This window comes from Muscardinus avellanarius, assembly GCF_963383645.1.
Source record: "Muscardinus avellanarius genome assembly, chromosome: 5".
In the NCBI taxonomy this organism is placed as follows: domain Eukaryota; kingdom Metazoa; phylum Chordata; class Mammalia; order Rodentia; family Gliridae; genus Muscardinus; species Muscardinus avellanarius.
The window spans coordinates 76957112-77028647 of NC_137790.1; the positions used below are offsets into that span (position 1 = coordinate 76957112).

Sequence of the window (71536 nt, forward strand, 5' to 3'; positions counted from 1 at the left end):
TGGCTGCCTGGCTCACTATGATTTCATTTCCTCTCTCTTTGGGGCCTCAGTGGCCAAGTTTCAGCTTCAGAATTGCTTCTGGTTTGAGCTAATTGGTCCAGCAATAGTCACCTGACCCACACCAGGCCAATCAGGTGATCTCTTCCAGGATTGTGTGTGTGTGTGTGTGTGTGTGTGTGTGTGTGTGTGTGTTGCTGAGGATTGAACCCAGAGGCATCCGAACTCTGAGCTATATCTCTGGCCCTATATTTTATTCTTTATTTTGAAATAGGGTCTCAGTAAGTTTCAGAAGTCTTCACTAAGTAGCTGAGGCTAGCTTCGAACCTGCGATCCTCCTGTCTCAGCCTCCCAAGTACTGGAATTACAAGCGTGTGCCACCACGCCCGGCTTCCCAGGGATTTTTAAAATAGGCTCCGTTTTAGCAATAGTGGCTATCTTTCCTACACCTGTCATGTGCACAGCATGGTGCTGAGTGTTTTAAACATTATATCCTGTCATGACAAGTGTTCTCTGCTGCTTATTCTTCAGATAAGGCCCGGGAGCCCCCAAAGGTGGGCTCTCCAGAGGTTTGGGGTGGGGTGGGGAGCGGCTGCAGGAGGAAAGCTGGAGCAATGTTGGGGCAGCGGCACCTGAGCCATGTCATGCGGAAACAAGGTCTGTCAACTTTTACCACCCAGGTCCCTGGGGTCACCGGGCTCATGATGACCGGCTGACCCAATGGAAATGGCCTTGTGCACTGTTGGGCTTGACCCCGCTGCACGAGATGACTACAGTGAGGTAGGAGCGCAGCCTGGAGGGCAGAGGGAAGGGCAGGAGCCATGGGAGAGGGCCCGAGGAACTTCCACCTCCCCGGGGAGGGCGGGTGCTCACCCAGAGCGTCCATTTAGCCTCAGTACAGGCCAGTGAGCACCACTGTGTGGACTCAGAGAGCCTTCCTCTTCCCCCCTTCCCCACGGTGAGTTGGCAGTGAGCTTGCCAGAGAAAAGGCGTGGGTGGCTTATTTTGATGACGCAGGGCAGGGGGCAGCAGAGACGTTTGCATCCTCCTCTGTGCCCAGGCCCCAGAGGCGCGGACACCCAAGAGGCAGAGGGGGTGGAGGCAGCTGGGCTGTGCCAAAGATGGTGGAGGCACTGCGGGGGCCAGAGAACCAGTCCAGATGGGAGAAGGAAGCTGGGGGCCCTGCTGGCTTGAGGCCCAGACTGGTCCCTGACTCCAGCTCTCAGACAGCGGGCTGAGTGGAATCTGCCGTGTTGGGTGAGGCAGGGCAGCGGTCTTTGAGCACCTAAGAAATCAAAACGAATCATCACCAGAGGGCTCCTATCAGGGTTATGTGGCTTTATTTCAGAAACACACCAGCATCTCTCAGCAGCAGTAACACGGTGGTGGCTCCTTACGATCACCTGATGATCAGAGGTCACCTACACAGCACTTGGGCAAGTCACACCTTTGAGGTCACACAGCACAGGCACGACTCTGGGCAGGTAGCCACACAGAAATATACTTTTCACTGCACAAATTGGCCTTAAAAAAATACCAAACAATCATCAGGTCAGGGAAGAACCACCGGCTCTCTCCAATGAAGCAGCCCTGAGCTCCTGGCCCTCGCAGAGGACGAGGGTTGCCAGGGCACAGCGAGCAGGACTCCTCAGAATGGTGTGGCCGTGGCCAGGATGCCGCCCGACCCTCCCTCACTGCGGAGGGATGGAAGGGATCCGGCTGACGCCCACGGGTGGGGGCGAGCCACTGACAACCTGGTCTGTCTTCAGCGTCCCTGAGGCCCCCGCAGACCAGGATGCAAATAGCTCCTGGCCCACGCCGCTCCGCTCCCGGTCTGCTGACGAGGGCTGCTTGCTCCCGTTTCTTCTCTTTCTCTTTCTTTTTCTTTTTTTAAGAGAGCAAAAATTGAAGTAAGATGGGAGTTCCGGGAAAACTTTCTGGCTCCTCAGAGAATCGTGGCAAGATGGAGAGCGTTGTCTCCAGGCTCTTGCGGTTGACTCTCACAGGGGTCAGGAAATAGGAACCCCTTCTCTGTAGTGGCCCCTGGGCCCCACAGGTACATGAGATGGGGCTCCCCCAAGCCCAGGCCTGTGGCTCCTCCCATACAGACAATGGCATCTCCTTGCATCTGGTTCCTCAGAGGCCTGCACGGGCCTGGGCCACCCCCTGCTCCTTCAATCTGGAGGCCAGTGCAGCTGATGGGTGTCCAGGACTGACAGGAGGGGGCACAGGGAGAGAAGATAATCTGAGACTGGGCCCCGAGGAGGAATCTCAGCACTGGACTCAGCTGACAGGTGTCACCCCGAAGTGCAGGTGTAGCTACATTCATGTACAGATATTGAGGCAGGATTAAAGTCCCCAAACCTGCCCCAAGCCCCTCACCTACTGAAACCCCTTTCCAAGAAGCATGTGCTTCCCAGAACAGTCCAGTTCTGGCCTCCTTCCCCTCCTCTGCTTGGCAGAACCAGGTGTCCAGTGAGCTGGGCCACGCCACGCCGCAGAAGAGGAGACAAAGGGCTGGGTGCCCGGCAGCAGGGTCTTCTCTGAGGCCTGGCTGTGGCCACCTCTGGAGGTACCTCAGTGGACACAGCTCAGGAGGAAGGTGGGAACACCTCTGCAGGAGGGAGGACAGTGGGGGAGGTGGGCAGAGGGGCAGCGTCTTCTGCAGCGGCCCTCGGGGTGGGCGATCACACCTCCCTAGGCCGTGTGGGAAGCGGGCTCCATGTTTCCCTGGTAACGGGCCTCTTCTCCACGCCTGGGGCTGCTCCAGGTGGGAGGCTGCAGGCTTGCAGGAGGTGCTGCGCCAGTGGGGCAGCGTGACTGGGCGGCGGGCCAACCGCCTCAGGTAGCCAGGGCCAGGTGGCAGGGGGGCTGGCGGCTCCCGGAGGGGCCTGCGCTCCGCTCAGGTGGGGGACTTTGCCTTGGCGTTCATCTGGATTCCAGAACCTTCTCTTTGGGTCAGGGTGGCAGACCTGGGGAGCTCTGTGTGCAGGTCCTCACATTTCCTCTGCCATCATGTGCTTCTCTGAGTCATGTGAGCCAATTTACTGAGGGAGCAGCCTTGCTGATGGTGTGCCCAGAGAGGCCTTCAGAGGGCAGGCAGAAGGAGGCTCGTGGCCAGGGGCGGCAGCAGCAGCAGCAGCAGCAGCAGCAGCAGGGGGACCGGGGCGGTGACAGCTGGGGAAGAACAAGCAGTCAGCACCTGGACGCGCCCAGGCCGGTGGCATCATGCCCAGGAGTCCCGGTGGCCAGATTGCCTGGTGCTTGGCTCGCCCCAGCCTCCCTCCTTCTACCTTATTACAATTCTCTGTTCCCTTGGTTTCTTTGCGTATTTATTCGTTTCCAAATTATGCTACATGAATATTTATGTCGTCACCTCAAATCCTCTTTGGACGATCATTTTTAGCATTTATGTTCATTATGCAGGTCTATTCGGGTGACGAGGCCAGTGTTCTGCCAGCATTGCCCGCAGCCTCCCTGATCAGACCCTCCCTGAACACTCCCCCTGGATTGCTTGTGAAATAGGGGCCTCTGCTCTGGGCCCTGAGGCCGACAGCGCCCTTCAGTCTCCCAGGTTTTCAGTGAAGGGGCTGAAGGAGGCTGGGGAGTGGCAGGACCTTACCTGTTCCCGAGCACTGCTGAGACAGCATCCCCTCCAGAGCTGCCACGTAGTCGGGCCCCAGCCAGTCCAGGTACGTGGTTTTCTCCCTGACAGGCACTGCCCGGATTGTAGAATCTTTGAAAAGCAGGTCTTGGCCATGGTATTTGGAGGAGTCAAACATTATAAACCCATTCTCATTGTGGTCATCTCCGAACAGGTCCTGGAAGCACCATTAACAGCCCGTGTTTCACCAAGGTTGGCAGATGGTCGAGCAAGTAACTTCAGGGCACTAAGGCTGATCTGAAGTTATCAGCTCGACCGCTGATGGGCCTCTGTCATCCAAGAGGCCTGGGGAAAGATGTGTCTGGCGGCACCACCAATAAGATAGTCATTCAGAAACATTACGCCAAACCAGTTCTTGGATGCTGAACTGAAGCATGAGGTTTACAGGAAGAAAGACCCAGAAATGAGCGATGGGTCAGATCACTGAGTGTTCTGCTGGGCCTGCTTGGAGTTTCTCAACTTTTTCTATAAAGCTTTCCTGATCTATTTTTTGTTGTGTGTGTGTATGGCAGTAGGGATGGAACCCAGGGGCATTCTACCTCTGAGCTACACCCCCAGCCCTATTTTTTATTCTTTATTTTGAAACAGGGTCTCACTGAGTTGCAAAGGGCCTCACTAAGTAGCGGAGGCTGTCCGCGAACCGTGACCCTCCGGTCTCAGCCTCCCGGATGCTGGGATTACAAGCGTGCGCCACCACACCTGGCTTGGCACTTGCTTTTAATCGCAGGATTTGGGAGGCTGAGACAGGAGAACGCAGGTTTGCAGCCAGTCTCCGCTACTTAATGAGGTCCTCTCAATTTAGTGAGACCCTGTTTCAAAATAAAGAATAAGAAATAGGGCTGGGGGTATAGCTTGGAGGTAGAATGCCTCTGAGTTCAGTCCTCAGTATCATACAAACATACAAAAAAAAAGAAGAAAAAGAAAAAGAAAGAAAGAAAAGAGAGAAAGAAAAAAAAGAGAGAAAGAAAAGAAAAAGAAAAAAGAAAAAGAATTTGAGATGGAAATGTCAGTAGACAGTTGACTGTGCCTGTCAGGATGGAAATTAGGGCTGACAATGTCTATTTCGGAGCCATCTGTATATAGATGGTCTCTAACGACATGAAAGTAGATGAGATTAATGAGGGTGTGGGTGGAGACAGAAGAGGGCTGAGGACTGGATCCTGGAGTGCATGTCCATGCCAGGGAGATGAGGAGGAAGCCCCAGTGGAGACTGGGAAGGAGAGGCCAGAGGGTGGAGGAGAGCCAGACAGGTGTGGGCACCTGGGAGCCAATGCAGAAGTGCTTCCAGGGTAGGAATCTGAGCTCCAGGAGGGAGCTGTGGCCAGATGAGGAAAGTTGAGGTACAATAAGGACTGAGAATCAGCCGCTGGGTTTAGCAACATGGGCCACTGTGACCTTGACAAGGACGGTTTCAGGGCCCTGAGCGGCGTACTTTTTTTTAGGTCTTGGGATGGAACTCAGGGACATTTGACCTCTGACCTACACCCCCTGCCCTATTTTTATTCTTTATTTTGAAACAGGGTCTCACTAAGTTGTGGAGGGCCTCACTAAATATCTGAGGCTGTCGGCGAACCGCGAACCTCCAGTTTCAGCCTCCCGATTGCTGGGATTACAAGCGTGTGCCACCACGCCCGGCGCAGTCTACGTTTTCAAGCAATAACAGGAGGGGAATTGATGATTCCAGAAGAGAGACAACCCTTTGGGAGAGTTTTGCTCTAAAAGGGAGTGGGGAGCCAGCCATGGTAGCGCTCACCTATAATCCTAGGACTTGGGAGCCTGAGACAGGAGGATTTCAGGTTCAAGGCCAGCCTCCGCAATTTAGCGAGCAACTTAGTGAGACTCTGTTTCAAAATAAAAAAAGTAGGGATGGGGTGTAGCTTGGAGATGGAATGCCTCTGGATTCAACCTCTATTATCCCCCCGAAAGGGAGTGGGACTATGGTTACGAAAGGATGGTGAGGCCAGAAGGTTATTCAATATTTACAGATGGTAAACTGGGCGTGGTGGCGCACACTGGTAATCCCCGAGCTTGGGAGGCTAAGACAGGAGGATCGCACAGTTTCGAAGCCAGCCTCAGCAACTTAGTGAAAAAACCCTGTTTCCAAATAAAATATAAAATATGTCTGGGAGGATAGCCTGGAGGTAGAAAGCCTCTGGGTTCCACACCCTGTACCACCAAAAAGAAAAAAAAAATTACAGATGGTATTAGTAATAGCATATTTATATGTTAGCGAGAACAGCCCAGTTGAGAAGGAAAAATTAATAATGCAGGAAACAGAGGGGACAGTTGTTAGAGAAATGTCCTTGGGTGAGTGAAAATCACAGAACTTTGCCCCAGGTTCCCTCAGTTTCTTCCAAGGTCAGGTCCTGGCAGAAAAGGGGGCTTGGCTCAACACTGCCACCCGCCCCTCCTCAAGGCAGGCCTGCCCGGCTCACCTGGGCCTTATCCAGCAGTCCATACACGGTGAAGATGTTGGTGTCTGGCCGCACCATGACGGCGTGGGACGGCACCCGAGCCAGGTTGCAGGCTTCAAACTGGTGCGCCTCGGCCCGCGCCCCGTTGGGGCACAGCAGCTCATAGTCCTGCCTCTTCAGCTCAGCAGCCCAGGGCTCGGGATTGCGGCCTGAGGGAGAAGCGTGCGGAGAGGCCACTCTCTTCCAGTCCCTGACGCCCTTTGTGAGCGGAGGAGGTGGTGGCTGACCCGCTCCAGCCCCCATCCTCCCGGCGCTCTGCCCTATTACCTGGGCTACAGAAGTCCGTGGGGCAACTGTGATTAGCGGGAAGTAGGGAGAACCTTCTGTGTGCTAGGCCCTTTACAGATAGTGCTTGGCCCTTGTGATGATAGTGCAGGGTGGGTGCTATCACCCCCATTTTACAGGTGAGGAAATAATCGAGGCTCTTAATCCCTCCCAGGCAAGGAACTCCTTCTGTGCATTACACCCTTGGGTGCCGGGTCCGGGGTGAGATCCTGAAGGGGCGAGTGACCTCTGCTCTTCAAGGCTGATGTTCTCAAGCTAGGGGATGTATACCACCACCTGTGGATGTAGGAGGCTGGCAAAGAGGCCCTGCTGGCCGAGAGTCTCATTTGGTAGGTCTTGGGTGGGGCCCAGGAATCTGCATTTTAAGCCCACAATTCGGCCATGCTGAAGCAGGTGGCTGGCCTCAGGGCTTTCTGAGAAGCGCTGCCCTGGGAGTCATACTATTTTTGTGCCATCATGGGGTCTCTTGGTCTTCACCCTAAGTGTTTCCAGAAGGAACACCGGGTGGGTTCCAGGTAGAGCTAAGATGAAGGGCAAAGAGCGTCCAATTTCTATGTCCCTTCTGAGTCTCTGGGAAGAGATGCGTTAGGACAGAGTGGAGATGGCCACAGTGTATGGGTTTATGCCAGTGTCTGTGGCAGAGGCGGAAAGTATGTGCTGGGGGAAATGGCCTCCTGTCTTCAAAGTGGATACAGATTCTCTGACTTGCATATGAAGTGGTGCAAGCCAGAAACCCTGTGCCATGATAGGACCTCAGGAGTAGGTTTAAGGGTCCTGGGGCAGAGTGTTTCAAGCTTTATTCCCAGGTGAGTCCAGTATAAAAACTGTGTGATTGATAGGTCCGGGGTGGGCCCTGTCTTGGCATGGCTTGGGTTGTGGAGGGGTTTCCTTGTGTGGGCCAATGACCTTCTCAGGACCAAAGACTAGGTGCCAGCGTAAACTGAGGACCATAGAGAGGCCCTGCCACCCACCACACACCCTGCATGCCTGCATAAAGGCCTCCAGAGCTGGTCTCCAAACTGAGCCGAGTCCCCACATTTCAGTGGAGTATGGGCTGGACTTCCAGTCTAGTTAGATCACCACGTGTCATGAACACCTGGACATGAGCTGGAGGTCTGTTCTTGCCTCATGGCTCTTGGGGGGGGGGTCCCTGGGCTCCTGAGGCAGAACCTTGTCGGCTCAAAATCTCCCAGCTGCTGCTTGGACTCCAAACCCAGCAACACCTGGTTCCTGGATAGTGTTGGGGACAGGGAGCAGCCCTCCCTCCCCCCTCACATCTGTCCCTGCTCCGGCCCAAGCCCCCTTCATGTACCATTGGTGTTGTCAAAGATAGTTGTGTGCGTGACAAAGGCGACATCCCCTGCATTCTCCACCAGGCACCTGCCATAAAGAGCACGGGGCCGGCGTCAGATGGGGTCCTGGCTCTGCGTCTGCCCCGGCCACTGCTGCAGATACCTTGAATCACCGCTGCTGATACCTGAAGGCACCGCTGTAGCCGTAGTAGCGCTCCTGGCTGTTGCCCACACACTTGTTGCGGCCCTGCTCATCCCCCACGCAGAGCGCGCACAGTGCAGAAGGGTAGTTCTTGGGGTTGTTCACAGGCACACAGCTGGCGTTGAAGAACTCACTCACCGCTAGGGCAGGGGGGCAGGGCTGTGGTGAGGCCAGGGAGGGAATGTGGAGCACCCCCCCACGGATGTGCCCCCAACCTTTGCTTGAACTCGTTCAGGGGCAGGGAATGCAACCTTACAAGCCATTCAGTTCCTATCACAGCTGTCTGGAAGAGGGAGCTGACGACCACAGTGCCCTCTGAGTAATTCGATGGGTGGTTAGATGTGTTTAAGCCGGACACGGTGGCCTAGGCCTGTAATCCCAATACTTGGGAGGCTGAGACAGGAGAATCACAGATTTGATGACAGCCTCAGCAAGTAGTTAGATTCTTATCAACCTAGCAAGACCTTGTTTCAAATTAAAATAAGGCTGGGGGGTGTGGCTCCGAGGTAGAATGTTTTGGGGTTCAATCCCTAGTAACAAAAAAGAAAAGAAAAAGATGTGCTTATTTTTCCTGTTACCAGGGAGGACAGAGATCTGTGGCTAGTCTGCACCGGGATCTTGCTGGCTTCTAGCTGCCTGCCTTCCACCATGAATACTGCATGATTTAACACCAGGAAAGAGCTTTGCACATGGCATACGGCGGGTGCGTGGCAAACGTTTCTTCTTCTGTCCCTGTCTTAGCACTTGTATAGATTCTTGGGCACTTACCCAGATGCCTGGCCACTTTCCAACAGAGTCCCACAGATGCCCATGGGCTGCTGGGGCTGGGGACAGCCCCATGGCCAGAGGTTGGCACAGCCTGGGTCCACACACACACCCCTCCCGGGCCCACACATGCCAGTTGCACTCACAGTGAGCGATGGGCAGGGCCCCCGGCACCCCCTGCGCAGCAACTGGAGAGACCTCTTGGGTGCTGGGGATGTGGCCAGGCCCAGCTCCCAGCCCTCCAGAGTCAGCACAGCATCAGGATGAAGAGGAGGCTCTCGAGGGTGACCCCCAGATCTGGCAGCCTTCCCATCCAACCCCAAAGAGCTCCTGGCCTGCGTCCCTCGGAGGGCCGTACCTGTAAGGACGTCGCAGTGCTGGGGCCGGATGAAGCCCCTCTGGACAAGGGCGCCCACGGGCAAGTCCCAGCCGGCCGGGCTGCCGAAGCCCGGGTGGCAGGAGCGCCTCCCCCGCAACTCCTCCAGGGTGAAGGCGTTGGAGCTGTCCCGCTTCACCACCGCCACCGCGAAGTACGAGCTGCTCCTGTCCTCCGCTGCAGGAGAGGGCCATCACGCAAGGGGTCCTTATCGAAGCAGGGACCACTCCCCGGGGGCCCCAGCAGGCCCAGACCCCAGGGGGTGAGAAGTGACCCGGGCTCTGCCCCAGCCCGCCTGTCCTCCCCACCCAGCCTGTCAGCCTTGCCTTGCTTCCAGGTGCCATTTTTCTCACCTCCTAGGAGGAGAGCTGGGGCTGCATTTTCTCTAAGCCCAGAGATTCCTCACAGCTAGCAGAAGGGACCAGAGGCCCCAAGGTCACCACTAAAAGGGACAGAAGCCAAAGCCAAGCCCTGGCCCTGAGAGGTGTGGGAGGAGCCCACTAGTGGGCGACTGAGGGCCCCTTCCAGAGACCTCCGGGGCCAGGGAGGGGAGAGGCCCGGGATGCCCAATAGTTCAGTCAGCAAACTACATGGTGACCTGTGCTTGTATGGCCTGGGTTGCAAGCTAAGAATGATTTTATTTTATTTTTTTATTTTTTTGTGATACTAGAACCCAGAGGCATTCTACATCTGTGTGTGTGTGTGTGTGTGTGTGTGTGTGTGTGTGTGTGTGTGTTGCTGGTGATGGGACCCAGGGGCATTCTTCCTCTGAGCTACACCCCTGGCCCGATTTTTTATTCTTTATTTTGAAATCGGGTGCACTAAATTGCGGAGGGCCTCACTAAGTAGCTGAGGCTGTCTGAGAACCGCGATCCTCCAGTCTCAGCCTCCCAAATGCTGGGATTACAAGAGTGCGCCGCCACGCCCGGCTTTTATTCTTATTTTGAAACAGGGTCTCAGTAGTTCGATGAGAGTCTCACTATTTGCTGAATCTGTCCTCAAACCTGTGATCCTCCTTTCTCAGCCTACCAAGTACTGGGATCACAGGTATGCACTACCACCTCTGGCTCTAAATTTTTTTTTTTTTACTCATTAGTGAAATATATAAAAAGATATGCAAATGAGACCATCTGTGGACTACAAAGCCTGAAGTATTAATTTTGACCTCTTACACAGATGGGGAAACTGAGGCCATGCAAGAGAAGCAACCAACCTGGGGAAAGGCTCTGAGGGTCACCTGGAACTTCTGGAAATCCCGAGGGGTAAACTTTATAATACTGTCAACACCGCGCTCTACTCACCAGCATAGAGCTCCCCGGCTGCTGGGACCAGGCCGTACATCTTCCCTGCAGTGTAAATGTCCTCGCCCCTCAGGGTCACAGCGTCGATGTGCCCGGCCTGCAGGGAATGGAGCGAGCAGCTGGGCTGGTGGGCCCAGGATGGTTCTGGATGTCGGGATCCAACAGAGGTGGGAGGATCTGTCGCTGTGGGGTTTGCAGCCGAGGGAACCTGGGCTGGGAGCCCCTAACCTGCCTGTCTGCCCCTTCCTCTGCTTGTGCAGGTGCCTGGCCAAGAGGATGCTCCCAGGCTGCTCCTGAGGACTGAAGGCGCCCCACAGGGGCCTCCCCTGCACGGGCTCCGCTTCATTCATCCAACGCGGTTGCTGAGGTCTCCCGTGCCCCCTGTTCTCAGCAGAGCACAGCACCACCCCTGCTTTCCTGCTTGGTGTGGGGGTCTCCATGGATTGCAAGCACCCGCGAGTGTGTGAGTGCAATGCTCAAATTGTGTGAGTGCAATGCACACTCGTGCAATGTTCATGCAAATTGAAGAACAACCCACTGAGAGATGGCAGGGACAGGGCTGGGGGAGGCTCCTCCTGAGGAGGCAGGGGAGGGGGCCAGCCCTTGGCCTTTAGACCCTCCAGGTCACCTGCACTCACCCTACATGCCCAATCTGAAGCCCCATGACCTGGGGTGACCCCCCAGGACGCTGCAAACTAGTAATCAAGTCATAGTAGCAGCACCACCAAACCCAAGGAAAGGGGGTGAGGCCAGGGGTCTCCCTTCCCCAAACCCCTTCCCACCCTCTACTGTGTGAGCAGGACAGAGGGCCTGGACCCCTCTGGCTGAAGGTCCCTTCCCTGGGTCACTGTGGGGGAACATGAGCCACCCTGGACACTGTTCCCAGAGCCTCAGACGCCACCAGAATGAGAGTCACGGAACCTCTGGCCAGGCTCAGGAATCCCAGGTTGGCTCTTCCACAGGCCGGGCCCCTGGGGCCTCTGCAGGCTGAGTGGAGGCCCGCCTAGAGGCACTGAGCTGCTTGAAGCAGCCTCCAGGCCACAGAACAGCCTGCCAGGCATCAGGAAGTGATGACCGCTCTGCCCCAGCCTCTCTTTCCTCCATCCAGGCAGGGGCGCTGCTCCATTGACATCTCCCTAAACCCAGCTCAGCTCTGCAGATGGACTTCTGCCAGCCCTGGGCAAAGGGGCCGCGGCCCTCAGTGACCTCAGCCGAGTTACTCCTCAGAGTCTCTCAGCCTGGAGCTGCAATGGGCTATAATCACCCCACTCGCACCACAGTCTTGAGCAGCGATGGTGACAAGTTGGGCTCAGGACATGAGGATGGGCAGGAGCCAGGTCTGCCTGTCCCTCCCTCCCTTTTCTCTCACTAGGGATTAAGCCCAGAGGGGGTGGGGACTTTACCACCCAGCTACACCTCTAGTCCTTTTTATTAAGAGACAGGAATTTGCTAAACTGCCTGTGATCTTCCTGCCTCAGCCTCCCAATATTGAGATTACAGGTTTGTACCATCACACTCAGTTCAAGAAATTTATTTCTGACTCAATTGTTGTAAAAACCATTTAGCAAACAAGGCAAGCCCACTCCTACTGTGCTCAAGAAAAAATGGAGATTAAGAAAGGGGAACGGAAGGCCGGGCATGGTGGCGCACGCTTGTAATCCCCGCCCTTGGGAGGCAGAGAGAGGAGGATCGCGCAGGTTCAAAGCCAGCCTCGCTGGCTTAAGAGACCCTGTTTTCAAATAAAATATAAAATAGGTCTGGGAGTGTAGCCCAGAGGTAGAAGGGTTCCATCCCCAGTACCACAAAACAAAAAAACAAAAAAACAAAAGAGAGAAAGGGCAGATCGCAGACATCCTCAGCTACTACTTAGTGAGGCCCTTTGCAACTCAGTGAGACCCTGTTTCAAAATAAAGAATAAAGCCAGGCGTTGAAAATAAAGAATAAAGCCAGGCGTGGTGGCACATGCTTGTAATCCCAGCATTTGGGAGGCTGAGACTGGATGATCGTGGTTTGCGGACAACCTCAGCTACTTAGTGAGGCCCTCTGCAACCCAGTGAGACCCGGTTTCAAAATAAAGAATTTAAAAAAAAAATAGGGCAGGGGCTGTAGCTCGGAGGTAGAATGCCCCTGGGTTCTATCCCTAGACCCGCAAAATAAATAAATAAATAAATAAATAATAAAAAATAGGGGTGGGGGTGTAGCTCGGAGGTAGAATGCCCCTGGGGTTCCATCTGAAAAAAAAAAAAAAGACAAAAGAAAAAGAAAGAGGAAGGGGCTTGCCCAAGACCCCGGGTCTACTCCTGGCTCACCGTGGCACTTGCTCCCTACTCGCTCCCTGGGCTTGCGGCAAAAGAAGTGCCCCCCCAGGTGGCACAGTGGGGGAGGGGGCCCTCGGGGCACTGCCATCACTGCCCACCTGGCCCACTTCCACGCACCTGGATCTGCTCCATGCAGTGCTGGGGGGACTCGGCGGACACACACTGGATCTCTGGTTTGAGCCCCTGCCGGCTGAAGGCCACCGCCATGTCGCCACACTTCTGGATCTCGGGGGTGGACAGCACACACCAGCGTAGGTAGTGGGGCAGCCCTGCGCGGGAAGGGACACACTGGAGCTGGCGCTCAGCCGCTAGAGCCAAGTCAGACCCAAGGGAACCCCTGGTCTTTCTCTTGTTGGTCGTGTGGCCAGGGTACATTAACCAACCCTCTGATTAAACTTTTTCATACTGAAAGGGACTCACTGTACCTTGTTCGTAGGGTTGTGTGTGAGGGGCCTGAGGCCGACCACGGCTGCTGTGTATTGGAGCGTCTGGCATACCCCTTCCCTTGGTGGTGGGTTTATGGGGAAGGGGGTTGGCGGCAGGAAGCCCCCTTGTGTACTCTTCAATAGTCCAGGCTGCCACCGTTGCCCTCTGGCCTGGATCCCACCCCCTGGAGCAGGCAGGGTCTCCAGAGTACGGAGGTCCACTTAACTATGAAGATGCTTCCTCCCCAGCCCCCAGCGGCAGAGAAGTACAAGTGACAAGTTCCCTTGGAGGCCACAGGCACGTGCCAGGTCTCCTGGGAGAATGTCCTCCCGGTTGCCTCCTCAGAGAGCCCTGCCATGCCGCCGCAGCCTGGGACAGGCCGACTCACGGTTGGGATCACAGAGCAGGCCCTTCATGGCGTGCAGGTACTCGTGGCCCAGCCACGCCTCGTAGTTCTGCGTGGCGATGGGCACCAGCTCCGAGGTGGAGTCCTTGAACAGCAGGTTCTTCTGGCCATAGGCCTCCGAGCTGAACATCTGGAAGCTGCTGCTCTCGTGGCTGAACAGACGCTGCGTGTGAGGGCGGGCGAGGACAGGAGAGGGTGCCGCCGGGTCACCACCTTTCCCCCTGGTGCAGCCATCGCCTCCATCTTCCTGTGATCTCAGGCTGCACCCGCTTAGAGACCCAGGCCAGGTGCTACCTCTTCGGCACCTCCCCTCACCCATTCATGCTCCTCCTGTTCTTTTTTTTTTTTTTTTTTCAGTACCGGGTATGGAACCCAGGGGCATTCTACCTCCGAGCTACACCCCCAGCCCTGTTTTTTATTCTTTGCTTTGAACAGGGTATCACAAAGTTGTGGAGGGACCTCATTAAGTAGCTGAGCCTGACCACAAACCTGTGATCCTCATGTCTCAGCCTCCCAAGTACTGGGATTACAAGTGTGGGCCGCCACGCTCGGCCTCTCCTGTTCTGGGTCTCCACTTAGTCACACCCTGCCCCTTGGACACAGGACTGGTGGCCCACGTCATGATAGTGGTGGGGACAAGCGAAGGCCGGCAGCAGCCATGTGGCCAGGCACGTCAGCTTCGTGGGGGCGTCCCAGGGCTCAAGAGCTCACAGTGACACCGCGGTGGGTTCAGATGTGGCACCGAGAATGGTGGACTTTGGAACGCACTGGGTTTGCAGTGTGTTTGCTCTTGTGCTCTGGCTCCCGTCTTCAGAGGTACAAGCAGGAAGGGCTCTGCTCTGGCCAGCTTCCCTCCCCCTGCCCTGGCTTGCACAGGGCTCCCACAGAGGCCCCTGCTCTGGCCAGCTTCTCTCCCCCTGCCCCGGCTTGCACAGGGCTCCCACAGCCACGCTGAGCAGGCCCAGCTCCACCCCACAGCTTTGAGGGGCGGCTGCCTCATCTCACCTGGCCTTCGTTGAGCAGCCGGAAGATGAGGCCCCCATCTGTGTCAGCCCGGACCACCACTGCGTGCGCAGGCACCCGGGCCAGGTGGCATCGCCTCCACTCGGTGACGGGGGCCCGGCCCCCATCCCGGCACAGCAGCTCGAAGTCCTGCGACAGCAGCATCTGGCCCCAGGAGGGCAGGGTTTTCCCTGGGAAGAGGGATGGTGAGCTGGCTCATGTCCAGAGGGAGGCCCGGGGGTGGCTGAGGATGGGAGAAGCAGCCCGGGGCCCTGGGTGTGGCAGAGCTGAGGACACAGCACCACTGGAATGCTCAGGGTGACGGGTCTGTTTACTTATATTATCTACCCTTTACCAACATCTATTAATAAAATGGATTTGAGGTATCTGACAATATTACAACACAGGACTATTTAGAAGATAAGAAAAGCTTGGAGTCAAGCTGGTAGCACAAGTTTGTAATCCCAGTGCTTGGGAGGCTGAGACCGGAGGATCACAGGTTCTAGCGTAGCCTCACCACGTCATCAAGACTCTGTTTTGAAATAAAAGATAAAAAGCCTGGTGTGGTGGTGCACGCTTATTAATCCCAGCATTTGGGAGGCTGAGACAGGAGGATCGGAATACGAGGACAGCCTCAGCTACTTAGTGAGGCCCTTTGCAACTCAGGGAGACCCGGTTTCAAAATAAAGAATAAAAAATGGGGCTGGGGGTGTCGCTCAGAGGTAGAATGGCCCTGGGTTCCATTCCCAGTACTGCAATAAATACATAAATAAATAAATAAATAAATAATAAAATAGGGTTGGAGGTAGGATGCTCCTGGGTTCATTCTCCAGTAACACACACACACACACACACACACACACACACACACACACACACATACACACACACACACACACACACGAAAAAAAGAAAGCTCAGGAGGAGAAAGACAAAAATATTAGGGGGCACAGGCAGGGGGCAGGGGACAAGATGGAGACACACTGACAGAGTCCACCCAAAATTGTAGCCCAGTGAGCAAATGGCAATTTCCTAAAGCTTTGCCCACAACCCTAACAACGCTTGGTATATTTTAAGTCCTTTTTTCCATTTTAATTTCAATTTCTGTTTTCTTTCTTTTTTTTTTTTTTATGGTCCCGGGGATTGAACCCAGGGGCATTCTACCTCTGAGCTACACCCCCAGGTCTCACTAAGGTGTCGAGGCTGGCCTCGAACCTGTGATTGCACCATCCTCCTGTCTCAGCCTCACAAGTACTAGGATTATGGGTGTGCACCATACCCAGCTCTGAAAGGTAATTTTTAGCAGCTGCAAGATAGTTTAATAATTACTGGTATAATTCTCTCTCCCAGTCTCCAATGTTTTTCTCTCTCTTTGAACCTTAGGGGCATTTTACCTGTGAGCTATACCTCCAGTCCTATTTTATTTCAAAATAGGGTCCTGATAGTTTTGGGTTTTTTTTTTTTTTCTGAATTGGGATTGAATCCAGGGACATTTTATCTCCGAGCACACTCTCGGTCCTATTTTTTTTTTATTCTTTATTTTGAAACAGGGTCTTACTAAATTGCAGAGGGCCTCACTAAGTAGATGAGACTGGCAGCAAACCTGTGATCCTCCGATCCCAGCCTCCCAAGTACTGGGATTACAAGCGTGCACCATCATGCCCGGCTCCTGATAGGTGATTGAGAATATCGCTAAATTGTTGAGGCTGGCCTCAACCTGTGATCCTTCTGTCTCAGCCTCTCAAGTACTGGGATTACAGGTGTGTGCCACCACACTGGGCTCGTTAATTCTACTCTTGTTCTTATTGGGGGTTTTGCATAAAGATATGCCTTTAAAAAACTACTTCCTTAGATTACAAGTAAAACTTTAAAAAAGCTGATTTGAACCCAACACATTTCTATCCTTTTCCTACCTTCCACATCCTCCTGTTTGATTCCTCCTGAGGCCTGTGACCATGGCAACCTGTTTTCATAGATTGCCCTGCCCTGCAGATAATTCCACATGCGTTATTCTTTTTTTATGTCTTTTGCTTACCATTCTCAAATCTGGTTCATGTTCTTCTTTATAAACTCCAGCTACATGATACACTTACTGATCTTCCTCTTGTTATTCTGTGTGTGTGTGTGTGTGTGTGTGTGTGTGTGTGTGTGTGTGTGCGCGCGCGCATGCGCACATGCATGCATGTGGTACTGGGGATTCAACCCAGGGCATTTTATTTTTGAGCTACACTTTTAACCCTTTCTTAATTTTTATTTTGAAATAGAGTCTAGTTGCTGAGAGTCTATTGTTGCTGAGGCTGTCCCTGAACCTATGATCCTCCTTTCTCAGCCTCCCAAGTACTGGGAGTACAGGTGTGTGCACCATACCCAGCTTGGACTTACTTATCTAAACAACAAGAAGAGCCAGGCATGGTGGGCCATGCTTGTAATCACAGCATTCAGGAGGCTGAGACAGGAGGATCGCAGTTCGAGGACAGCCTCAGCTACTTAGGCCCTTTGCAGCGTCTCCCAGTGAGACCCTGTTTCAAAATAAAGAAAAAAAATAGGACTGGGGGTGTAGCTCAGAGGTAGAATGCCCCTGGGTTCCATCCCCAGTACTGCAAATAATAAATAAATAAATAAATAAATAAATAAATAAGACAGTAATTTAAAGAAAATAATAACAATAACGAGATATTTGAATAGGCCAAAGTCTGACTGATGGTTGCTGGTGAGTAAGAAGAGGAGTCTGCAGAAAGGTACATGAGGGAATTTTGGAATGAAAGGTCTGTCTTGGTCAATCTCTTGATTGTAGTGGTAGTCATAGAACTCTCAAAACTGCACTTCAAAAAACGTAAATTTTGCCGCAATAATTTATATCTTAATTTTTTGAGTGTGTGGTGCTGAGGGTTGAACTTAGGGGTGTTCTACCTCTGAACTACACCTCCAGCTCTATTTTATGTTTCATTTTGAAATGGAGTCTTGCTAAGCTGCTGAGAGCCTCACTAAATTGCTGAGGCTGGCTTTGAACTTGAGATCCTCCTGTCTCAGCCACCCAACTCCTAGGATTATAGGTGTGTGCCACCACATCTAGCTTATACCTTCATTTTAAAAAAAAGTGACTTTTAGACACATCCAAATGACAGAACATTTTATAAAATAACTGACCTGATTCTTCAAAAAAATGCCGATGCTATAAAACACAAAGTAGCTGGCGTGGTGACGCACGCCTGTGATCCCCGCGCTTGGGAGCCTGAGAGCGGAGGAGCGCAGGCTGGCCGCTGGCCTCAGCTGCTTACGAGGCCCTCTACAACTTAGCGAGACCCTGTTTCAAAATAAAGAATAAAAAATAGGCCAGAGGATGGGGCTTGGAGGTAGAAGTCCCCTGGGCTCAATCTCTAGTACTAAAAATAAATAAATAAATAAATAACAACTAACTAAATAAATAATAAAAAACAAAGACTGAAAAACTGTTCTGGGATCAAGGAAGCGAAGTGGCACATATCTACATCACATGTGTGATCAGAGACCAAGTTCTGGGGATTGAAGGCAGGGCATTCTACTTCTGAGCTACACCTCTAGCCCTTTCGTATTTTTTATTTTGAAATAGAGTCTCTCTATATTGCTAAGCCATAATCCAAGAAAAATTGGTACAAGGGACAGAATTGGGACAACTAGTAAATCTGGAACACTGACTGCAGATTAGGTAACATTACTGTATTAATGCCACATTTCCTGAGTTCAGTTTCTGTTCTAGGTTCACATATTATTTTTAGAAGATGTGTACTAGAATATTCAAGGACTTGACACAAGCAAATATGTCCCCTCACCCACATATGTATAGACAGAATGCTAGATCAAATGTGACTAAACGCTAAAACTTGAAATCTGTGTAAAGAATAGAGAATTCTTTGAATTATTCTTGCAGTGTTTCTAAAGTTCAATTATTTCAAAGTTTAAGTGATAAGTGTATAATGGACCAAGACATACATAACACTATTTTGTGTGTGTGTGTGTGTGTGTGTGTGTGTGTGTGTGTGTGTGTGTATGTGTATGTGTGGTACTGGGGACTGAGCTCAGGGGCTGCATCCTCTGGGTACATTCTCTGAGCTACATCTCCACTTTATTTATTTATTTATTTATTTATTTATTTATTAGTACTGGGATGGAACCCAGGGGCATTATACCTCTACCCCCAGGCCTATTCTTTAGTCTTTTTATTTTTGTTTTTTTTTCAAATAGCAAGAAGATTTTACTTTACTTTATTTTGTATCATGTATTTTTTATTTTTCTTATTTTTAATATATATTTTTATTAGTGCATTGTATTTATACATCATAATAGGGTAAAAAACTTGTGTAGACATAAACGCACACATCACCCAGGAAGCCCCCACCCAGTCTCCACCTATATATAATATAATATTATGTAAATATATATTTATATAATATAATATTATATTATATATTATATAAATATATTTATATAATAAATATATATTATTTAAATATAAATAAATATTTATTTATTTATTTTGCAGTACTGGAGATGGAACCCAGGGGCATTATACCTCCACCCCCAGCCCTATTCTTTAGTCTTTTTATTTTTGAAACAAGGTCTCACTGAATTGTGAGCCTGAAAGCAGCACTGCACCGGAGTGCACCCGGCAGGCCCAGTCCAAGGCCCCCACTCACCATCAGTATTCTCCAGCACCGTGCTGTGCTTCACAAAGGCCACGTCCCCTGCCCCTTCAGCCAGGCACCTGTGAAGGAAAAACCACAAGTCTGTCTGGGGCTGAGAGCCCACCCCAAGCCCCTTGGCCCACCCATCTTCCAGGCTGGAGGTCTAGCCTGGGCTGCTGGGCTAGCCTGGGCACACAGTTCTCGGTCCTGCTCCCTGACTTGCTGGCTGTGGGCTTTGCTGACTTGTGGGCTCTTCCTAGCCCTGCCATCAGTCAAGTGGGGATGAGCAAGCGGCTCCCCAGGGGCTGCTGAGGGTGAGATCCTTTGCAATCACACAGACCTGCGCAGCCTCCCTTGGGCCAGGAAGGAGCAGGTCTTCACAGGCAGCTGCTTTCATCGCAGCCTGGACATCAGGGTGCTTTGAAGATGATTCTGCTCCGAGGCAGAGGATCAGACTAGAAGGTCTTTTTATGCTACACCAAAAAATCCTGAGTAGAAGAGGCCGTGGTATTATGTGATTCTCCATGTCACTGCAGTGTGGGAGGCAGGTCTGGGGTAAAGGGGCTACTTGGAGCTGGGCGTGGTGGCGCACGCTTGTAATCCCAGCATTTGGGAGGCTGAGACCTGGAGGATCGCGGTTCGCGGACAGCCTCAGCTACTTAGGGCCTCTGCAACTCAGTGAGACCCGGTTTCAAAATAAAGAATAAAAAAAGGGCAGCCGGGCGTGGTGGCACATGCTTGTAATCCCAGCATTCGGGAGGCTGAGACCTGGAGGATCGCGGTTCGCAGACAGCCTCAGCTACTTAGTGAGGCCCTCTGCAGCTCAGTGAGACCCGGTTTCTAAATAAAGAATAAAAAATAGGGCAGGGGGTGTAGCTTGGAGGTCAAATGCCCCTGGGTTCCATCCCCAGACCCGCAAAAAAATAAAAATAGGGCAGGGGTGTAGCTCGGAGGTAGAATGCCCCTGGGTTCCATCCCCAGACCCACCCCCCAAAAAGGGGGCTACTTGGTTCTGTATGCTTGGAAGATAAGCAGGGGTGGGATTGACATTGGGCAAGGCCGCCAAAGAGCTGAGGGAGTCGAGAAGGATGGACAGATGGCCGAGGCCACAGGGAGGTGCCTGACTCTCTCTTCTCTCTGTGCCGCAAGCCGCCCTTGCGCGGAGCGCACCCGGAGCAGACATGCTGCGTGCTCCCTGCTTGGGTGAGGATGCTCAGGACCAGGTGGCCGGGGACCGGGAGGTTTTTATTCCATGTTCCCTCCCTTGGACACAGGTGGAATTGGATTGTGAGCTGTTAGACTCTCTTTTGGGTCTACGGAGGGCTGTCCAAAGTGCCAACGGGAACCAGCTGGAGACAGGACCAGCCTTGGTTGGAAACACCAGAATGGGGACCTGGGAGTGGCCAAACGACTGCTTTTTCCATTTTCTTCTCTCTGAGCCCTCCCGTCTCTGAGTACACCAAACATGTTGATTTTATGAGCAAATCCAGCCTGGCACTCTGGTGATGTTTATAAACTAGTTGGGGCACTGAACCATACAAAGGGCGCTTTGATGAGATGCAAGCCACGCTGCCACCCTGCAGCCTGTCTGGGCAAAGCGCTTTCCTGCCACCTCCCCCAGCCCTCCCCGACGCCCTTACCGGAAGGCCCCGCTGTAGTCATAGTATCTCTCCAGGGGGCTCTTGTCACACACCCCCTCCCCAGAGCTGTCACCCCGGCAGAGGCGACAGAGGGACTCAGAGTAACTGGTGTCTCCTGCTCCTGGGACGCAGCTGCCCCCAAAGTAGTCACTGACAGCTGCGAGAAGAAGGCAGAGAGGGTATTCAGCAGTACTTTCTTTGGACCCAGGCTGGAGTCAGGAGGGGCCTGGGCTCTGCAGGGGTCTCATCTGGATACTTTTTGTTATTTTTGTGCTAGGGATCAAACCCAGGGGCATCCTACTTCTGAGATCCACCCCAGCCCTATTTTATTCTTTATTTTGAAACAGGGTCTCACTAAGTTGCAGAGGGCTTCACAAGTTGCTGAGGCTGGCTGTAAACCTGCGATCCTCCTGTCTCAGCCTCCCAAGTACTGGGATTGCAAGTGTGGGACACCATGCCTGGCCTCATCTGGACACTTCTGAGAATCCATTCACCTGAAGGCTTCTGTCCCAGAACTGGAGAACTCAATCAGATCAGTGATTCCCAAACTGGGTCCACTGAAGTGGCAACGTGCGTCTGGGCGGGGATGGCTGCTCAGGGGACACACTGTCTACTCACAAGTGAGTAACACACAGGTCAACTGAGTATCACCCGAATGCTGTTCTCTCTGCGGCGATGTGAGTTGATGAAGGGTAATTATTACTTAACGAGTGCCACTTCTCAAAGCATGGTGTGGAATGGGAGAGGGAACAAGCAGGCACCTCGCGGGCGTAGAGGTGGATCCCCTGACCTGCGTGGATTGGGGGCCCCTGGCATTGAGGTTCTGGGTGCACTTTCTTCCCAAATATTTGTCCTGTGTTGAGGGATGACACCCACTGCCTACGTTGCACGAGTCATGCTCAGCACCCAGCCAGGACGAGCCCTAGAGGAGCAGATAAACTACACACACCTGCCGCCATCTGAGAGGCCAGCCCCCAGGCTGGGGTGTGCTGGTTTACCCCACTGCCTGGGCTCATCCGCCCCTTGGCTTTCTGGGTTTAAATCAGCAATATGTTTGGGTCCTGAAAAATAGTGTTTCTGATCCTTCACATTTCTAGATGCAGCGATGGGCGACAGGTCTCCATTGGGGGCTCACTGCCTCCCCACCACGGGTTGGGCATCGTGCCTGCCATGTCACATTAAGCCCCGCGGCAAGTGACAAGAGTCATGTCTTGTAGGGGCCAACTAGCCAGAAGCTCACATGGTGGCCACAGGGCAGAGGATACAAGATAGAAAAGGCCCTGGAGGAGGCGGGACTTTCCTGCAACATAGTAGGGCACAAGATGGATGACAAGTCCTTGGGGCTCCCAGGTGAAGGGAGAAGATGAGCAGAGGAAGGAGGAGGAGCTGGGAGCCCGGGGCGGCCAAGACACTCACCTTTGAGCACGTCACAGCCCATCACTGAGAGACGGCCGCTCTCCACCAGGTAGCCCACCGGCACATTCCAGCCCACAGTCCGGTTGATGCCCGTGTGGCAGGACTTCACGCCCTTCAGGGTGTTAATGGTCACGTTGAAGTTCCTCCTGACCACAGCCACGGCGTAGTAGGAGGTCCCAACCTCTAGGGGCGAGAATGGGGGAGTGAGGGCAGCCAGGAGACCATGGAGACCGCGGGGTGTGTGTGTGTGTGTGTGTGTAGAGCAAGCAAGAGGCATGAGCCACGTCTTCCAGCCTCAGGAGGTGGATTCTACCCTAAGATATGAATTCCTTCCCAATTCCCCCTTCTCCTTCCCAAGCCAGCTGGCGCTTAGCTGGTCTGCACCTGAGCATGTCAGCGAGCCCCGCAGCTGGACAGAAATCAGAAGTAGCCTGCACAGCTGGGCGTGGTGGCGCACGCCTGTAATCCCCATGCTTGGGAGGCTGAGACAGGAGGATTGCATAGGTTCAAAGCCAGCCTCAGGTACTTAGTGAGGCTCTCAGCAACTTAGTGAGACCCTGTTTCCAAATAAAGTATAAAATAGGTCTGGGAGTATAGCCCGGAGGTAGAAAGCCTCTGGGTTCCACCCCCAGTACCACCAAAAAACAAAACAAAACAAAAAAGAAGTAGCCTGCACATCTTTTGCTGTGCATCGGCCTGGGCCCTTGAAGACCCTGGAGGTGTGAGGAAGGGAATCGAGGTTATGGGGAGCAGAGAGAGCAGTGCAAGATCTTCCCCAGATTAAGGAAAACCAGTGCCTCACTGCTGAGAGAACTGGCGATGTGGTCCCAGTCACGAGAGACTCTGAATGGCTGTGGGTGTGGGGCGTGCTGCCCTGCAGCCTTGTGAAGACCCTGGGCCAGGTGAGGCTGCAGGGGCGTCCAGGCAAGACAGAGGACTCCCCAGTGGGGACTGATGACCAGATGACTTCCCATCACACAGGCACATCTCTGCCTTTTCCCTCTTTCCTGAGTCTGGCCCCGCCAACCCAAGAGCTTGGTCCAGTCCCAACAGACTCACCCAGCCTTGCTTTCCTTCTAGTTCCTGGAACCACCTCCATCCTTCCACGTAGGATGGTGTCAGGCTCAGCTTAAATGGCCCCTCTCCAGGGAAGGGCCTGTCTGCTCTGTCTAGGCTTCTGCAGCCTTCCCTCTTCCCCTCACAGCTGTCACCTGGTTTCTGTATTTTGGGGTGTCAGTGTTCACTCTGTGACCCCCGCTCTCTGAGACAGAAACAGGGGATCTTATGACTACTGGCTGCTCATGACCAGGGTGCAGTAGGTGCTCAATAGTGGCCTTGAATCAGAGAGGCAGAGCTGCACTCCAGCCCACAAGGCTGCTTCCAGACTCAGCACTAGGGAGGCTGAGACAGGAGGATCTCAGGTTCAAAGCCAGCCTCAGCTACTTAGTGGGACCCTGTTTCAAAATAAAGAATAAAAGGCAGGGCGTGGAGGCACATGCTTGTAATCCCAGCGCTTGGGAGGCTTAGATAGAAGGATCGCACAGGTTCGAAGCCAGCCTCAGCTACTTAGTGAGGCTCTCAACAACTTAGTGAGACCCTGTTTCCAAATAATGTATAAAATAGGTCTGGAAGTATAGCCCGGAGGTAGAAAAGCCCCTGGGTTCCACCCCCAGTACAAAAAAAAAGTAAAAAAAAATAATAATAAATAATAGGGTTGGAGCCTATAAATAAAAAATAGGGCAGCTGGGCGTGGTGGCACACGCTTGTAATCCCAGCATTTGGGAGGCTGAGACCAGAGGATGGAGGTTCGCGGACAGCCTCAGCTACTTAGTGAGGCCCTCCGCAACTTAGTGAGATCCTGTTTCAAATTCAAGAATAAAAAATAGGGCAGGGGGTATAGCTTGGAGGTCAAATACCTCTGGGTTCCATCTCTAGACCCAGAAAAGATAATTGGGTTGGGGGTGTAGCTCAGAGGTAAAATGCCCGTGGGTTCCACCCCCAGTACTGAAAGAAAAAAAAAGAGCTGCCTGGTTTGCAGGGTTGGACTGGGCGTATGTCATGGGACAATCACTCATGCCTTCTCTGGGTGAGAGCCTGTGCGAGGTAGCAGAGGGTAGACGAAGATGAGGACTGGGCCTCCTTGGGGGACAGACAAGCAGGGGCAGAGCCCTGGGAGAGGCGAGTGGGAGCTGTTGCTCTGGGAAGGCAGGAGAGAGAGGCCGTGGCGGGGTACAGGGGCTCTGGCAAGCTCCAGGGAGGAGGTGGGATCTCACTGCCTGTGACCGGGTGGCTGGTGCTGGACAGCAGCAGAGGGGGAGGTGCCAAGCACAGGTGGAGCTGAGACTCACTTGCTGGGGCGCAGGGATGGCGCAGGAATAGCAGAGCCGATGTATCCTGGTCTCCAGGGCTCTGCAGTTGTCCCCCAGCCCCGTCCCACCCACACAGCCTCTGACAGAGAGACTGGCATTTGCAGGTAGCTGGGGCCCTACTGACACCTTGGTCACCCAGGCTATAACTCCACACCTGAAACTCCACACCAGGAACGGGGTGGCCCTTCTGCAGGGGCTCACTGGGCAAAACCTAGGGGGTTGCTGGGCTTCCCGCAAGGAAGAACAGATGAGACATCTATGTTCCTGGCTCTGGGCCCTGGGGATTTCCAGGGAGACCTGGGGGTTTATCAGAGGACTTGTTGGCCTGTGAGTCCAGAACTGCCCTGTGGACAGGGCTAGTGGCCTGCTCAGGGTGGCTACGGAGGCCTCTGGGGTCCTGCTCTCCCCTCCCCCCGAGCTGTACCTTGATCGTACACTTCGCCCACCACGGGCTTTAGGCCATGCTCCTTCCCTGCCTCATAGATGGCGCCTCCGTCCAGTGTGATCGCATCTGCCTTCTGGGCCTGGGGAGAAGCCTGCAGTCAATCCCAGCCCCTCCTGCCAGAGCTGGCCACACCTCCAAGCACCCAGGACCCTAGGACAGCCCTAAAGGTCTGCCCTGTTCTGAAGGGCCCAGGCATAAGCATGGGGTGGGAGAGGAGAACAAGGCCCCACCCCAGAGGGTCCCTGGCTGGGCCAAGGACTCAGCTCATTTTACCAACTCTGCTATTTTAAGGTAGCTCAGGGTCTTGCTAAGTTTTATTTTTGAAACAGGGTCTTGCTAAATCGCTGAGGCTGTCCACAAACCTGCCATCTTCCTATCTCAGCCTCCCAAGTACAGAGATTACAGGCATGCTCCTCCACTCCCTGCTTTGACTATGCTTTTTTTTTTTTTTTTTTAACTGTACTGGGGCTAGAACACAGGAGCATTCTACCTCTAAGCAACACTCTCAGCCCTATTTTTTAATTTTTTATTTTGAAACAGGGTTTCAGAGTTGCAAAGGGCCTAAGTAGCTGAGGCTGTCTGCAAACTGTGATCCTCCTGTCTCAGCCTCACAAATGCTGGGATTACAAGCGTGCGCCACCATGCCCAGCCTAACTATGCTGTTTTTTTTTTAAATTAATTCTAGGCAGAGACAGGAGGATCTCACAGGTTCAAAGCCAGTCTCAGCTAATTAAAGGGGGTCTTTTTTTTTGTCTTTTTGGACTGGGGATCAACCCAGGGCAGTACACTTGCCAGGCAAGCACTTTGCCACTGAGGTACACCCTAGCCCTCAGCTACTTAGTGAGACTCTGTTTCCAAATAAAATATAAAATAGGTCTGGGAGTATACACTGGAGGTAGAAAAGCCTCTGGGTTCCACCCTCAGTACCACAAACAAACTTATTAATTCTTAATTTTACAGCACTCAGATGTGCATAGTGAATAAAAATCATGTGCTACAGAGCAATGAAAAGCGTTTCCCTTACTTTTCTGTTTCCCAGCTCCTTGCCTCCTCCACTAAGCCAGGTTTTCTTGGGTTTCCCCTTCAAGTGAGTCTGTGCAAACCGAATCCCATAAATGCTCTCTTTAGTTTTGTTCTTTTTTATTTTTCAACACAAATGGCAGCGCACTGTTACTGTGCCATGGGTCCACGGATGAAATGAAAGCTCAGGTTAATTGGTTTCTGCCCTCACGACTCAGACTGACCCAAGGCCGGCCCGTGTGGGTGGGTCTGTGACTGGACCGGGTCCAGGGCTGAGCTGGGAGGAGCCCCAGGTCTCCTGGCGCCTTCTCGGAAGCCTCTGTCCCTCCCTGTCATGCCTCAGATCACCAGCCAGTGGCCAGTTTGGCGGGTCTCCGGCTGCTGGGAGCTGCTTCCCCACCTCCCCCGGGACCCCCACGCCTCTTCTGCAGAATCCATACAAGCCTCATTCTGGAAAGCTCCATGGACCACCGAGAGGCCACTTCAGTTACCTCCCACCCCGGTGGGTGGGTCCCGCTCTCGCAGGAGCTCCAGTGAGGGAAACCCTGCTTCTCAGGGACCTTTCCCCACCGCACCCATCGAAGCAGTGGCCCTCCCTCCTCCCTCCTGGCCTGGCTCCGGAGGAAACAACCAGGCCCTTGTGCCGGGAAGCTCAGGAGATCCTATCGCCCAGGCCTGGCAGGGGACGCGGCCCCTCTCCGGTGAATGAGGCCGTTGTGCTGGCGCGCCTCCTGAGTCACAGCCCTCTTGTCCGCGGGTGCAGGGAGAGGCCTCACCGTGATGAGCTGGATGCAGTGGTCGGCCGAGGTGCCCTGGACGCAGAGGAGGGAGGGCTGGATGCCTGCTGCCTGGAAGGCCTGGCTCATGTCGCTGCACTTCAGCTGCTCTGGGTCCGAGGTGGTGCACCACCGCACCTCCATCCCGCCGAGCACTGGGGACAGGGGACAGTGAGGCCCAGCCCCACAGAGGCTGGCTCTAGGGTGCTGTGTGCCCCATCCGTCTCTCATCAGCTCTGCCTCCAGCAGAGGTACAGGCACCGAGACAGACAAGACATGGCCAGGCTTCTGACCAGGGCCATGGCAGGTGGGGTGGCTCTGACCCTGCGCCACTCCAGAGGGGAGGGAAGTCTCCACCACTCTCCACAGCTCTGGGCTGGAACCCAGAGGGAAGAGGGAGCACTGGCCATGGAGTCTTAGCAGGCTCTGTGACCTGGCAAGTTCCTGCCCCCATCCCGGCCTCCAAAAAGAAGGTGCTGGCCTGGGCTTCCTCTCTTAGCAGGTCCCGGGCGTGGACCTCCTGAGCTGGGCATGCAGCTGAGTTGAGGGGCGGGGGAGGCTGTCTGTGATTAGGCGGGTGCAAGCCCCCCCACCTCCCGTGGGCACAGCTCAGGCCCCTGGGGCACACACAGGGAAGATGGAGGAATCAGGAGCTTGGGTCCAAGTTCCTGCTCCGCCAGCTGAAGATTTCAGGCAATATTTGACTTCTCTGGGGCTGTTTCCTCTTAGGGGAAAGCAGATGAGAAACCCACGTCATGCTTTGGAGGTAAACCTGTGTACAGAGCCCAAGGCACACATGTCCTCCTGGAGTTTCACTTGGGGCCCATGCTCTGACCAGGTCAGGGTCCCAGAGAAATCTCAGGCCGGCAGGGCCCAGGGAAGGGGCGCCAGGGTCCCTTGGGGCTGATGACTTTGCAGACCCGAGCTCCCCACGGCACCCTGCGGCCAGGACCCCCACCGAGGACAAGCTCCTCAGGGCCGGGTCCCCTCCCATGGAGCTGGCGCCCCGCAGCCCCCAGCAGCCCCAGCGCCCGAAGGCTGACCGCCCCCCTGCCCCTCCGCACCCCATTCTCTCCGCCCGGAGGCTGGTGGGTGCTCTCTGTGTGCTGATGAAGAATGCGCCGCCCGCGGGCAGGGCGGCGGTGTGAACCCACCCTCTCAGGTGCGGACACACGCGACCCCACAGTCCGTGGACTCCCGTGGGCCGGACGCGAGGAGACCCAGCCTCGGTCCTCCACCTCCGCCCTTGCGCCTGCAGAGTGGCTGAAGAGGTCTCCTGCGGCCTCTCGCGCCCTCCCTCCGGCCCTCAGTCTTCTCCGATCTCCTTCCTCCAGAAGGCTCAGGCAAACTGGCTGCTCTGGGCCCCTGGGCTCTCTCCGGACTTCCACGCCCCTCGGGAGCAGCCACCGCCGGCCCTCCAGACACCCCAGGGCTCTGCCCATCACCCTCTGGCGCGCCTGTCCCGAGCAGCTCTTTTCCAAGGCCCGTTCCCTGCCGCCTCCTCCAGGAAGCCCTCCGGACGTCCCTCTGCCCGCGCCCGCGCTGGTTCCTTCCACCACCCTTATCGGACCCCGCGCCTCGATCCTTCCCTATTCAATCTCCCTCGCAGGCGGGGCTCAGGACACTTCGCAGCCCCCCCCCCCATTCTACTGGGGAGCTCCAGCACCCCGCCCGGGCGCCTACTCTGATGGCGGGGCCTCACCAGGGCGCAGAGCCCACAAGAGCCACAGAGTCACGCTCGGGCCCCGCATGGCGCGGTCGAGGGCTGGCTGGCTTGGGTCGGGTGTGAGTCCGGTCCCAGTAGGTCAGCAGCAGGGCTTGCTCCCTCCTCCCGAAGGCCAGCAGCTGCTTAAGAGCGGCCCGGGCGGGCCCCGCGTGTCCACGCCCCGCCCCGCCCCTGCTGGACACCTGGGCTGACCAGTGTGGCCTTTGGCGCTCGCACTGGCGCCCCCTGCTGGAGCCGCGGCCGGGACCGCAGGCATTCATGTCGGGGCTCCCTCGCTCAACAATCTGCCTGCATCGCAGACCATCCCTCCTCCTGCCCTAGACGGACCCCAAGCGCGTCCAGCTGGAGAGGAAAAGCCCACATTTGGAAGGAAAAAGAGGTCGGAGCCGGAGGGAAGCCCGAGGCCTCCCAGCGGCGAGTCCAGCCTGAGGAGGGGAGGGGACCTGGTGGGGCCACACAGCCCTCAGCAGAGCTGGACCAGAGCCCAGCTCCCACCAAAGCGGGCGCACCCGGTCACGATCTGAACGACGGGACGAGGACCGGGAGGAGTAGAGGAGGAGCAGAAAAGGACCGCGAAGGCGAGGAGGCGGCGAGGAGGCAGAGAGGAGGGCGGGCTGCTTTCCTAGGCCACTGGTGCTCAGAGCGAGGTCCCGGGCGAGCCGCAGCAGCGCGGCCACTGCTGTGTTGGACGTTCAGATTCTCAAGCCCCACCTCCGACTCACTGCTGGAAACTCTGGGGATGGGGCTGTGCTTTTCTTTTTGGTGGTACTGGGGGTGGAACCCAGAGGCTTTCTACCTCCGGGCTATACTCCCAGACCTTTTTTTATATTTTATTTGGAAACAGGGTCTCACTAAGTTGCCGAGAGCCTCACTAAGTAACTGAGGCTGGCTTTGAACCCGTGCGATCCCCCTGTCTCAGCCTACCAAGCGCGGGGATTACAAGCCTGCGCCACCACGCCCGACTGGGGCTGTGCTTTTGAATCTGGTTCATGGTAAAGTCTGAGAACCGCCTTGTGGGCACACCAGAGCCGCGGTCCGGCGTTTGCCGGGCGCGTGGGGAGTGGACCAAAGACGTGGTGAGTCACCTTTGTTCATAATGCTCCCATGGACACTCAGAAGTGCAGCCCTCCTCCTCTGACAGGGAGAAGACGTGGGTAATAAGAACATCGAGGAAGTGAGCAGGGGCCCCTGGGCTGGAGGTGTCTGTATTAGAGGCTGCTCTGCACTCCGGGGAGGAAGCCCCCACTCCTCTGAGACCTGGCCCACAGAGCTGCTGCTCAGCACACACAGAATGACCAACAGAAGGAACATGGGCTTCAGCAGACCTGAGCTCTTCTCTTCTGTCCTCACTGACTCGCTGTGTGACCTTGAGCAAGGTCATTCCCTTCTCTGGCTCCAGTTGTCCATCTGTAAAAGGAAGGTCTAGAGGGCTCTGGCCCGACACTCTCCTTCCCCTCCAGTCTGCCCTGCAGGGGAGGAGGCTTGTCTCATGGACGCTGTTTCTGCATCCCTGCTGCATCCTTTGGGAGGAGGAGGAGGAGGTATCTCCTAATTTGCACAAAGGTAGCCCTGCCAGAGGGGCTGCCTAGGAAGATAGGCCAAGCCAGGCGTAGTGGCACACGCCTGTAATCCCTGTACTTGGGAAGCCGAGACAGGAAAATCACAGGTTCAAGACCACCCTCAGCAATTTACAACAGCCAGGCGTGGTGGCGCATGCTTGTAATCCCAGCATTCGGGAAGCTGAGACAGGGAGATCATGTAGACAGCCTCAGCTATTTAGTGAAACCCTCCACAACTTAGATCCTGTTTCAAAATAAAGAATAAAAAGAGGGCAGAGGGTATAGCTCAGAGGTTGAATGCTCCTGGGTTCTATCTCCAGACCCACACACACAAAAATAAATAAAATAAAATAAAAAATAACAAAGGAGCTGAGGGCATAGTTTGGAGGTAGAATGCCTCCGGGATTCAACTCTCATAACCAAAAAGGTGGGAAAAGTAGAAATGTCCAGAACAACCTGTCTTATCCTCCTGACCATGAAGACCAAAATGCTCATTCTGGAACATTCCAGGAGCAACCAGAAAGTAACTGGCAGGGTCTGTTTCTGCTTTCTTTTCTTTTTTTCTCTTTGCCCTTCCTCCAGCTCTTACCTGTAACTCCTTAGTGTGTGGTGCTGAGGGTGGAACCCGGGACCTCACGCATGCTGAGTAAGTGCTCTGCCCCTGAGTCACCCCCGCTCGGTCTGTGTTATTGATTAGCTTGCTCCCTTGGCAAAACTCCAAGTGTCACTGGTAAGAAGTCAGAACAGAGCTTGGTGAGATGGCACACTCCTGCAATCTCAGGCCTTGGGAGGCAGAGACAGGAAGATCACAAGTTTAAGGCCAGTCTCAGCAACTTAGTGAGACCCTGTTTTCACTAAGCTGAAATAGGGCTGGTGGGGTCTAGCTCAGAGGTAGACTGCCCTTCGATTTAATCCCAGTATCAAAAAACAAAAAACCCAACCAACCAACCAATGAAACAAACAAAACCCACAAAAACAAAATACAAGCACGGCAGCCTGAGAGCTCTGGTGAGCCCCTTTGTAGTGGCCCTTTCCTGGCTGCTCAGGCCCGTCCCTCAGCCAGGCGCCAGGAGCTTGCTCTCCGGGTTGTAGAGGCTTCTCCACCGACAGGGCTTTGTGCTGATAGGTGTGGGCAGTGGGTGCAGACAGGGCAGGTGTGCCAGAGGAGCAGGTGAGGTAATAAGCGGGTGGGCAAACCCAGGACCAGCCTTCTGGAGGAGAAGCTCCGAGAATAGTTTGGGCTGTCTTTGGCCTCATGCTGAGGTTAGGAGGAGAACAGAAAAACTCAGCTAACTAGCTTCACTGATGCTTCGATACGGTGTTGGTGTTAGGGCCTATGCACCTCTCCTTGGGCTCCCAGACCCTGCCCCATAACATGGGATCCAAAGAGCTCTTCCTCTGCACTCTGCCAGACTCCGCTCTGGCTCCTGCAGTCAGAGTGCCCACCAGCGCCGGCCTTGCTGGTCAGGGGCTCAGGAACTGTGGGGTTCTGGGGGTGGGGTACACTAAAGAGGCCTCTCATGTACCGGCAGGCAGCAAATGAGGTGGCCAAACCCAGCCGAACAACTCCTTTGCCCAGAGTCTTAGGAGAAAAGTTCTTTCAAATTCTAACAAATTGCCAGGCATGGTGGTGCACGCTTGTATTCCCCGCGCTTGGGAGGCTGAGACAGGAGGATCGCACAGGTTCAAAGCCAGCCTCAGCTACTTAGTGAGGCTCTCAGCAACTTAGTGAGACCCTGTTTCTAAATAAAACATAAGATAGGCCTGGGAGTGTAGCCTGGAGGTAGAAAGCCTCTGGGTTCTACTCCCAGTACCACCAAAAAAAAAAAAAAAAAAAATACAACAAATCACCATTTGTATTTTCCTACTTCAGTGGACCATAATGTCTTTGACTAATAGGCCAGAAATTTTTGTTCTGGTGGGGGTGCTCAGGTGCGCCCCGAGAAGACTAGGAGCCGCAAAGCTTGCAGCGGCGGAGGCGGCATCGAAGGAGGCTGCCTCTCACCCTGCCGTCGTCTACAGGGCTTCGTGCGGCTGCTGAACGTGTCTGGATTTGTGTTGAGAGCAGTGGTAGCCATATCGAACAAGTATTCTGAACGAGAGCTGTGGCCTCCTTGAAAGTGCTCTTCCCATGAAGCTTTGGGGACTCAGGGGGAAGGCTGTTGGGTTACATGACATTCCCCGTGTGATCTTCCCTAAGACAGATTCTGTGCTCCGTCTCCTCTGTACTCATCACAGAGCCTGGAATGTGGAGAATGGCGTCTAAGTGAGCACTACCCAGCCTTGAAGAGTATTAGTTAACAGTCTGTGCTGCTCGGAAGGAAGTGAGCCAAGGACCAGGACTCGGATGGCTCCAGGAGCCGGGGCTGAGCAGAGGCAGTGGTGCAGGAGGAGGCCAGGGAGCCGGGCTGCATCAGGCGAGCCGTTGCCTGTCCACCGCTATCCCCAGCTTGGTGACAGAGATGTTCAGGAAATAGTCCACTTCTAGACGGGCGTGGTGGCGCACACTTGTAACCCTAGCGTTTGGGAGGCTGAGACCAGAGGATCGCAGTTCACGAATAGCCTCAGCTACTCAGTGAGGCCCTCTGCAATTCAGTGAGACCCTGTTTCGAAATAAAGAATAAAAATTAGGGCAGGGGGTGTAGCTTGGAGGTTGAATGCCCCTGGGTTCCATCCCCAGACCTGCCCCCCCCCAAAAAAAAATAGTCCACTTCTTATGAGTGAAGGAAAAGTGGACAGCTTCTTTTTCAAGATATTTGGCTAAGAAAGAAAGAGGAGAGGGGTTGTTTTCAGGGGCTGAAGGGGCTAGAAGCTTTTTTTCTTTTTTTTTTTTTCGGTACTGGGGATGAACCCAGGGTTTTTACCTTGGAGCAAACCCTTCAGCCCTATTTTTTATTCTTTATTTTGAAACAGGGTCTCAGTTGCAAAGGGCCTCACTAAGTAGCTGAGGCTCCCTGCGAACCATGATCCTCCTGTCTCAGCCTCCCGAATGCTGGGATTACAAGTGTGCGCCACCACGCCCGGCTAGGAGAAGCTTTTATAGGACAGAGGACAGGTGCTCACGTAGCTAGAGAATAGGTAGTTCATGGAAGGAGCCTGAAGGTCAGGGGGTGGGGGCAAGTGGAGAAGATGGGAGGGAGCCAGCAAGGTGGCAGAGACTGCAGTTTTGAGAGGAAGAGATTAAGGAGAAGGAAGACTGGTACTCTAGCTTGGACCTGCAATGTCCCCATGTGTTGAAGGCATGGCCCCCAGCCCGTGGTGCTTCTGGGAGGAGATGGAGACTTACAAGTGAGGCTTAGTAAGAGGGTTTACATTACTGGGGGGATGCCCTTGAAGGGAATTGTCTCTTTAAGACCTGGCCACAAGGTGGACAGTTTTGCTAAGCATATGCTTCCACCATAAAGTGTTGCTTGCTCCCACCAGAGGCCTACAAGTACTAGTCCACCCAGTCACATTTTCTAAATTATTTATCTCAGGTTTTTTTTTTTTGTGTGTGTGTGTGTGTGTGTGTGGTGCTATGGATGAAACCCAGGGGCTTTCTACCTCTGGGCTATACTCTCAGACCTATTTTATATTTTATTTAGAAATCGGGTCTCACTAAAGTGCTGAGAGCCTCAGTAAGTAGCTGAGGCTGGCTTCGAACCTGTGCGATCCTCCTGTCTCAGCCTCCCAAGTGTGCGCCACCACGCCCGGCTCTCAGGTATTATTATTATTATTATTATTATTATTATATATAGTAACAGAAAGCCGACTGATACAGATGGGAAAGGATCCAAGTGTGTTAAGCCTGCAATACAACACAAGTCCCTCAACCTTCAACTCAGTTTGTTTTAATTATCAAACCACAAAGTTTTCTTTTCCTGAAAGTTTTATTTGCAGTTCAGGTTTTAAGATGTAGATGTAGGTGGAAGCCGGGTGTGGTGGCGCACGCTTGTAATCCCAGCATTCGGAGGCTGAGAAAGGAAGATCGCAGGTTTGCAGCCAGCCTCAGCTATTTAGTGAGGCCCTCAGCAACTTAGTGAGACCTTCTTTCAAAATAAAGAATAAAAAATAGGCCTGGGCCAGGCGTGGTGGCACACGCTTGTAATCCCCGTGCTTGGGAGGCAGACACAGGAGGATTGGGCAGGTTTGGAGCCAGTGTGCTGGCTTAAGAGACCCTATTTCCAAATAAAAAAAAGTATAAAATAGGCCTGGGAGCGTAGCCCAGAAGTAGAAGTTTCCAGGAACCCCAGTACCACCAAAAAAAAAAAAAAATAAAAAATAAATAGGGCTGGGGGTATACCTCAGAGGTAGAATGCCCCTGGGTTCCATCCCAGTACCCACCCACATGCAAAAAAATAAAAAAAGTAGATGGAGCCAGGTGCAGATGGTACACAACTATAATCACAGATACTAAGGAGGCTGAGGCAGGAGGATATCAGGTTTGAGGCCAGCCTCAGCAACTTAGATATCCTGCTTCAAAAAGGGCTGGAGGTTTAGCTCAGAGGTAGAATGACTCTGGTTCAATCCACAGTGCCAAGAAAAAAAAAAGAAAAAATATTTAAATCTAAGCAAAAACCACTGTAAAAGGAGGCAAAGGGTAAAAAGTAAAATCAAGAATACTATATTTGGTTTCATCACTAAGATTTTCAGAAAAACTATTTATACCCCAAGGAAGGTTTCAGCTGACTTATAATGAAAACATATATTCACAAGGAATAAAAAATATGATACAAAAAGAGAAAAGCCATAAAGCATGTTCAGGAAGGGAGATTATTATACCAGCAACCAGAAAGGAAAATACTATAATTAAACAAAATTGTGGCCGATTTAGAGATTTACAGTGAGACCTTTCTCCAGACTCCCACTTGCTCCCCCCACGGCTGTAAATGAAGCACTGCCAACACCCTGGGAACCATCTCAGCCCTCAGAGACAAGCAGCAAAGGCGCTGCCAGGCCACAGAGGTGTGGGGCCCGGAGGAGCAAGGAAGAAGCTGCCTAGCTGGAGACAGGAGCAGGGAGCAGCACAGGGCAGGTGCTTAGCGTCAGAGGACGTCCAGTGAGCACTGCAGGAAGCCAGAGGTCAAAGGCTTTCTGGAAAGCCTTCTGTAGGGGGGGCTCAGGGAACCAGAGCTTTGACGTTTGGCTGTGGAGAACACAGCAGCCAGGTGGTGTGTTAGGGTCTGGATCTAAAATGTGCCCCAAGCCAGGTGTGGTGGTGCACGCTTGTAATCCCAGCATTTGGGAGGCTGAGACTGGAGTATTGCGGTTCAAGGACAGCCTCAGCTACTTAGTGAAGCTCTCTGCAACTTAGTGAGACCCTCTTTCAAAATAAAGACTAGCGGGGCGTGGTGGCGCACGCTTGTAATCTCCGCTCTTGGGAGGCGGAGACAGGAGGATCGTGCAGGTTCGAAGCCAGACTTGCTGGCATAAGAGACCCTGTTTCCAAACAAAAATATAAAAATAGGTCTGGGAGTGTAGACCCAAGGTACAAGGGCTTCCAGGAACCCCAGTACCTCCCCACATACATAAATAAAGACTAAAAAATAGGACAAGGGGTGTAGCTCAGACCTGGGTTCAATCCCCAGTGCTGCAAAAGGAAGGAAGGAAGGAAGGAAGGGAGGAAGGAAGGAAGGAAGGAAGGAAGGAAGGAAGGAAGGAAATGTGCCCCAAGAGCTCATGTGACGAAGACTTGGTCTCTAACGTAGGAGTGGTCAGAGGCAGGAAGGGCCTTAGGAAGGTTACTGGGCCCTGAGAACTCTGAGCTCCTCGGTGGACAAACCCATTTGTCAGTAGCTTCATAATGTCAGGGGTTAGTGGGTGGTGGTGGAAATTTCAGAGGAGGAGCCTGGCTGGAGGAGGTGTGGCCTTGGGCGTGTCCTCGGTGGCTCTCCTTCCTCCCTAGCCCCTTCGTTCTTGAGTGCCCTCTTTGTTTCCCTGCCACTATGAGAAGCTTTGCTCCACCAAGTGCTCCCACCCCCAGAAACAGTGGAGCCCAGTAAGCATGAACTGAAACCTCAGAGAAACCTTGAGCTCAGGCAAACCTTTCCTCCTATGATTTTCTCAGGCATTTTATTACAGTAATGCAAAGCAACTTAACACATGATGGCAGCAAGATGGAACAAATCGTCATAAGATAATCTCTGAGAGGCTATGGCCAGGGAGGTAACAGGTGGTAGATGACTTACTGTCCACAGACTGTGTCCCAGGAACTATACAGGCAAATGGATTAGTTTGATTTTGGCCTATGAAGGCCACCGAGGCAAGGCAAGCACAACACGAGCCATGCTTTAGGAGAAGTCATCTGGTGAAGGGCAGGACCAACAAGGGCTATGGCTGATGAGCTGGTTAGAGCTGGAGGTGATTTTAGGAGCCACTAGATTGTGAGGCCCGAGGTGGGGTGGGTGGGGAAGGACCTGGCACTGAGTGATGACGGTGAAAATTAGAGTAGAAAAATATCACATTCTGGAAGAAGTAAAGTATTTGGTGACTGAGGATGTTTAGGGAAGAGAGACATCAAAAGCACTAAGGTTAAAGCTTAGGTGACTGAGCATTCTATTAAGTTCAACCATTTTTAGCGATAGGTAGGAAAAGTTAAAAAGGTTAGTGAAGGTTTCTTAGTAAGGGCATAGCAGACAAACTAGCTGCGAACCAAGCACTAAATTATTAGAGAAAGGGATCTATCTTCAAGAGATGTTCTTTATAGTCTTAAATATCACTAGGGAAGTAGACAAAATGACTCTCACACGATTTAGAAAATCTTTTTGTAGATTCATAGTGTGGAACATATGGGGCTTTCATATGCTTCCTCTTGTCTTCAGCTCTTCCATCTGTGAGGTAAAGGAACCTAATTTCAGACATTCTAAAGAAGGAAGATTACATCACTCCTAATCTTTTCTCCCACCAGAATGTTCATCATATCAATTCATTAGCAAGTTTCCCATGCTAATTGTTTTGTGTACTGACTTCCATAGAGGTAAACAATCATTGCACTAGCCAGGCGTGGTGGCACATGCCTGTACTCTCAATGCTTGGGAGGCTGTGCTAGGAGGATTTCAGGTTTGAGGCTACTCTCAGCAACTTAACAAGTCCCTCAGCAACTTAAGCAGACTGTTTTAAAATAAAAAGAGGTGGGGACCTGGGGGTGTAGTTTGGAGGTAGAATGTCTCTGAAGTTTAATTCCTATTTCCTTGCCCTCCGCAAAATATTATATTATAGTAAAACCTATCCAAATGGAATTGGTCGTTAACAACTGATTGGTAGAAATAGGGATAAATATCTACCATCTTAGTGGAGTGATTTTTAAAAAAACACACATAGGGGAAACAACTGGTATGTCTATAAATTACATATTTCAAATGCATAGATTACTACCCAAAAGACAATAGTTAACTAGTGTGTGTGCGTGTGTGTGTGTGTGTTTTGTGGTACCAGGAATGGAACCCAGGGTCTTTCTACCTCTGGGCTACACTCCCAGACCTATTTTATATTTTATTTGGAAACAGGGTCTCACTGAGTTGCTGGGAGCCTCACTAAGTAGCTGAGGCTGGCTTCGAACCTGAGCAATCCTCAGCCTCCCAAGCGTGGGGATTACAAGCGTACACCACCACGCCTGTAGTTAACTAGTTTTTTAAAGAAGTCAGGCACAGAGGTGCATACCTATAATCCTAGTACTAGGCTGAGACAGGATTTGCAGGTTCAAGGCAACCTAGCAAGGTCTTTAACAACTTAGACTGTTTCAAAATAAAAAATAAAATGGGCTGGGGGTACAGCTCAGAGGTAGAATGCTCCTGGGCTCAATCCCCAGTAACACACACACACACACACACACACACACACACACACACACACACACACACACACTAACCTTTTGGAGTTAAAAAACCAAACCAAACCAAGATATTTGGAAAAGATCAGGGCTTTGTCTCCATGAGCTGCTGACTAAATTAAATGGTGCATTTTTAGTTAATGGCTTAAACTATTGCTGTCTTTTGACATCCGTAGGAAACAGGCTTTCTTGTGGATACCATAATCTGAGGATGCTCAATATTTATATTGAGTTTGGTCTTACATGGAATCTAGATCTGACTTTAAGTATTTGGGAGGATATGCATAGGTCACGTACAAACACTATGCCATTTTATTCAAGGGATTTGAGCAGCTCCAAATTTTGCTGTAGGGAAAGGGATCCTGGAACCAATCTCTCCTTGAATACTGAGGGATGACTGTATGATCAAAGAAAATATTGCACAATGTTATTTTTAAAATGGTTTAATTTTATACCAATATTTTATGGTGATTTTTTTCTTTTGTGGAACTGGGGATGGAACCCAGGGTGATTGTACCTCTGAACTACACCCCCAGCCCTATTTTTTAGTCTTTTTATTTTTGAAACAAGGTCTCACTGAGTTGTGAAGGGCCTCGCTAAGGAGCTGAGGCTGTCTGCGAATTGCAATTCTCCAGTCTCTCTCTCAAATGCTGGGATTACAAGCATGTTTAAAAAAAATACATTTAGAGAAGATGGTGACAGAGAAAAGTGGCGTTTACGAGTCCTGCTAACAATCGATCTCTATTACCACAAAATCAGCACCTTTCATAGCCAGAAAACACCATCAGCAGAGAAATAATAACTGTAAATACAAGGGACAGAGAAAAAGAGGGCTGGAAGAACAACCAGACACCAGGAAGAAACCAGTCCGCAGTGCCATGGCTGGAGCTGCGGGTTGGAGTCGCGCCAGCGCCATCTTCCCTCATAGCACCAGGCTCCAGGGAGGGGGACTCAGAACGAAGCTCAAAACCAGAGAGGAGATATGCCAGCCTCACGGCCGAGGATGTGGCAGCAGCGCCATACTGCTGGCGGCAGTGGCGAGTCCACCGGATGGTTCCAGATCAGTGCACTCAACCCACCAGGCTTTAAAGAGGAGGGACGGACAGCGAGCTGAGGTGAGCAGCTGTGGAACAGCTGGGTGTAATTCAGCAGTTTTTTCCGCCCAAGGAGCATCTAAAGCTCCCAGGGCCCGGGCTCAGCACACCCTGCAGGGACTCAGAGTGGAGCTCAAAACCAAAGAAGAAATACGCCAGCCTCATGGCCGAGGGCATGGCAGCAGTGCCATATTGCCAGTGGCAGCAGCAGCGAGTTCACCGAGTCCGCAACAGCTACACATCAGTGCACTCAACAACCGTGAGTCAAATTGCGGCCCCCAAGCCGGGCGTAGTGGCACACGCGTGTAATCCCTGCGCTTGGGAGGCAGAGACAAGAGGATCGCGCGGGTTCAAAGCCAGCCGCACGTGCTGGCTTAGGAGACCCTGTTTCCAAATAAAAATGTAAAAATAGGTCTGGGAGTTTAGCCCGTGGGAGTGTAGCCTGGAGGTAGAAGGGCTTCCAGGAACCCTGGTACCACCAAACCCCCCCCCAAAAAAACAAAACAAAAAAATTGCGGCCCCTAGAGGAGAAATCCCAGTACTGCACCCCCAGGGACTTGCACAGCTTTGACAGAGATTTTTGCAGTCCAACCCAGTGGGGGAGTGGCAGTGGCAGATATATCATACCATAGTCTCAGTTCCCCATGGGAGAATGCCCAGGCAGGCACCTCCCATGGTCTCAAGCAGCCTCGATTGACTCCCAGGGTCTGAGACTCTGCCATGCAACCCAGCAAAGTAGTAGTGGTGACTGAGATACCACAGACTCGAGATCCAGAGCACCTTAAGTGAAGACGTAGTGACCCAGGGAAGAACCCAGAGAAGGCACAAACTTCCGAAATCATGGGAAAGAGGAATAACAATGGAGCAATGAATGCCCACAACCCCACAACATCAGAACCCAATAAAACAGAAATTCAGAGATTTCTAGAAGATCAAATCAGGAAAATAACTGTAGAAATAAGAGAGGACCTTCGAAAAGAATTCAGAGAGAGTCTAAAAGAGATAAAGGATGCAATCATTGAAGGCCTCAATTCAAAGTATAAACAACAGATTAGACCACATGGAGAATAGAATCTCGCTCCTAGAAGATGATCACTCTAAAAATGAATGCATAGTCTCTAATTTAGAAAAAAAATCCAGCAGCAGGAATCTGACATTGAAGAAATATGGGCCCATTTTAAGAAAGCTAACCTAAGAATAACTGGAATAGAGGAGGGAAAAGAAGGTGACACCAAAGGGATCAATAATCTCTTCAAGGAAGTGATAGCAGAAAATTTTCCAAACACAGAGCAAGAGGTCGATACACAGGTCCAGGAAACTTATAGAACTCCCTTTAGACAGGATCAAAGAAGAGGATCCCCACGCCACATAATTGTCAAAATGACTAATGTGGAATCAAGCAGAGAATCTTAAAGGCAACAAAAACAAAGGCCAAGTGACATTCAGAGGCAAACCAATTAGAATCACTCCAGACTTCCCACCAAGTCATGAAAGCCAGAAGGGCGTGGGGTAACATATTCCAAACTCTGAAAGAAAACTACTTCCAGCCAAAAATTTCCTACCTTGCAAAACTATCTATCAAATTAGATGGAGAAATAAGAAGCTTCCATGACAGAAACTGAAGGAATTTATGTCTTCAAAACCAGTGCTAGAGAAAATACTCAAGGAGATTAACTACAAAGAAGAAATAGGTAATACACGCCAGAACAAAAGAAACAAGATTTTCCGTCCTGCAGACAACTAAGCAAGAAGAATAAACAGTATCTCAAACAGAAATAAAATCTTAACATGTTAGGAATTAAAAAATCTCTCAGCCGGGTGTGGTGGCGCATGCTTGTAATCCCCGTGCTTGGGAGGCAGAGACAGGAGGATCGTGCAGGTTCGAAGCCAGCCGTGCGCACTGGCTTAGGAGACTCTGTTTCCAAGTAAAAGTGTAAAAATAGGTCTGGGAGTGTAGCCCGGAGGTAGAAGGGCTTCCAGGAACCCCAGTACCACCAATATATATACATATATATATATATATATATATATATATATAGTCTTTCTATAATCACACTGAATGTAAATGACCTCAACTTCCCAATAAAAAGATATAAAGTGGCAAAACAGATTAAAAACCAGAATCCATCCATCTGCTGCTTACAAGAAACACACCTTACAAGTAAAGATAGGAACAAACTCAAGGTAAAGGGCTAGAGCAAGGTAATCCATGCTAATGGAACTCGAAGACAAGCAGGAGTAGCAACTATGATATCAGACAAGTTAGACTTCAAACCCAAACTTATTAAAAGAAACAAAGAAGGTCATATTTTACTGATAAAAGGAATAATCCAGCAAGAGGAAATAACAATAATCAACATCTATGCCCCAAACATAGGTGCAGCTACTTTCATAAATCAAACTCTTTGTGACATGAAGTCACACATAAATCCCAACACAATAATACTGGGAGACTTCAACATACCTCTTACAACACTAGACCGATCTTTCAGACAAAAGGTCAGTAAAGATGCCTCAGAACTAAAGAACACCATTAACCAAATGGACCTGTTGGACACATATAGAATATTTCACCCAACTACAGCGAAGTTTACATTTTTCTCAGCTGCTCACGGAACCTTCTCCAAAACAGATCACATCCTGGGACACAAAATGAGCACTAGCAAATTTAAAAAATGTTACATACTTCCCTGTGTCATTTCTGACCATAATGGAATGAAACTAGAAATCAACCATAAGAAGACCCAGAGAAACAACATAAACAAGTGGAGACTGAACACCACACTTCTGAATGAAGAATGGGTCATAGAAGATGTAAGAGGTGAAATCAAGAAATTTCTAGAAACAAATGAAAATAAAGATACAACATATCAAAACCTCTGGGACACTTTGAAGGCAGTATTAAGAGAAAAATTTATAGCACTGAGTGCTCACATATGAAAAACAGAAAATCTTCAAATATATAACCTAACGACACACCTCAAAGCCCTTGAAAAGCAGGAATAATTGAACCCCAAAGCCAGCAGAAGACAGGAAATTATTAAAATTAGAGCAGAAATTAACAAAATAGAGAATAAATAAAACAATACAGAAAATCAACAAAACCAAAAGCTGGTTTCTTGAAAAAATTAACAAGATTAGGCCGGGCGTGGTGGCGCACGCTTGTAATTCCCCGCGCTTGGGAGGCAGAGACAGGAGGATCGCGCAGGTTCGAAGCCAGCCGCGCTGGTTTAGGAGACCCTGTTTCCAAAAATAAAATAGGTCTGGGAGTGTAGCCCGGAGATAGACGGGCTTCCAGGAACCCCAGTACCACCAAAAAAAAAAAAAAAAGAAAAAAGAAAAAATTAACAAGATTGATAAACCACTAGCCAACCTAACTAAAAAAAAGAGAGAATCAACCCAAATTATGAAGAGATGAAAAAGGAGACATTACTACTGACAGTGTAGAAATCCAGAGGATTATCAGAAACTACTTTGAAAAACTATGCTCCAACAAAAAAAATCTGGAGGAAATTGATAACTTCCTAGATAAATACAACCTTCCTAAACTGAGTCAAGAAGATATAGAACACCTAAACCAACCAATAACAATCAAAGACATTGAAACAGCAATAAAGAACTTACCATCAAAAAAAGCTTAGGACTAGATGGTTTCCTAAGTGAATCCTATAAAACCTTTATAGAAGAGCTAACCCCAATACTCCTCAAACTATTTTGTGAAACAGAAAAAAACCGGGACTCTCCCAAATACATTCTATGAAGCCAACATCACACTAATACCTAAACCGAATAAAGACAGTTCAAAGAAGGAAAACTACAGGCCTACATCTCTGATGAACTTGAATGCAAAACTATTAAACAAAATACTAGCAACACACATTCAAAACCACATCAAGAAAATCATACACCATGACCAGGTAGGGTTCATCCCAGGGATGCAAGGCTGGTTCAACATACAAAAATCAATCCATGTATTTCACCATATAAAGAGAATCAAAGACAAAAATCACATGATCATTTCAATAGATGCTGAAAAAGCATTTGATAAAATTCAACATCCATTTATGATAAAAACACTGCAGAGAATTGGAATAGAAGGAACATATCTCAACATTATTAAGGCAATCTACAATAAGCCCACTGCCAACATCATATTAAATGGGGAAAAACTTCAAGAATTCCCCCTAAAAACTGGAACGAGACAAGGATGTCCATTATCACCACTTCCCTTCAATATGGTACTAGAGACTCTAGCCAGAACAATAAGGCAAGAAAAGGAAATAAAAGTAGTACAAATAGGAAAAGAACTCAAACTTTCACTATTTGCAGATGACATGATACTATATTTAGAAAACCCAACAAACTCAACCAAAGGCTTATAGAACTGATCAACAAGTTCAGCAAAGTCTCTGGATATAAAATCAATCTTAAAAAATCAGAAGCTTTCCTGTACACCAACCATAAATCCACTGAAAAAGAAATTCAGAAAACACTTCCACTCAGGATCTCCCACAAAAAATAAAATACCCAGGAATAAACTTGACCAAGGAGGTAAGATTTCTACAAAGAAAATTATAAAACACTGAAAAAAGAAATCTAAGAAGATCTTAGAAGATGGAAGGATCTTACATGTTCATGGATTGGCAGAATAAATATCATTAAAATGGCCATCCTTCCAAAAGTGATCTACAGATTTAACGCAATGCCCATTAAACTACCAAGATCAATCCTCACAGACATAGAAAAATCAGTCCTTAAATTTATCTGGAATAACAAAAAGCCCAGAATAGCCAAGGTAGTTCTCAGCAACAAAAACCATGCAGGAGGAATACACAATACCTGACTTTAAACTATACTACAAAGCCATTGTAATAAAAACAGCATGGTACTGGCACAAAAACAGATACATAGACCGACAGAGCAGAATAGAAGACCCAGAAACAAGTCTATACACTTTCAGCCAACTGATTTTTGACAAAGGGGCCAAAAACATACACTGGAAAAAAGATAGTCTGTTCAACAAATGGTTGGCAAAACTGGTTAACCATATGCAGAAAATTGGAAATCAATCCCACTTTCTCATGCTGCACAAGAGTCAATTCAAGATGGATCAAAGACTTGGAAATCAAACCAGAGACCTTGAAGCTCCTTGAAGAGGGCATAGGTCCAACACTGCAACACATAGGCACAGAATAAACACTTTCTCAACAAGACCCCCAAAGGCACAACAAATTAAAAGGCAAATCAACATGTGGGACTGCATGAAACTGAAGAGCTCCTGTTCAGCAAAGGAAACTGTCAAGAACCTCAATCGAGAGCCAACAGAATGGGAGATTTTTGCCACCTACCCCTCTGATAGAGGACCAATATCTAGAATATACAGAGAACTCAAGAAACACTAAGAAAACAAAGTAGGCAAGCGAACTAAAGAGACACTTCACAAAAGATGAAATTCAAATGGCCAATAAATGCATGAAAAAATGCTCAACATCACTGGCAATCAGAGAGATGCAAATCAAAACTACCCTGAGATTTCACCTAACTCCAACTTAGAATGGCAATCATTCAAAACACAAACAACAACAGATGCTGGCGAGGATGTGGAGAAGTGGGAACTCTAAGACATTGTTGGTGGGATTGCAAATTGGTGCAACCACTTTGGAAAAGAGTATGGAGAATCCTCAGAAGAATGGGAACAAGTCTACCATTTGATCCAGCAATACCACTTCTGGCTATCTACCCCAAAGATAGGAAACCAAACTACCAAACTAATGCATGTGTATCTATGTTCATAGCTGCACAATTCACCATAGCCAAACTATGGAACCAGCCAAGATGTTCATCAACAGATAAATGGATTACAAAACTGTGGGATATGTACACAATGGAATTTTACTCAGCCATCAAAAAAAAAAAAAAAACCTCAATTACATCATTTTCAGGGAAATGGATGGAACTGGAGGACATTATGCTAAGCGAGATTAGTCACAAAAAATAAGAAATCAGATGCTTTCCCTAATATGTGAGAGTTAGGGAGAAATGGGTCATAGGAGGAACTCTAGATGAAAAAGGAAATCCTATAGAGGAGCAAACAAGGCAACCTAGAGGAGGAGAAAGGAGGGGGAAGAGGAAAATCTCTAAAACACACAATGTACTTAAACATATCCAAGCCAACCACTAAGCCAAGCAAGGGAAGGAGGGACGGTGAGGGAATGGGGTGGGAATTGTGTAGGGGTTAAATCAGTGATGTGTACATGTATGTACACACAAGTTCTTTATCCCAATGATGTATGAATATAACGCACCAATAAAAAATACAATAATTGCAAAAAATATATATTTAGTTGAATTTTCCAACTTCTACTGTTGAACAAACTAGTCTCCTTAGGACACTGGTAATATGGCACTAGCCACGGACACACTTAGCTATTGTATCATTTGCTAATCCTGGGGGCTTGGAGTTCTAGTGCTTTTCTTTACAGTGGCCTGCTTTAGGCATGGCTGCTTCTGGAAACAGGCTCTCAGGACTTGGATTGTTTTAGGATGGTATATTCCTGTGCAAGGACCAACAGAAGTGAGCTCAGTGTTGATGGAGGTGGGACAGGGAGGACCTTTGTAGGTCTCAACCTTAAATGTGAATTTCTACTTGCTGCTCCTTCTTCTTACACACCCAGCGTGGCAATTATAAAACTGTGGTGGGGAAAAGTGGGAACAATTCTAAAGCCCTCTTCAGACACAGGAGAAATGTCCTGAAGCATATCCATGAAATGGAGTATTAGCAATGAAAATGTAACCAGTGCACATCCAGCAATATGAATGAACCTCTGGTCTCTTGCCACATGGAAGCAGCCAGTCTAAAAAGCTACATATGATAACTCCATTCATATGTTATTCTGGCAAAGGCAAACAAAACTCTAGACTAGGAGGAGGGAGGGAGGGACTGACTACCTACAGACAAGCATGAGAGAACTCTGGGGAGAATGGAACTAGATCCTGCTTGCAGTGGGGTGGTCTTACAAGACTAAATGCCAAGTATTGGAATTCAGAATTGTATACCAAACAGTGAATCTTACTGTAGACAAATTAAAAATCTATATGACAGCAGTTTCCTTTGGGGTAGCAGTGACTAGGAGGAAGCTGAGAGGGAGAACTGGGGTGGTAGTTACATGATGATGCTGGTTTGACAAAAATTTGCTGAGGTATATGTATGTTTACACATTTTATGCACGAATCATACTTCAATTAAAAAAAGGCAGTGAGAGGATTCCAGCTTTCACCCTGGGACTCTTCCCCTAATTCTTCCCATCTGTTTACTAATATCAGCAATACAGATGCTAGGAAAATCTGTGTAACTCCTGGCCAGGTTTGATACTTTGTTCTCCAAAGTCTCAAGTAATAATATGGAGTCTTGGCTAGCAATTCTGTTCACAATGTGGCTCTGCAGGCCAGCCTTTATTGTTCTGCTAGCTCTTAGGCAAACACATGTAAAGGTGGAATGGAGGAGCTGGTGGTAGAAAGCAGATACATAGCCAGTAAATAGTGACCATTTTATTTTTGGTACAATTGAACAAAACTATATTTGGGGTGATTAATACCTTTTACTGTATTGTTTTAGGCCTGCTTCTAGACTTATCACCAACAGTCCTGGAGAACTGTCAAGTGCTGATGGACCTAGGAACTTTGGACATAAGGATGGATTAAGAAACTCACATGCCTGAAGTTCCACATCTGAAGTTGAGTTAGATGGGTCAAAACTCACAGCCTGTCTGACAAGACATAGATCCTTGGAAGAGATGAGTACATGTGATCAGAGGGACTGAAATTTAACTAACTAAAGTTTGTCAAAGAAAGTTTCTTTATAGATAATGAAAAACGGTAGACCATATTCTGTCTTGACTACCAACCATAAATATGCTCCAGATAAAGGGACTAGGTACTGAGTATCAAGTATCAGATAGTATGATTGGTGCTTTGTATATACTGTTTAACCTTTCTAACAATCCTAGAAAGTATTTAAATCCCACTATCACTCTGCTAAGACTAAGGGTCAAGTTAATATGTAAATAGGGAGCTAGGCCAACTCGAGTTTTTTGATTCTAAAAGAAAAGGGAATTGGCTTTTAAAGTGTACTCTTGTTAGCCCCCTTCATCTGTAATATTATTGGCCCTCTAACTATCTCCACTTAAAATGGGAACACAGTAAGAGGAGTGCTGTGACTTGCTCAAGGTTAGTTATATAACCTGTAAGTGGCAGGGGAGGCATGCAAATTCAGCTCTGATCACAGCCCACATTCTAGCACAATACTGCCAAGTCAGTGACAGCCACATGTAGTAGTGCTGAAGGCTGATAAACAATCCCTAACACTGGACTAAAACACCCTATGACCTAAACTTAAGACCTGAAGATTGACACCTTTGCTTTTCTCTTTTAAAAGGTAAATTCCTCAATGAAATATGATAAACCTACTGAGATTTACTTTATTTTCATCAGTAATTCTAATATCTGGGGATTCAATAACCCAGTAAACTCAACTCATGACATGGGAGGGAAAATAACTGGTATGGTAGAAAATCCACAGGAACCAGGAGCTAAAGGTGCTAAACCTGGCTGTTCCCAAGGAGCAGCTCAACTTTGGTTAAGACATGGATCTTCTGGTCTTCAATCTTACCATACAGAGTATTCAGAGTAGAGAATAATCGTGGAAGGTACTATTAACTAAATACTTTAGGGAACAAACATTTTTTCAGCATTAAAGCCTTCAACTTTCTATGTGTGAATCCTCTGAAGGTTTAGCAGGCATTTGTTAGAGTGTATTTTGGTGGAATGAGAACTGCAAGCTTGCTTCTATCACTTATTAAGGAGCCCTATGTAGCTAGGGAAGCTATGGAACAGAAATGCTATCAGAAACATTGCCACATTTTAAGTCATGTTTTCCTTTTTGACAACTTGTGGACATTAAAAGGCATATAAAAATTGAAACATTTCATAAACATATGAAACTATGTATTAACTCCTGTGCATCAATGGTTTTTTTCCTTAATAAATATAGCTTTAATTTTGGAACTATTTGTAGTACTGGGGATGGAACCCAGGGGCATTCTACCTCTGAGCTACACCTCCAGCCCAAATTTTTATTCTTTATTTTGAAATAGTCTCACTAAAGTTGTGGAGGGCCTCAGGAAGTAGCTGAGGCTGGCCACCAATCCCCTGTCTCAGTCTCCCAAGTACTGGGATTATAAGCATGTGCCACCAGGCCCAGCTCAATTTTTGGTCTAAAGAGGTTCCTTCTTGCTGGATGTGGTGGTACATGCTTGTAATTCCAGTACTTGGGAGGCTGAGACAGGAGGATCAAAGGTTCCCAGCCAGCCTCAGCTACTTAGTGAGGCTCTTCGCAACTTAGTGAAATCCTATTTCAAAATAAAGAATGATAAATAGGGCTGGGGGTACAGCTTGGAGGTAGAATGCCCCTGGGTTCCATCTCCAGTATTGCAAGGAAAAAAAAAAAAAAAAAAAAAAAAGAAGAGGTTCCTTCTTTGTTTGTCACTGTGACAGTGTGAGGTTTACTTGTTTCCCAAAAATATCTTTTCCACTACGATGAAAATGGCTTATCCAATGGGTATGCCCTTTTTGGGCAAGGATCTTCATCTAGCTTCCTTTACTAGTAAAGGGGTGCTAAAATAAGTCAAGTGCCTTACAAAGTAGAGGCTGAAAGCTGAGGCAGCAGAATATATTGGAAAAGTGCAGACTTAGGGCAGAAAGCCTTGGATTTAAACACCACACACTACCATTTCCTAGCTCGGTCACCTTGGGTAAATAATTTCACCTACAACTTGTAGTAGGACTCGTAACACTTCTTTTGAAACTTAATTTGGTTATTGAATAGTACTCAACAATTAGTAATATTATTAATAATCCTACATTTATAAAGTTGCATGAAAGTAATTTCTTACAGAAAATCCACTTAAAGACCTAGAAAGCAATGTAATACAGACTGTACACATAAGTGGCAATATTTTATCATTTCTTGTCATCTTATGTGACAATTTTGTAAATACTTCCAAATGGTTTGGCTCATGCTGAGATCTTGCTGTAGGGTGATTTTTGGAGCTCTTGACATTTTTACAAATCTCTTTTAGGATGTTTACATTTAATATAGAAACTATAATTTATTGTATAATGGCTCTTAAAGGTACAAATGCTATAATGCCCCCAAATTTTCCAAAAAAATTGTTAGCTTATAAAATAGTTTTTCTTTCAAAATTCAAGACACATTTAACATGTGAATTTTACAATAAAGTTTATTAGCTGTTCTCCTCTTTCTCATAAATGGAATGAATAATGTTGATAATTCTTTACAGACCAGTACTCATGTTTAAAAAATTTTAATGAGGAGGTTGTCAAAAACCACATACTTAATAACTCCAAAGAGCAATGGGAAGCCAAATAATATTACAAATAAAAAGGACCAGAGAAACCGATTTCTGAAGTCATTTCTACCTTTCACTAAAGTATCTTAAAACTGCCCATCATGAAGATCTGTGCAACTCTAATGCAGAGTAGCTACATTAGATGAGAGGTACCTGAGGGGAAACTCACACATAAATAGGGCTTTTGCCTGTTTTCCTATTAATGAAAGGAGGAGAACTAGAAGGAAAACCAGGGGACTAAATTCAAACCCAATGACAACAGCAATGCCAAACATACCCAGGAACTTTTGAAAACTTCTAGAGAAAAGAGGAGAACATACTCATACTTTTATTTGTAATCTAATTTCCCTAGAGCTTTCTCCTCATATCCACCATACCCCTGTTTTCAGTTCACATGATTAAGAAAGATAAGTTTGATCAATTAATATTTAATTTAAAAAAAAACAAAAAAGTTAGGAGTAGGTGGAAAAAGAAAAAATATATTTTAAATATATATATATATATATGTGTTTGTGTGTGCAACTATGTAAAGAAAATAATTCCCATAGTTACAGAGTTTAAAGAAAGTTATATATATTTATATATTTTATTATAACAAAATAGGCAGTTATTATGGGTAAAATATTCATTAAAATCTGATCCCCAAGAATACATTTAAAGTTTTAGACTATGAATTGGACTCCTTTTCCACTGCCCCAAATGATAACTACATCTCCACTGTAATGTCTATTGTGTCTGCATTTGTCTATTAAAATTTTCTCAACCTTCTATGTAAAAGGTGAGCTCCCCTAGCACCTAAACATGGCCTTAATTCAGAAAATGTGATGATCATTAGTATGAACAATTTATGTAAGACACTAAATAGTGTTGCACAAGTAGAATAAAACATATGAACACTGTAATTCCCAACAAATGTATTGGGGGAAAAAAACCCTCAAACAATAAGAGGCTTTAAGACTTCTTATGAAAAATGAATATCCCTTGTGAAATTATGAAAGTTAACTCAGACATTAATTTTGAAAAAAAAATGTATTTTCTTATTTGTCTATAATGGCATGATTACTATGATAACAGAAATCAGTTGAGAAAAGGACTTGAGAGCTAATACACTGGCCAAACCATGCTATTAAAGTTAAGCGTGCATAGTTGCTCAAAGTCTACTAAATCACTGATTAAAACCACTTTCATTTGTATTAAAATTTGAAAAGAATGTATATAAAGCTTTCCAGAAATTCTCTTAAAGTTACTTTCCCTTAAACATTAAGGATTTTTACCACAATTTCTGCGTCTCCCCAGACCCTTAATAGCTGGTCAGGCCATCCATCTTCAGTTTGGAGAAATGGCCACAAACCAATAGTGACAAGGAATAATATAGATGATGCATTGTGAAGGAGACATTAGATGTCAAAAATAAGGAGAACTGCAGACCATGATGAGTGGGATATGATCAAACATGGCAGGAGTACCGAAGAGACTCCAGAAGGGAGGGGCAAGAAAGTGTCAAAGAGAATGAGACTGTGGAAAAGATAAATAGACACACATCAGTCTTCATAACTTTTCTTTTGCTGGAACCCAGATGTAAGGACCAGACTGTTCTTCTATGATCTGCTTCACTTGGTTATAAATATCTTCCAGCGTATCTCCCTGTACAATAGCTGTAATGACAGAAAATAACAATGTCCATTATTTATCTTTACCATTACAATTATTAGTGAGATAATAGAAGCTGAATCTAAGACACAGTTACTCATCTAGCAAGAGTCACCAGTTTGCTTTTGCTTGGTAGCAATTGTTTATTACCTTTTTTTTTTTTGCGGGTCTGGGGATGGAACCGACAGGCATTTGATCTCCGAGTTATACCCTCTGCCCAATTTTTTATTCTGTATTTTGAAACTGGGTCTGAGTTGCAGAGGGCCTCACTGAGTAGCTGAGGCTGTCCATGAACCATGATCTTCCGGTCTCAGCCCCCCAAATGCTGGGATTACAAGCATGCGCCACCACGCCCGGCTATTTCATTACTTTTATGCTATTTGCATAATACACAAAATTTTATTTTATTTATTAATTTTTTTTGTGGTACTGGGGGTAGAACCCTGGGGCTTTTCTATCTCCAGGCTATACTCCCAGACCTATTTTATACTTTATTTGAAAACAGGGTCTCAGTGGCTTCAAACATGTGCAATCCTCCTGTATCAGCCTCCTAAGTGCCATGCCTGGCACAAAATCTTATTTTTAACACTGATCAGACATGAGATTTGTTAATTTTCTTCTTTTATCATATTCATTCATTCAGCATTGCTGGGGGAATGAACTCAGGGTCTTGTACATGTTAAACATTTGCATTACCACTGCGCCTCTCCTATTGACCTCCTCAGTCCTTAGCTTTACACTATTTTTTGGTACTGGGTATTGAAACCAGGGGCAATTCTATCTTAGTTATACCCCTATTCCTTTTTATTTTTATTTTGGTGGTACTGGGGTTCCCAAAGCCCTTCTACCTCCGGGCTACACTCCCAGACCTATTTTATATTTTTGAAACAGGGTCTCTTAAGCCAGCAAGGCTGGCTTTGAACCTGCGCGATCCTCCTGTCTCTGCCTCCCAAGTGCGGGGATTACAAGCGTGCGCCACCACGCCTGGCTCCCCTAGTCCTTTTTAATTTTTTTTTTTTTTTTTTTTTTTTTTTGCCGAACTGGGGGTGAAACCCAGGGGCATTCTACCTCTGAGCTACACCTTGAGCATAGGAGTTTAGGGCCAGCCAGGGCAACAAGCTAGACTCTGTCTCTTAAAACAGAACAAAAAACCCCAACAACAACCTGTCTAAACTTAATAAGGAATAATTTAAAGGACAAGTTGAATGAGAAGATTATTAGGGAATTAATACCCTTTTCTTTTACTTCTTTTGGTACTGGAATAGAAACCAGGTCATCCTACTTCTGAGCTATATTTCCAGACTTTTAAACAAAATTTTTAAATTATTTATTTTTTTGCAGTACTGGGGATTGAACTCAGAGGCATTCTACTTCTGAACTACACTCCAGCCCTATTTTTTATTCTTTGTTTTGTACAAGGTCTCACTAGCTTACTGAAAGTCTCACTATGGCGCTGAGGCTGTCCTTGAACCGATTCTCCCAAAGTCGGGGGAATACAAGCAGGCCTGGCTTAAACAATATTTAAAAAATGGATCAAGGAACAACTAAGTTTTGACAAGGGCACCAAGAATACACAGTGGGGAAAGGCTAGTGCTTTGAATAATTAAATGGTGTTGGAAAAACTGTGTATCTACATGCAAAAGAATGAAATTGGATCCTTTCTTATATCATTTACAAAAAAATAACTTGAAATGGACTAGACATTAAAATGTAAGAAATGAAAATAGGGCTGGGGGTGTACCTTGGAGGTAGGATGCCCCTGGGTTCTACCCTCAGGACTGTAAAACAAAGATTCCCCTTCCCAAAAAAATACATACATGTAAGCCAGGTATGGGGGTGCATGCTCATAATCCCAGCATTTGGGAGGCTGAGACAGGATGATTGCAGTTTGCAGACAGCCTCAGCTACTACTTAGTGAGGACCTTTGCAACGCAGTGAGACCCTGCTTCAAAATAAAGAATAAAAAATAGGGTTGGGGGTGCAGCTCAGAGGTAAAATGCCCCTGGGTTCCATCTCCAGTGCCTTAAGAAAAAAAAAAAAGGCATACATGTAAATGGCTAAAGACATGCAAAGGTGCTCAACATCACTAATTTTCAGGGAAATGTAATAAAAAACACACTGAGACATCACCTCATGGCTTCTGAATGGCCATTATCAAAAGATGAGAGAAAAAGTGTGTCAGTAAAGGTGAGGAGAAAGGGAACCTTAGACTGTTGATAAAAATAAAGCAACAAAAACTATAAAGATGGCGTAGTGGCGCATGCTTGTAATCCCCGTGCTTGGGAGTCGGAGACAGGAGGATCACGCAGGTTCGAAGTCAGCTGTGCTGGCTTAAGAGACCCTGTTTCTAAATAAATAGGTCTGGGAGTGTAGCCCGGAGGTAGAAGGGTTTCCAGAAACCCCAGCACCACCAGAAGAAAAAAAAAAAAAAAAAAAAAAAAAAGATAGGAATTAGAGTTTCATAGAAGAAACCAAATCTAAATCTGTTTTCCTTTGATCATGCCTGAATTATTTCTGTAAATGGTACCCTAATCAACAACTTAAGAAGCACTACATTTCAAGATTTTCCATTACTACTGCCTATGTTAGATGAATTTTCCATAGCATGGAATCACAGACCTTAAGGACTTATTAAAAAATGATGGTGCTACTGGCAGATATGTACACAGTGCAAAATCCACCTGTATGGGTCAATGTGTGTGGCTTCTAAGCAATATTAAAAAACAAATTAAAGCTGGGCGTGGTGGCGCACGCTTGTAATCCCCACGCTTGGGAAGCAGAGACAGGAGGATCGTGCAGGTTTGAAGCCAGCCATGCGCGCGCTGGTTTAGGAGACCTAACATTCCGGAGGCTGAAACCAGAGGATCACGGTTTTCGGACAGCCTCAGCTACTTAGTGAGGCCCTCTGTAACTCAGTGAGACCCAGTTTCAAAATAAAGAATTAAAAAAATAGGGCAGGGGGTGTAGCTTGGAGGTAAAATGCCCCTGGGTTCCACCTCCAGACCTGCATAAAAAAAATAAAAAGAAAAAAAGAAAAAAAAATTTAAGAAAGAATCTGGAAAATTTGCTTATTTGATGGCATTAATATATAGTACACTATCACACATGGTCCCAACCTGTAAAATGTTCAGTAAATTCCTGTTCCAGTTTCATTGCTCTCTCAAACGTTTTTCTGGCTTGTTCTTCTGTTAGACGTTTATTCATTTCCCTGTGCAAATAAATTCAGAAATTAGTAATTACCATATTGTAATACTTTTGAAAAAAGAAAGACATGTAAAACCTAAAGTCATGAAGTTTGAGGTCTGTTGAAAATATGAATGTTACAGGCTCAGTAACTGGATATGTTGCTTTAAACGTGAAATGATAAATGCGTTTTAACACATTCTACATCAGCTCAAAGTAGACAAGATAAAACTAAGAATTAATCTATGATGATTTTTTAAACTTTTATTTATTTTTGTGGTACTGGGGATGGAATACAGGGGCATTCTAGCTCCAAGCTACACCTCCAGCTCTATTTTTTTTGTTCTTTATTTTTGAAACAGGATCTCACTGAGTTACAAAGGGCCTAAGTAGCTGAGGCTGTCTGTGAACCACAATACTCCTGTCTCAGCCTCCTGAATGCTGGGATTACAAGGGTGCACCATCACGCCCGACTCATTTGAACCTTTTGCTGTAATAATTCTAGAGATTAATTTTTCTTTTTCCTACCATTTGCTCTTTTATTTAAAATTTATTTATTGCTATAGTTTCTGTTCTGAGTCAGCCTCAGGTGTAAAGTTAGGGGTTTCCAGGCATTTTCTGAGACTGTCCTTTTCCAAGGGTGACCCTCTAAATTCATACCACATATATGACTAATTTTGAATGTCTGGGATGGCTACCAAAAGAAGTGAAGCAGGGGAGAAGGTGTCAATTCTTTAAATCTTTGGAAGTTACTCCACTCTCAGAGCTTTATAAAATGGTTCACTTGTTCTGTGCACCTCCCAGATAAGCAGTATCAATGAGCTTTCATAGTCCAGAACCTGACACCTGGAGAACAGCACTCTTATTTTCACTCTGGCTCCCACATATTGAATGCAAGCTGCTCAAGAACTTCATGCATGGCAGCCTGCTGTGGTGAGGAACTGAGGATGAGGGATGGGTGGCTGCTACCATGTGAAGGGTAAAGTTAATCTTTCAAACCTTCCTGGGGAAGCTACAAGCCTTAAAGAGACTTCAGTTTCAAAACAGTTCTATCAAGGAATGGGAGTAGAGCTCAGTGGCAGGGTTCTTGGCTGGCATGCTCAAAGCCTTGGGTTTAATCCCTAGTACCACAAACTAAGAAAAAGTGTTAAGTCAGACAATACCAGTGCAGTTGTTGTGTGGGTTGGGGAGATGGATTCCTGGTGCTATTCCTGGCTCTATTTGGAGATCCTCTTGGGTGATGTATCCACAGTGTTTGTTCTGCCACCTTTCCTCTAGCTCCACCACTATTTTGTGTTTGGTGCTGGGGATTGAAGGTGCAACCTACACATGCTAGGCATGTGCTCTACCACAGACCTATACCCTTGATCCCTCAATTTTTAAATGTTAAACTAGCCTGAATTCTAGGAATGAACCCTACGTGGTTATTATATTTACCTTACTTAAAAAATTAATTGCTGGATTCAACTTGCTCATATTTTGGCAAAGAATAACATCAATATTCATAATTAAGATTGGTTTGTCATCTTTCTTGTAAAGTGCCTAGCAGGTCTTTAATATAATTAAATAATGCTTATAAGTTAGTTGGAGAATTTGTGTAAGATGTACATTACTTTAGATTGTGGCAGAGTTCATTAAGTCTTCTTGACCAACTGTTTTATTTGTGGATGGGCTTTTTGTGACAGAGTCAAATTCTTTATTGAGTACAAGACTAGATGTTCTTTCTTTTTGTCTTATTTTCTTTCTTCTTCATGTTGTTTGTAACTTTCAAACAGAGAAGAGCAATATAATACATATATGAGCTGGGTATGGTGGTGCACGACTGTAATCCCAGTACTTAGGAGGCTAAGATGAGAGGATGGAAGGTTTGAGACTAACTCAGAACCTCAGTGAGACTCTCAGCAACCAAGTAAGATTCTGTTTCAAAACAAAGAATAGAAAGGGCTGGGGCTGTGGCTGGAGTGTAGAATGCCCCTGGTCCAAACCACCACCACTACCACCTCCTAAGAAAACAAAACCAAAACCAAACCTAGCTGGGTATAGTGGCACATGTGTAATCCCAGATTTGGGAGGTTGAGACAGGAGGATTGCAGGTTCATGGCCAGCCTCAACAACTTAGTGAGGCTCTCAGCAACTTAGGGAGACTCTGTTTCCAAATAAAAAATAAAATAGGCTGGGAACATAACCTGGAGGTAGAAAGCTGCTGGGTTTCATCTCTAGTATGCACATATGTGAATGTGTACACACACGACATACATCTGAGGGAGTAGTTCAAGGGCAGAATGCTCCTGGGTTCAATCCCTAGTACCTCAAAAAAATAGGATGTAGTTATTTTTATGAGATGGGGGTGTAGCTCAGAGGTAGAATGGCCCTGATTTAAATCTATAGTACCAAAAAAAAAAACCCCAAATAAAACAAAACACAAACAAAATCCTGAAACAAAACATGTTGAGCTTGATGAATTCTCACAAGTCTACACATACCTGTGTACCTAGGGCTTAGATCAAAATAGAGAACATTACCAGTACCCTAGAATCTAAATGTGCTCACTCTAGTACCAACCTTCTTTAAAGAGTAGCTTTTTATTTTTTATTTTTTTATGGTACTAGGGGTAGAACCCAGAGGCTTTTTACCTCCGGGCTATACTCCCAGCCCTATTTTATATTTTATTTGGAAACAGGGTCTCACTAAGTTGCTGAGAGCCTCACTAAGTAGCTGAGGCTGGCTTCGAACCTGCGCGATCCTCCTGTCTCAGCCTTCCAAGCGTGGGGATTACAAGCATGCGTCACCACGCCCGGCGCAAAGAGTAGTTTTTATAAGCAATTATTTAATTTGGAACTAAAAATATGTTTACTTCTAGGTCTAGAATTTTTCACTCAAGTTCTAATATTCTTACATATTTTTGTGTATAGTCAGAGATTGCTCATTCTCATTACCATTGAATGTTTTATTATAAATATGTCACAATTTATGTATTCTGCTGCTGGTGGGCATCTGGGTAGTTTCTAATTTTTGGCTATTCTGTCAGAATCAAATATATGTCTTTAGTTAACATATGTAAGCATTTCTGTTCAGGATGTACATGCCTAGGAATGAAACTGCTGGGTCAGTCATAAAAGTTATGCATATCGTCAGCTTTAAGAAATAGTATAACCGGGCGTGGTGGCACACACTTGTAATCTCAGCATTTGGGAGGCTGAGACCAGAGGATCGCGGTTCGCGGACAGCCTCAGCTACTTAGTGAGACCCTGTTTCAAATAAAGAATAAAAAATAGGGCAGGGGGTGTAGTTCGGAGGTCAAATGCCCCTGGGTTTCATCCCCAAACCTGAAACAAAACAAAACAAAACAAAAAAAGAAACACTATCAACAGTTCACAAATGTAAATGTATCTATTTATATCCTAACATTATTAAGTTTCAGTTGCTCTACTTCCTGGCCAACATTGATATTTCTATTTCATTTTAGCTCTTCTGTTATGTAGGTGGTAGTATGTGACATTATGATTTTAATTTGCATTTTCACAATTAATTTTGTACCATCTCAAATGTATTTACTGACTATATGGAGGTTCTCTTTTATGAGGAAGATCATTTTCCCACTAGGTTCCTTCTGTCAAACTTTTAAATGTCTACTTTAAAACTTTTATTTATTTACTTATTTATTTTTGCAGGTCTGGGAATGGAACCCAGGGGCATTTGACCTCTGAGCTACACCCCCTACCCTATTTTTTATTCTTTATTTTGAAACAGGGTCTCACTGAGTTGTAAAGGGCTTCACACTAAGTACCTGAGGCTGTCTGCAAACCGCGATCCTCCGGTCTCAGCCTCCCAAATGCTGGGATTACAAGCATGCACCACCATGCCTGGCTCTACTTTAAAACTTTTAAATGTGTAGTAACTTCTTGTATATTAAAAAAAAAAATCTTTGGTTTTGTTAATTATCTATACATGTTTTCTATTATACTAATTTCTGATCATATATATTTTTTTTTGGTGGGTTTGGGGATGGAACCCAGGGGTATTCGACCTCCCAACTACACCCCATGCCCTATTTTTTATTTTGAAACCAGGTCTCACTGAGTTGCAGAGGTCCTCACTAAGTAGCTGAGGCTGTCCGGGAACTGCGATCCTCTGGTCTCAGCCTCCCGAATGCTGGGATTACAAGCATGCGCCACCACGCCCGGCTTGATCTTCTATATTTAACTGACTGACATTTTAATTTTTAAGAGTTTGGATTTTCAAGCCACACGTGGTGGCTCACACTTGTAATCCCACATTTGGGAGGCCGAGACAGGAGGATCGCAGGTTTGCAAACAGCCTTGGCTACTTTGTGAGGCCCTTTGCAACTCAGTGAGATCCTGTTTCAAAATAAAGAATAAAATACAGGGCTGCAGGTGTACCTTGAAGGTAGAATGCCCTTGGATTCCATCCCTAGATACTGAAAAAAAAAAAAAAAAAAAAAAAAAAAAAAGTTTGGACTTTCAATATTTCTTTTCTAATATTAGATTCTCAATGTCCTTTCTTAATATTTAGGGCTGGGAATTGTTCCTTCAACAACACTACAATATCCAAATATATTTGTTTGGTAAAAATCACTACTATTTTGTTCCAATCATTCAGTGATTTTTTTCTGTGTATTCAGAAATGTAATGGTTAATTTTCTATTATCTTTTTTTTTTTTTTTGTGGTACTGAGGATTGAACCCAAGGATAGTCTACCCCCAGCTCTTTTTATTTTATTTTTGTGGTACTGGGGATTGAACCCAGGGGCATTCTACCTCCAAACTACACCTCCAGCCCTATTTTATTATTTATTTTGAAAAAGGGTCTAAGTTGCAGAGGGTCTCACAAATTGTAGAGGGTCTTACAGGCTGGCCACGAACCTGAAATCCTCCTGTTTCAGCCTCCCAAGCACTGGGATTACAAGTCTTCACCACCTATGCCTGGCTGAAAAGTTTTTAATTTGTGTTGTTCTTTATCCATATTGATTTTTAATGTATACATTTATTACCATTTTTTTATATCTCCCAGCTACATACCTTTTTTTTTTTTTGCATTACTAGAGATGGAACCTAGAGGCATTCTACCTCCAAGCTCTAACCCCAGCTTTATTTTTTTATTCTTTGAGACCAGGTCTCACTGAGTTGCAAAGGGCCTCACTAAGTAGTAGCTGAGGTTGTCCACGAACCACGATCCTCCTGTCTCAGCCTCCCAAATGCTGGGATTACAAGCGTGTGCCACCATGTCCGGCTCACTCTGTTTTATTCTTAACTTTGAAACAGGGTCTCACTAGGTTGTGGAGGGCCTCACTCACTAAATACCTGAAACTGGCCACAAACCGGGATCCTCCTTGTCTCAACCTCTCAAGTACTGGCATTATAAGCCTGTGCCACCTCACCCAGCTTAATGTTTACTTTTTTATGTGATAATTTCCTATGTGTTATGTTCTCCCATGATGATTTTGGGATTACCTTTTTTCCTCTATACAGTTGTGAATTTGTGCTTTATGTATTTTGAGACTTTATTATGCAGAAACACAGTTTTAAATATATAGGAATTTCCTGGTAAAATGATCTTCTTATTAAATATTTAGTAATGCTGTAATACTTCTTGTTTTAAGTAAAGTATATTTTGAGCTGGGCATGGTGGCGCATGCTTGTAATCCCAGCATCTGGGAGGCTGAGACTGGAGGATGGCGATTCATGGACAGCCTCAACTACTACTTAGTGAGGCCCTTTCCAACTCAGTGAGACCCTGTTTCAAAATAAAGAATAAAAAATAGGGCAGGGGGGGTAGCTCAAAGGTCGAATGCCCCTGGGTTCCATCCCCACACCTGCAAAAAAAAAAAAAAAAAGAGAGAGAGAGAGAGAGAGAGACAGAGAGAGAGAGAGAGAAAGTATATTGACAGAACTATAAAACCAGTCTACTTTTGGTTAATATTTACATAATCTCTCCCTCCTCCCCACCCTTTTGGTGGTACTGGGGATTGAACCCAGAAGCAGTCTATCTTTGAGCTATAGCTCCAGCCTAATATTTTATTTTTTATTTTAAAACTGGGTTTTATTAAACTAAGTGGCTGAAGCTGGCCGTGAACCTGTGAGTTTCCTATCTCAGCCTTCCAAGTACTGAGTTTACAGGTGCACCTCTTTTTGTATAGTCTGTTCCTTTCAATTTTTCTATAGCCTAGAATTTAAAGCATATCTTATGAAAGTGACATGTTTATTATTTCTTCATCCATTCTGACAATTTTGCTTTTTTTATTTTGGTGGTACTGGGGTACTTGGAAGCCCCTCTACCTCCGGGCTACACTCCCAGACCTATTTTTTAATATTTTTATTTGGAAACAGGGTCTCTTAAGCCAGTGCGGCTGGCTTCGAACCTGTGCGATCCTTCTGTGTCCGCCTCCCAAGCGCGGGGATCACAAGCGTGCACCACCACGCCCGGCCAATTTTGCATTTTTAATTAGAACATTTAACAAAAATAGATAGCAGTTTATTCATTGAAATATTTAGATTCATTTATATCACCTATTTATTTTTTAATACTTTTATTGGTGCATTACAGTTTCACACCATTACTGTCTATATTTTTTCCCCAACCTGATTTATGCTTGGTCTATATTTGGTCTTGTTTTATTTAGGTTCTATTTTTTGCCTTCTATTAGGTAGCTATTATTATTTATTCTCTTACTATCACACAAAACTTATTTCTCACAATACCCAATTAGGTGGGTATATTAATATTATTATTATTATCCTCATTTTATTTTTTTTGCAGTATGGAAATTGAACTTGTGGCATTCTACCTCTGAGCTACACCCCAGCTATTTTATTTAGAAACAAGATCTCACTAAGTTTTGGAGGACCTCATTGGTTTGGTTGGCCACAGACCTGTGATACTCCTGTCTCAGCCTCCTAAGTGCTGAGATTACAAGTGCGTGCCACTACACCAGGCTGATCCTTATTTTGTAGATAGAAAAACTGAGATTCAGGGAGGGTAAATTACTAACCATCAACTAGATTTGTATTTAGAAGCTATACCTTAGGCATTTATACTTACATGATATTTTCCATGGATTTGGGTTTAATAAAAATGGAAATTGGGTAAAGTTGTGCAATTTGTAATCTCTTTATGGCATTTCCAGACACATCAAGGATACAGTGTTTACCCTAAAATACAGAGTAAGAAAAAAAAAAAAAGAAAAGTGAATCAGGTCTTCTCAGTTTTATCAGAGGCACATTTCCCATAGGCATGAAATCTGGATAATGGTAATATAGAGATCCTTATTCACTTTAAGGAAACTTGCTATTTCTGTTAACACACTTTGGAGGGAAAGTAAAATAAAGACAATTGTATTCTCAAAGAATATGAAATGAAAATTCTCAAAGAAATGTTACCTTTTTTTGGTACTGGGGATTGAACTCAGGGGCATTCTAACTCTGAGTTACACCCCTGTCCCTATTTTTTATTTAAAACAGGATCTCAGTAAGTTGCAGAAGGCCTCACAAGTAACTGAGGCTGGCTGCGAACCTGCAATCCTCCTGTCTCAGCCTCCCAAGTACTGGGATTACACCTGGCTTTAAAAGTTACATTTAAAGTTAAGGGATAAGCCGGGCATGGTGGCGCATGCTTGTAATCCCAGCATTTGGGAGGCTGAGACAGGAGGAGTGCCATTCGTGGACAGCCTCAGCTACTTAGTGAGACCTTCTGCAACTTAGTGAGACCCTGTTTCAAAATAAAGAATAAATAATTAGGACAAGGGGTGTAGTTCAGAGGTCAAAGGCCCCTGGGTTCCATCCTCAGACCCGCAAAAAAAAAAAAAAAAAAAAAAAAAAGTTAAGGGATAAAAAAAACCAGGCGTGGTAGCACACGCTTGTAATCCCCGGTTGGGAGGCTGAGACAGGAAAATCGCACAGGTTCAAAGCCAGCCTCGGCTACTTAGTGAGGCTCTCGGCAACTTAGTGAGACCCTGTTTCCAAATAAAGTATAAAATAGGTCTGGGAGTATAGCTCGGAGGTAGAAAGCCCCTGAGTTCCACCTTCAGTACCACACACACACTCATACACACAAACACACACAAAAGAAATAAAAAAGAAAAAGGGATAAAAATAGTTCCTATAGTCCTAGATTTCATAGATCAGTAATTTTTAAAATTAGTCATAATATTGGGTTCCTTCCTCTAATTTTGTCAAGAAAGCGTATTACTAAAAAGATTCCAAATGACCATCTTCTTATAATCATCATTTCATAAAAAAATATAGGATTAGTCATTAATTCCCAGTACAGAAAAAAGGTAAAAAATCCAGCAGCAGTAGTATATTTTCTAAAATGAATATACTTGTAAAATCTTACCATCATTATTCTGTTCTCCTATTTTTTATTTTATTAGGAATTGGCAAATACTTTATTATAAAATGGCATTTGGGGATCCTTATTCTAAAAAAAAAATTTTTTTTTGTGGTATTGGGGGTGGAACCCAGGAGGCTTTTCGACCTCTGGACTATACTCCCAGACCTATTTTTGTACTTTACTTGGAAACAGGGTGTAAGTTGCTGAGAACCTCACTAAGCAGTCGAGGCTGGCTTCGAACCTGTGTGCTCCTCCTGTCTCAGCCTCCCAAGCACTGGGATTATAAGATTGTGCCATCACGCCTGGCCTAATTCTGAATTTAAATAACTTTTCTGAAAACAAAAAACAAAACTTTTTCTGACATGTTTATTCATTGACAAAACTTATTTGAGTTTTTAATATGAACTATTTCCATGGTAAACAGGGTAGTATTTATAAACTAACGTTTTAATATAACAAATTTTTATAAGATTTTATTATAACATTTTATTTAAGTCAGGCTCTCCCTCATAAAGCACCCTCTAATTTTCTTCTTTTTGGTATTGGGGATTAAACCCAGAGGCATTCTACCTCTGAGCTATACCCCAGTCCTATTTCATTTTAATTTTACTTATTTATTTTTGGCATGGGGGGGGCAAAAGCCAGGGCTTTCTACTTCCGGGCTATACTCCCAGCCCTATTTTATATTTTATTTGGAAACAGGGCCTCACTACGTTGCTGAGAGCCTCACTCAGTAGCTGAGGCTGGCTTCAAATCTGTGCAATCCTCCTGTCTTAGCCTCCCAAGCACTGGGATTACAAGCATGCGCCACCACACCCGGCTATTTTTATTTTAAAATGAAGTCTGGATGATATGGATATCCTTGTTTGCTTTTTTGCTATTTCTTGTTGGCAAACTTTAGAAGGAACGTGAAATAAAGGGTCTCACAAGGGTGAAACGGTCTGAGTTGCTGAAGGCTGGCTATGAGACTGTGATCCTCCTGTCTCAGCCTCCTGAGTACTGGGATTACAGATATACACCAACATGCACACTTGTACCGTCTAATTTAAAGGCTTGAGTCTACATCAATAAGTGATATTTTTCAACAGTAGACTTCTTTTTTTAAAAAATTGTATTAAGGATTGAACCCATAGCATTCTACCTTTTAGCTACACACTCAGCCCTATTTTACCTATTTTATTTTGTTTGAAACAGTCTTATTAAGTAGCTAAGGCTGGCCATGAACCTGCGATCCTCCTGTCTCAGCCTCCAAAGTACTGGGATTACAGGTGTGTGTCATACCTAGCAGTTAGTTCTTATGTGTGTGTGTGTGGAAGTGAAGATTGAAACCAGGGGCATGCTACATCTAAGCTACATCCCAGCCTTTTAAATTTATTTTAAAACAGAATCTCACTAAGTTCCTGAGTCTAGCTTCAAACTTTTGATCCTCCTCTCAGCGTCCCAAGTACTGGGGTTTTAACAGGTGTGCACCACAGAGCCCAGCTAGTAGTCATATTTAAAATAGAAATGATACCATAAAATACTTGTAACACACAGTAAATAATAGACATAATGTACCCATTACCTATTTTAAACAGATACTAATATTTTACATTATTGCTTAAAAATAAAAAACTGACATTGAAATATTAAGTCTATCATTTTTGCTTTATTTTCTACATATTCATATAAGAGTTTGAGAGTAAATGACAAACAATGATTTTCTACCTATATTTTCTACAAATAGTGGCATTTCTTACATAACCACAGTATAATCATAGCTGGCCACCTAATCTCTCTTACTAGATCCAATTCAGAATGACACCTGCGTCTGGTTGTAATGTCTCTCTAGCCTCCACTAATGTGGTATATTCTTTTTACCCTTGGTTTTTTTTTGTGTGTGTGTGCGTGTTGGGGTGGGGGTGGTGGGTGGTACTGAGCATTCTACCTGTAACTATACTAACCTTTTAAATTTTGAAACAGGGTCTTGCTAAGTTGCTGCATGCTGACCTCAAACCAGTGATTCTCCTGTCTTAGCCTCCCCAAACACTGGGATTATAGGCTTGTGTGGTTGGCTATTTGGTTTTGATTTTTTTGGCCATACTGAGGATTGAAAAGAGGGGGCATTCTGCCTCTGAGCTATATCCCCAGCCTTCTCTTTCTCTTCTTTCTTTCCTTCTTTTTTCTTTTTCAGTACTGGGGATAGAACCCAGGGGCATTCTACCTTTGAGCACCCCCAGCCCTATTTTTTATTCTTTATTTTGAAACAGGGTCTCACTGAGTTGCAAAGGGCCTCACTAAGTAGTAGCTGAGGCTGTCCTTGAACTGTGATCCTCCCAAATGCTGGGATTACAAGTCTGTGTCACCAGGCCAGGCTCCCCCCCCCCCTTAATTCTTTATTTTGAAGCAGGGTCTAAGTTGCAGAGGTCCTGACGAAGTAGCTGTAGCTGAGACTGGCTGCGAACTTGTGACTTTCCTGTGTCAGCCTCCCAAGTACTGGGATTACATGCCCAGCTAGTTATGATTTTTTTAAATAATTTTATAGCTTGACTGTAAATTGTAATCAGCATAACTTATAAAACTTCTACTTTATGGAACGTCTTAATATTTTCTTTGACCTTATAATCACTTTTTCCAAATCTTTCTTTGGAGTCTGAAAATGTATTCTAAATTATCAGCATGCAGTATTTCATATTGAGTATGCTGTTTATGGTTCTTCACATCCTTTATTATTTTTGTCTTTGCCTTGTACTAACAGTTGGTGCGTTGAGCCAAGCACGTTTGTAATCCCAGCATTCAGGAGGCTGAGATTGGAGGATCACAGTTTGCGGACAGCCTCAGCTACTTAGTGGGGCCTTCCGCAACTTAGTGAGACCCTGTTTCAAAGTAAAAAATAAAAAGTAGAGCAGGGGTATAGCTCGGAGTCGAATGACCCTGGGTTCCATCCCCAGACCCGCAAAAACAAAACAAAACAAAAAAAAGTTTGTATGTTTAGGACACCTCTCCCTTTTCATTTCTTCTTCCCTGAAGAGTTGCTTTTCCAAAATTGCCTTCTTTTTTCCTGTATTTTGTGGTACTGGGGATTGAAGCCCAAGGTGTTCTACCTCTGAGCTATACTCCCAGCTCTATTTTATATTTTATTTGCAAACAGGGTCTTACTAAGTTGCTGAGGCTGGCCTTGAACCTGTGATCCTCCTGTCTCACTTTCCCAAGTACTGGGATTACTGGGTAATTGCTTTCCGTTGCTTCTGTGTTTTTAGATTCTTTAACAACTCGGGTCCAACAGGACCTTCTCTCAGAAGCTTCTGTTAATTTAGGGTAGACACTCTTTCTGGTGGTGATTTCAGATCAATCTTAGGTGCACTGTCTGCTCTCCTCCTTTTCCCTCTCATGTTTTTCTTCAGACTGCTTTTGTTCTCTGCAAGATTTATGCAAGAAATAGTCCTCCAGGATTTGGTGTTTTCTTCTATATCAGTAATTTGAAGTGTGGGTATTATTAGCCTTAGGCTGAGAGTGTGGTTTGTAAACTTATAAATGAGAATTAAAAATAAACAAAACATTCCATAAAAGTTAAACCTTTAACATTTTTCTCTTCTTTCAGAGGGTAACTATTAGATAGATAGCACATATATCCATTTGTGTATTATTTCTATGCAAGCTTTTTCTTTTTTTCTTTTTTTGGTGGGTCTGGGGATGGAACCCAGGGGCATTTGATCTGAGATACACCTTTTGAAACAGGGTCTCACTAAGTTGCAGAGGGCCTCACTAAGTAGCTGAGGCTGTCCGCGAACCGTGATTCTCCGATCTCAGCCTCCCAAATGCTGGGATTACAAGTGTGCGCCACCACGCCTGGCTTGCAAGCTTTAATTTTCTTCTTCTGTTAATGGGGATTGAACCCCCAGAGCCTCTAGTTATATCCCTATCCCTTTTTGCCCCCTGGCACTAAGGATATAACCCAGGGGCATTCTTTCTCTGGGTTATACCCTCAGCCTTGTTTTATTTATTTTCTTTTTTTAAATTCTTTTTTTTTTTGTGCGTGTGGTATTGGGGATGGAACCCAGGGGCTTTTCTACCTCCGGGCTATATTCCCAGACCTATTTTATACTTTATTTGGAAACAGGGTCTCACTAAGTTGATGAGAGCCTCACTCAGTAGTTGAGGCTGGCTTTGAACCTGTGTGATCCTCCTGTCTCAGCCTCTCAAGTGCTGGGATTACAAGCGTACACCACACCATGCCTGGCTTTATTTTTTATTTTGAAACATCACTAAGTTGATGAGGCTGCCCTTGAACCTGTAGTTCTCCTGTCTCAGCCTCCCAAGTATTGGGATTACAGGTTTGCTACTACATCCAGCTTGTTTTAATGTTTATAAATATGTGATCTATGAACTAAATAGGCTGCCTTATATTTTTTAAAGTTTACATAAATAGTATCATACTGTATATATTAGTAGGCAACTTGACTTATTCATGCTATTGTTAGGATGAGCGTCCCCAAAAGGTCCATATGTAAAGGTAGTACTGGGAGGTGCTGTGAATCTTTAATTGATGGGTACCTATGCCATTGGGGTTGTGCCCTCAAAAGGCACTGTAGGACCCCATCCACCTTCTTTTTTAGTTCCAGTTTGAGATATGACTGCTTACTCTGACATGGACTCCTGCCATGATATGCCACTATCTGTTCCCATCACTTGCCAAACTAATGCCAACCAATGGCATCACCTGATCTTGGACTCTGAGCCTCGAAAGTTCTAAGCTAAATAAATGTTTTGTCTTTATAAAGTTAGTTCTCATGTATTCTGTTATAGTATCTGGCCAGTATAATGCACTATTATAATTCTGAGATTTATCAATGCGAATGTCACTTATTAGTGGATATATTAATTTATTTACTCTAGTTGCTATTTCCCACCTAAGAATAACTATTTGCCTTTGTTGATTTCAATTTTTTTCATTATAAAGTACAACTATAAACATACATGATCCTCATGCATGGAATGATACTTAGATGTAGGAGTGTGTGTGTGTTTGGTGCTGGGGTGAGCTACAGCCCTGAGCCAATTTTATTTTTCAATTGGAAACAGGGTCTCACTAAGTTGCTTGGAGGAGGTGATGCCATTCCTGCTATATGACAGGGGCCATTCCTGCTATATGACAGGGTCACAGCTGGGAAGAGAATTCCACAGGGCTAGAAGACTCTGGCAAAACTGAAGCTATTATCCCTCTTGATTTTAGTTATAAAAATGATATTAATGAAATGTGAACATTGCTTTGATTGAGGACTGCTGTTTTGTAAAAATCTGAAAATTGATGTGAATATGACTAGAAAATGCCCTAAGATTTGTACTGGGAATAGCACTAAGAAGAATATGACTATGGGAGAAATGACTAGAAGCTACATAGAAAAATCTCTTTGCTCCTCTGCTTACAACACCTAACTCATTAAGGTTTTTGTCATGAAAGGAAAAGTTAACTTTAGGCAAATTATACCTACTGTGCAAGGCCCTCCATATGTCGCTTATAATTTAGGGGGTCCACTGTATTATCCTTCTTAGGGGGCGAGCAATAATTAGAATACTTTTCTCCCTCAACCACACTCCACTTTCCTGTACAGGAGTGTATGATGAACAGAAAGCACAGAGTTAATATTACTGGAAAATGGCTTGATGTCATGACTCTGCCATTCTTACAGCGGGTTGGGCAGGCAGGGACCTCCTTGGTGCCTGCTTACTAAGGCAAAAGAGTCCTCTTGATAAACAACTTAATAGGTATTATAAAAAATTAGGCGTAGGTATTGTATGCTAGAAAAATAGAATAAGTTTAGTGGGGGTTTGATGGTTGGGTCAAAATAAGTTAATAGAATACCTAGTGGCCAAAATAGCAGATGAAATTAGCAGTTAATTTTAGAAGTAGATACAGTAAGTCTAATATTTAGTAGCTAAGAGAAAAGATAGGCTAAGTTTAAAGTTTATTATTATGTGTGATGTAAAGTAGTAATACGTTTTGTAGGTCAATTCATTACAAATTAATAAAAAACAAAACAGAAAAAACAGGTAGTTTTGAGGTGTGCCTACTACGTGAAACTCAGGTTAATGAAAAACTAGATGAAAAACAATATATGTGTAACGTGGTTTTGAAAAACTAAATGAAAAACAAAATACGTATGATGTGGCTTGCCGTAATTTGTCAGATTCATGTATAATAAAGTATATTCTAGGGCACAGGCAGAGATGCCTTCCCCCTGCTACTAAGCACAGTGTCTCTCATTCTTCAATTCTGCCAACCCTACACCTCCTTCAAGACCCCTGGACTGGCTGAGGCTGGACCCCGGCAGTTGCTAAGACCTTTGCTATATTGCTGAGGCTGGTCTAGAGCCTGTAATATTCTTTCTTATTGGGATAAAGAGTATGTGTTACCATGCTGGGCTATAAGAGGAATTTCATAGGTATGTACATTTATTAGGTATTGCCAAACTGTTCTCAAAAGAAGTTCGGTTAATTTATATCACCAATAACTAAAATTTTCCAATTTCTAAAACGTTTGAGGAAATTTTCAATTTCAATAAGTTTAAACTAAACATTTCCAAATAATTTAAACTTCTAGAAAAAGTAGCATTTATACACTGAATACTGACATGCTGATTATCTGTTTAATGTTTGTTAGATATTCCACAAATGAACCTTAAATTGTTAGTTTTAAAGGTATAAACTAATTTGTTGATGTTTACTTTCTAGGTCTAAAGACAGATTAAACACAGCAGTGTACTGGGAGGTACACTGTTTTGGTCTCATTATCAAACCGTTTGGACTCAATGCTAACATATCATTAGGACACTCTGAAGGATGCTTTTAGAAATCTGTTTTTGGGAAGTGAAACAGCAGGATGGCACAGGATTGAAGCCAGCCTCAGCTACTTAGTGAGGCCCTATGCAACTCAGTGAGACCCTGTTTCAAAATAAAGAATAAAAAATAGGGCTAGAGGTGTAGCTCAGAGGTAGAATGCCTCTGGGTTCCATCCCCAGTACCACCAAACCAAACCAAACCCCCAAATCACAAAACCTTCTCTCTTAGAGAGATTTGTGCCATCATTTCTATACTCATTTTCTTTGACTCCCTTTATCTTGCATGCATTTTTCTAAGCCATACAACAAAATACTTAATTACATTCATAACATTAATAAGAAAATCAAGGCTGCGTCATCTATCTTATATTCTCCATGCATATGAAGCAAAAATTTCTACCGCATTATTCTTTTATATAGTCAAAGGCACAACTGATTAGAAACTATATTCTAGGATTAATTTGTGGTTTACCTTTTCTGCTACTTCTCGTACAGACTGAACACTTGTTCCATATAGATGGTTGTTATACTGGCCAGCTTCAATGAATTTATGTTCCTGGATATCTTTTTCCATTTGCTCTCTTGAAGTTACAAAATGATAATCTCGTCCATCTACTTCATAATCTCGTTTTGGTCTAGTTGTATCTTTAATAGAAAAGAACTTGGGGAAGTTTTTAATATTAAAAACATAATAGATACATTTACTACAGATATTATCTTAAATCTAAAGAATATGGAGGATGTAGGAATAGTTGATAAAGTACCTAAAAACCATTAAAAATGGTTATGTTTAACACAGAGGTGACAGGAAATGTTAAGAAAAATATTGGATATCTTTTATTTTAGTTACTCACGAGGTACACAGGATCCAAATTTGTCAGGAAATTCTGAGATCAAGTCATCATTTATTCTGTCTTTCATAGGTCCCAATATGATAACTGGTCGAGTATAATTAACTATAAACATAAACTACATGTTAAGAGAAATAAACAATCAACAAATATTAGTGTATTTTATTTCAACAGAGAACGAAATATCTTGAACTGTTATGAAAATTTTTTTCATTACTGTACCATCAACCAAAGATGACTTTCTATTTTGTAAACCTTTAAGATCTGTAATTTAAATCTGCTAGAAATAAACCAAGTTAAATTTAGCATTTTAGAAAATAACATTTCTGCCAGGCGTGATGGCGCACGCTTGTAATCCCTGTGCTTGGGAGGCGGAGACAGGAGGATTGCGCAGGTTCGAAGCCAGCTGCTCTGGCTTAAAAGACCCTGTTTCCAAATAAAAAAAGTATAAAATAGGTTTGGGAGTGTAGTAGAAGGGCTTCCAGGAACCCCAGTACCACCATAAAAAATAAAAAGAAAACATTTCTATTCATTGCTAACATTATCTCATTGCGAATAAGAAAAGTACAGTGTTTTACTAGTGGTTTTTGAAATAAAAATTGTAAGGAAGCAAATCAAAGAATGTTCTACAAAGCCAGGCGTGGTGGCACAAGCTTGTAATCCTAGTGCTTGGGAGGCTGAGACAGCAGGAATGCATAGCTGCGAAGCCAGCCTCAGCTACTTAGTGAGATCCTGTTTCCAAATAAAGTTTAAAATAGGTCTGGGAATATAGCCCAGAGGTAGAAAGGCCCTGGGTTCCATCCCCAGTACAAAAAGGAAAAAAAAAAAAAAAAAAAAAAAAAAGTTCTACAAAGAAGAAATTGGGTGTAGGAAGTGATCATACTGTAAGGGTGATTAGTAGTGAGAATTTGAATATTTTTGGTCGGAGAAATGAAAAAGAGGTCACTAAAAAAAAAGAAAAAAAAAAAAAAAAGAAAAAAGACTAGAAAATGACAGAGACCAGAACCTGATTGCATAAAAAGAATAAGGAAAAGAGAAAGGTTAAAGATGCTTCTAAGATTTTTAAAAAGAGTTACTGGAAGAATAGCAATGTTATTGTGATCATTAGAAAGAAGTTGCTTAGGGAATAAAACAGTATAAACAAACAAATATGAAATGATTTCTAGTATATTTTGAACTAAAACAATACTTTCAGAAAATTCATATAGTAAATTTTAACATTTGTACATATAGTAAAA

General features: G+C 46.3%; 2 protein-coding genes across 20 annotated transcripts in view; both read right to left on the reverse strand.

Annotated features, from left to right (window-relative positions):
• Positions 1–696: 696 nt before the first annotated feature.
• Positions 697–28586, reverse strand: MELTF (melanotransferrin; the record flags this gene model as incomplete). The annotated part of the gene is made up of 18 exons (XM_080696542.1): positions 697–1282; positions 1535–1881; positions 2108–2898; positions 3620–3818; positions 6097–6284; positions 7733–7800; positions 7898–8054; positions 9038–9232; positions 10357–10453; positions 12792–12943; positions 13489–13669; positions 14512–14699; positions 19182–19249; positions 20810–20966; positions 22226–22408; positions 25019–25118; positions 26836–26990; positions 28538–28586. The coding sequence occupies 18 exons, from the start codon at positions 28584–28586 to the stop codon at positions 697–699; spliced, it is 3861 nt and encodes a 1286-aa protein (XP_080552668.1).
• Positions 28587–50996: 22410 nt separating this feature from the next.
• Positions 50997–71536, reverse strand: part of DLG1 (discs large MAGUK scaffold protein 1) — a gene marked incomplete at both ends in the record, with an annotated part of 254956 nt that continues 234416 nt past the window's right edge. For all 19 annotated transcript variants that reach the window (XM_080695610.1, XM_080695604.1, XM_080695603.1 and 16 more), the window contains 5 exons: positions 50997–51103; positions 54215–54306; positions 61340–61449; positions 69920–70092; positions 70302–70403. In XM_080695610.1, the coding sequence (XP_080551736.1) occupies positions 50997–51103; positions 54215–54306; positions 61340–61449; positions 69920–70092; positions 70302–70403 (584 nt within the window). The remainder of the gene's footprint in view (positions 51104–54214; positions 54307–61339; positions 61450–69919; positions 70093–70301; positions 70404–71536) is intronic.